This window comes from Narcine bancroftii, chromosome 3, assembly GCF_036971445.1.
Source record: "Narcine bancroftii isolate sNarBan1 chromosome 3, sNarBan1.hap1, whole genome shotgun sequence".
NCBI lineage: Eukaryota > Metazoa > Chordata > Chondrichthyes > Torpediniformes > Narcinidae > Narcine > Narcine bancroftii.
This window is the reverse complement of record NC_091471.1, coordinates 82,502,737-82,574,825: the sequence shown is the minus strand read 5'-3', so window position 1 is coordinate 82,574,825 and position 72,089 is coordinate 82,502,737. Positions and strand designations below refer to the sequence as shown.

At 39.7% G+C, this 72,089-nt stretch overlaps 1 long non-coding RNA gene across 1 annotated transcript; it reads left to right on the top strand.

Annotated features, from left to right (window-relative positions):
• The first annotated feature begins 20,215 nt into the window (after window positions 1-20,215).
• LOC138757311 (uncharacterized) lies at window positions 20,216-61,075 on the top strand. The gene is made up of 3 exons (XR_011353496.1): window positions 20,216-20,362; window positions 21,616-21,723; window positions 60,547-61,075. It is a non-coding gene; the product is annotated as an uncharacterized lncRNA (long non-coding RNA).
• The last annotated feature ends 11,014 nt before the right edge of the window (window positions 61,076-72,089 follow it).

Here is a 72,089-nt window from a genome sequence, read left to right as displayed (position 1 = left end):
AGAACAGTTTCCTGAGATGGTGGGAGACATCAGTAAGTAAAGTCTCTTCTGATATTTGAATCTTGCATCTCTAAGTTATTTAAGAAGCCTTCCAAGTTACACAGAGACATAACATGGTAGCAGCAGTAATAGAGAACAAGAATAAAGCCAAGTCTCTGAAATATGGAGGGGAAGAAGAGAAAAAAAAATTACTGAAAAAAAATGGCTGGAGCAACAGAAGTTTATCCAGTGATGGACTGGGAGGCTGAAGATATTGTTGAATAATTTGAAAGGTTTAAGGAGAAGTGCAATTTAGCATTCAAAAGCTATTTTAAAAATGCAACAGCGGAGGAGAAGGTCAGTTATATACTTCTCTGGATGGGGAGCGAGGCCTTGACTTATTTAAAATCTGGGAGATTACAGAGGTGGAAAAAAATGATCCAGAGAAGATATTTGCAAAGTTTGTTTCTCACCTTGAACTCAGATTTAATCATAGAATTAAACGCTATGAATTTCAAGGCTTAATGCAAGAGACTGATGAGACTGTTGATAACTTCCTCACTAGACTAAACAGTGTTGCCGCAAAATGCAGATTTAAGGATATAGAGGAAAGATTAGTTGATCAAGTAATATGGGGGTGTGCCCATCCCAAAGAGCAAAAGACTCTTATAGGGAAGGATAGCTTGAAGTTGGCCAAAGTCATAGATACAGCCAGAGCCTTTGAAGCCACGAGGATGCAAATGAAATCCCTATCTATGCAGACCCAACCACAGCAAAGAGAAGGAAGGGTTGATCCTATAAAGAACACAATCAGAAAAGAGTAAAACCTCAAGACCTGCAGGAAGTGCGGTAGACAATACTCCTTTGATAACCGAATATGGTTCTGAATGTAGAGCCTGTGGTAAAACAAACCTCTGGCCAAAGATGTGCAAGTCTGGTATGAAGAAAACAGTAATACCAATGAAGAAAAAAGACAAGGAGAAGATCCACCACAATGGCAGAACAATTTAGAGATGACTGAATTCGCCCATCCTTATTGAATGAAGATCTACCGGGACCAATGCCTGAAGAGGGCACACAAAATCAGTGAAATGGTGCGGACTCAAAAGGCCAACATGGCCTGTTTCCGCTCCGTTAATGGTTATATGGTTATATGGTTATATAAAAGGAAACAACAATTAGGACTTCGGCACCCAGATGCTGGACAGAGACCTTTGCGAGGTTTCGGGTGAGATGAAAGAAGGAAGCAAGCTGCACACAAGGAACCGAATACAGAGAACAATCCAGAACAAGCCCACGATTTTTAACCTAAAGGTGAAACTGGATACTGGATCACAAAGCAGTGTCCTTCAACTCAGAATCTACCACCACATATTCTCAGAGAACATAATAAAAGGGTATCCAAAAGAAACAGAAAATGTCACATTAACGGCATATGGTGGACCCATGATCAAGCAGCTAGGGAGAGCTAAGATCAATGGCTGCCATAAGGGAAAGAACATCCTTTGTACGTTCTTTGTGGTAGACACAGATTGACCAGCAATTTTAGGTCTGGATAGCTGTCAGGAGTTGCAGTTGATCTCTGTCAATTATGAGGTCCAGATGAAGAAGTTATCCAAAAGGATCAGCAGAAACACACAACAAAAAGCGGAAATGATTCCCACAGAAGTACCTTCCAGGCCAGGGAACATAGTGGGAGCAGACTTGTTCACCGAGAATCAAGAGTGGTATTTAATAGTAGCCTGTTAAAGTTTCCATTCATCAAAAGGGTGAGAAACCTGAAAGTGTCAACTATCACCTCAGAAATGAGAGCACTCCTAGCTGAACAAGGAATACCCAAGCAAGTAATATGTGACAATGGAACACAGGTCATGTCACAAGAATTCAGAAAGCTGGCTGCATAGTATGGGTTTATTATCACTACATCATTCCCATACTACCCCAAAGGTCATGGATTAATTGAGAAACAAGCGCAAACTGTGAAACGCACACTCGTTAAATGTCGTGAAACAAAAGAAGACCCATCCCTAGCTCTTCTATCATTACAAGCAACACCTGTGAGGGCTGACATGAAGTCCCTGCTAGAACTTCTAAATGGCAGGAAATATAAAGCAACTCTGCCAAGCAGAATACACCCTCCAGAAGACCAGGAGGAAACCAGAAGAAGACTGGCTGGCACACAAGGAAAGAACGCCAGCATTATAACAAACATGCACAAACAGAAGGCAGCCTGTGCATATTCAAGAGTTGATGTTAAAAACATGAACCCCAGCAAAGGTCATTAGAGAAGCTGAGACACCAAGATCATACATTGTCGAGACAGACTCTGGCAATCAGCTGAGGAGGAACAGAATTCACATCCAGCCGACACAAGATGTGATGAAGCAGAAAGTTTTAATAACAGCAAATCCCGCAACACCAAGTCAGGTATCAAGTGAAGATACCACAACCACTAATACGGAGACATCAACACAGCAGTTGTCAGGTGAAGCACAACAAACTACATCACCTCCACCTGTACCAGCAACACAGAACCCAACGGTCACAGCTAAATCTACAAGATGGTGAAGGAACATTCTGCAGCCAGTGCGATATTGATAAGAACTATTTAAAATTAATTGTGTCAATAAACTAGTGTATAAGTTCAGTTACTTAAGTTGCACTGGAAAGAAAGTGACAAAGAACACAATTTTTCTTTATCTTAAGAAGGAGGGATGTTATATAGTCAGGATAATGTGAACTATTTTGAAACTGCGTAAGAATACACCCTTCTCACTGTAGTAACTGTAGTGCACCATGGTGGGGCTCATGTATATGTCTATGTGAGTGGGTGAACAGTTTCCTGAGATGGTGCAAGACATCAGTAAGTAAAGTCTCTTCTGTTATTTGAATATTGTATCTCTAAATTATTTAAGAAGCGTCCCAAATAACTTTTTTTTTAAAATTTTTTATTTTTCACACCATAAATCACATTAGCCATGATACACACTTTTTCTTTTTCACACATATACAGTGACTTTTTCTCCCCCCCGACTCCTCCCAAGCCACCCCCCCACCCCCCCATCCATTTTAGGTATACAATCTAGGTTACATTAAACCAGTCAGACAATGTTGTCATTCAGCAAAAATACACCAGAAATTCTACTGAGTCCATTCTTTTCTTTCCTTCTCCTTCCATCAACTTAGGTAATGATTGTCCCCGGTAGGTTTTCGCTATTGTATTTAATGTAAGGCTCCCATATTTGTTCGAATATTTCAATATTATTTCTTAAACTATATGTAATTTTTTCTAATGGAATACATTTATTCATTTCTATATACCATTGTTGTATTTTCAGATTATCTTCCAATTTCCAGGTTGACATAATACATTTTTTTGCTACGGCTAGAGCTATCTTAACAAATCTTTTTTGTGCATCCTCCAAATCAATTCCAAATTCTTTGTTTTTTATGTTACTTAGGAGAAAGATCTCTGGATTCTTTGGTATATTGTTTTCTGTTATTTTATTTAATATCTGATTGAGATCTTCCCAAAATTTTTCTACTTTCTCACATGTCCAGATTGCATGAATTGTTGTTCCCCTTTCTTTTTTACATCGAAAACATCTATCAGATAGTGTTGTGTCCCATTTATTTAACTTTTGAGGTGTAATGTATAGTCTGTGTAACCAGTTATATTGTATCATACGTAGCCTCGTATTTATTGTATTTCTCATCATTCCAGAACATAATATCTCCCATGTTTCCTTTTTTATCTTTATATTTAAATCTTGTTCCCATTTTTGTTTAGTTTTACCATTTGTTTCCTCATTCTCCTTTTCTTGCAGTTTAATATACATATTTGTTATAAATCTTTTGATTAACATTGTATCTGTAATCACATATTCAAGGTTACTTCCCTCTGGCAAACTCAAACTGCTTCCTAATTTATCCTTCAAGTAGGATCTCAATTGGTAATATGCCAGCGCTGTATCTCCAGTTATATTGTACTTATCTCTCATTTGTTCAAAGGATAAGAATCTACTTCCTGAAAAACAATTTTCTATTCTTTTAATCCCTTTTTTTTCCCATTCTCTAAAGGAAAGGTTATCTATTGTAAAAGGGAGTAACTTATTTTGCGTCAATAATAGTTTTGGTAATTGATAATTTGTTTTATTTCTTTCTACATGAATCTTCTTCCAAATATTGAGGAGATGATGTAATACTGGAGAAGTTATATGTTGTACCAATTTTTCATCCCATTTATGTAATATGTGTTCAGGTATCTTTTCCCCTATTTTATCTAATTCTAATCTCGTCCAGTCTGGTTTTTCCCTTGTTTGATAAAAATCTGATAGGTATCTTAATTGTGCGGCTCTATAATAATTTTTGAAGTTTGGCAATTGTAAGCCTCCTTGTTTATACCATTCTGTTAATTTATCTAGTGCTATCCTCAGTTTCCCCCCTCTCCATAAAAATTTCCTTATTATTTTCTTTAACTCTTTGAAGAATTTTTCTGTCAGTTGTATTGGCAATGCCTGAAATAAGTATAATATCCTTGGAAAAATGTTCATTTTAATACAGTTTATCCTTCCTATTAGTGTTAGTGGTAAATCTTTCCAATGCTCTAAATCGTCCTGTAATTTTTTCATTAGTGGATAATAATTGAGTTTATATAATTGGACGAGATTTTGTTTATTTGTACACCTAGGTATCTTATTGCCTGCATTTGCCATCTAAATGGAGATTCCTTCTTAAATTTTGAGAAATCCGCATTATTCATAGGCATTGCTTCACTTTTATTTATGTTTATCTTGTAACCCGACACTTCTCTATATTCCTTCAATTTCTTATATAATTGTTTTATTGATAGTTCTGGTTCTGTTAAGTACACTATAACATCATCCGCAAATAAACTGATTTTATATTCCTTGTCTTTTATTTTTATTCCTTTTATATTATTATCTATTTTTATCAATTCTGCTAGTGGTTCTATAGCTAACGCAAACAATAAAGGTGATAGTGGGCATCCCTGCCGCGTTGACCTGCTTAAGTTAAATTGCTTTGATACATGTCCATTTACTGTCACTTTCGCTAACAGTCCCTTATATAATGCTTTAATCCAATTAATATACTTCTCCGGTAAACTGAATTTTTGCAATACTTTGAACAAATAATTCCATTCTACTCTGTCGAAGGCCTTCTCTGCGTCTAAAGCAACTGCTACTGCAGGTGCTTTATTTCCTTCTACTGCATGAATTAAGTTAATAAATTTACAAATATTGTCTGTTGTGCGTCTTTTTTTGATAAATCCAGTTTGGTCTAAATTTACCATTTTCGGTACCTGCTCTGGTAATCTGTTTGCTAATAGTTTAGCTATTATCTTATAATCTGTGTTTAGTAAAGATATTGGTCTATATGACGCTGGTGAGAGTGGATCTTTCCCTTGTTTTAGTATTACTGTAATTATTGCTGTTTTACATGAGTCTGGTAAGCTTTGTGTTTCATCAATCTGGTTGATTACATCCAGGAGGGGCGGAATTAATAAGTCTTTAAATGTTTTGTAGAATTCTATTGGAAATCCATCCTCTCCTGGTGTCTTATTATTTGGTAATTTTTTTATTATCTCTTGTATTTCTACTGTTCCAAATGGTTCTGTCAATTTATTTTGTTCCTCTATTTGTAGTTTTGGTAGTTCAATTTTAGTCAAAAATTCATCTATTTTCCCTTCTTTCCCTTCGTTTTCAGTTCGGTATAATTGTTCATAGAATTCTCTAAAGTTTTCCTTAATTTCTTTTGGATTATATGTAATTTGTTTGTCTTTTTTCCTTGATGCCAATACCATTTTCTTAGCTTGTTCTGTCTTAAGCTGCCATGCTAGGATTTTGTGCATTTTTCACCCAGTTCATAATATTTCTGTTTTGTCTTCATTATATTCTTCTCTACCTTATATGTTTGTAATGTTTCATATTTTATTTTTTTATCCGCCAATTCTCTTCTTTTAGTTGTATCTTCCTTCATTGCTAATTTTTTTTCTATATTTACTATTTCCCTTTCCAACTGCTCTGTTTCCTGATTATAGTCCTTCTTCATCTTGGTTACATAACTTATTATTTGCCCTCTAATGAATGCTTTCATTGCATCCCATAGTATAAACTTATCTTCCACTGATTCCGTATTTATTTCAAAATACATTTTTAATTGTTTTTCAATAAATTCTCTAAAATCCTGTCTTTTAAGTAGCATGGGGTTTAATCTCCATCTATACATTCTTGGAGGGATGTCCTCTAGCAATATTAAGGGTGAATGGTCCGATAGTATTCTAGCTTTATATTCTGTTTTTCTTACTCTATCTTGCATACTAGCTGATAACAAAAATAGGTCTATTCTTGAGTATGTTTTATGTCTAGCCGAGTAATATGAATATTCCTTTTCTTTTGGGTTTTGTTTCCTCCATATATCCAAAAGTTGCATTTCTTGCATTGATTTAATTATAAATTTGGTTACTTTGTTCTTTCTGTTAATTTTTTTCCCAGTTTTATCCATATTTGAATCCAAATTCAAGTTGAAATCCCCTCCTATTAGTATGTTCCCTTGCGTATTAGCTACCTTCAAAAAGATATCTTGCATAAACTTTTGATCTTCTTCGTTAGGTGAATATACATTAAGTAGGTTCCAAAACTCCGAATATATCTGACATTTTATCATTACATATCTCCCTGCTGGATCTATTATTCCCTCTTCTATTTTAAATGGCACATTTTTACTAATTAATATAGCCACTCCTCTTGCTTTTGAATTATACGATGCTGCTGTAACATGTCCTACCCAATCTCTCTTTAATTTCTTGTCCTCCAATTCAGTTAAGTGTGTTTCTTGGACAAATGCTATATCAATTTTTTTCTTTTTTCAGTAAATTTAGCAGTTTCTTCCTTTTAATTTGGTTATGTATTCCATTAATATTTAAAGTCATATAGTTCAACGTAGCCATTTTATACTTTGTTTATCTTCCCTTTCCGTTTTTCCATCATTACCTTTCCTCCTTTTCCATTTCTGTTTTCTTATTTTAAACCATTTATAAGACAACATTCCTAAAACATCAAACATTTTCCTTATTCTCCTATTTATAACTTCTTTAGCCCCAATCTCCCCTTCCCCTCCTGAGTTGTCCTTTATCCCTTGTTGGACAACCACATCTCCCCTCTCCATTTGGGTTTGCGAATTCACTCACAAGCGTCAACTGATTTTGCAGTGACCGCTATTCCCCCCCACCCAGCCCCCCCAGAAAAGATTTCACTTTTCATATATAACAAAGGTCACTCTTTTAATTCCCTCCTTATTCTCTCTATTCCATTACCTTCCCTTATTAATTCTTGTCTATACTATCTATATTTTCCTCTAAGTACAGATACATTCACGTATGCACATTATACCTATACACTCTTATACCTCTTTACCCACATACATATCAATCGTGATCATTTTTACTCTCATTACACGTCTTCATCCCTCAGTCTATTTTGTAATTGTTTTGCAAATTTTCGTGCTTCTTCTGGATCCGAGAATAGTCTGTTTTGTTGTCCTGGAATAAATATTTTCAATACCGCTGGATGCTTTAGTATAAATTTATACCCTTTCTTCCATAAAATCGCCTTTGCTGTATTGAACTCCTTTCTCTTCTTTAGGAGTTCAAAACTTATATCTGGATAAATGAAGATTTTTTGCCCTTTATACTCCAGTGGCTTGTTGCCCACTCTTACTTTTTCCATTGTCTTCTCCAGTACCTTTTCTCTTGTAGTATATCTTAGGAATTTTACTAAAATAGATCTTGGTTTTTGTTGTGGTTGTGGTTTAAAGGCCAATGCTCTATTTGCCCTTTCTATTTCCATTTCTTGCTGTAGTTCTGGACATCCTAGGATCCTAGGGATCCAATCTTTTATAAACTCCCTCATATTCTTGCCTTCTTCATCTTCCTTAAGGCCCACTATCTTTATGTTATTTCTTCTGTTATAATTTTCCATTATATCTATTTTCTGAGCTAACAGTTCTTGTGTCTCTATAGCTTTTTTATTAGATTCCTCTAATTTCTTTTTTAAGTCCTCTACCTCCATTTCTACTGCTACTGCCCGCTCTTCCATCTTGCCCATTTTCTTTCCCATTTCTGTTAAGGTCATATCTATTTTATTCATTTTCTCTTCTGTGTTGTTTATTCTTCTTCTTAAATCATTAAATTCCTGTGTTTGCCATTCTTTAAATGACTCCATGTATCCTTTAATAAGAGAAAGTAAATCCTTTATCTTGCCTTTCCCTTCTTCTTCTATTTCACTGTACTCTTCCTCTTCTTCTTCCTCTGGGTTGGCCATCTGTTGTTTCTTTGTTGCCCTTTTCTTCTCTTCTTTCTTGTTTCCATTGTCTTCTCTGTTCTCTTCTTGCTGCAGGTGTTCTGCAGCTGTCGTTGCCGGCTGTGGAGATCGACTCCCCAGCTGGTCCCCCCTCCCGTCGGTGTGTTTTTTTTCATGCGCGGTTGCGCAATTTTACTCGGCTCAGCGAGCCATTTTTGTAGTCCAATTTCTACCGACCTGAGGGAGCGGGTTTCTCTCTGCACCGCGGGCCTCTTCGAACAGGTAAGGCCTTCTCCTTCTTTCTCCGTTGTCTTCTCTTTCTCTCTTCTTACCGTTGATTTCGATTTTTCTTTTTTTGTCGCCATCTTCTTTCCACCTTTATACTCACTTTTCTTTAACTTTTATTTCTGTGCCTTTGTGTTTTCCTTTGTTTTTTCCGACTTTTCTGGAGAGGGCTGGAGTTCACCGTCCGGCCACTACTCCATCACGTGACTTCCCGCGTCCCAAATAACTCAGAGACATAACAGTGGTTGGAGCGTCTCATGTTTGAATCCAGTGCTGCCCATATGAGGGTTGTACCTTCTCCTCATAACTTGTGAGGGTTTTCCATGCATACTTCAGTTTCCTCCCACCCTGCAAAACATTTGGGGTTGTAGGCTAGAACTATAGAACTCTTCTTTTTCTTTCTTTGGCTTGGCTTCGTAGACGAAGATTTATGGAGGGGTAATGTCCACGTCAGCTGCAGGCTCGTCTGTGGCTGACAAATCCGATGCGGGACAGGCAGACACGGTTGCAGCGGTTGCAAGGGAAAATTGGTTGGTTGGGGTTGGGTGTTGGGTTTTTCCTCCTTTGCCTTTTGTCAGTGAGGTGGGCTCTGCGGTCTTCTTCAAAGGAGGTTGCTGCCTGCCAAACTGAGGCGCCAAGATGCACGGTTTGAGGCGATATCTGCCCACTGGCGGTGGTCAATGTGGCAGGCACCAAGAGATTTCTTTAGGCAGTCCTTGTACCTTTTCTTTGGTGCACCTCTGTCTCCGTGGCCAGTGGAGAGCTCGCCATATAACACGATCTTGGGAAGGCGATGGTCCTCCATTCTGGAGACTTTTTGCCCTTCTACTCTGTGTCAAACTATTGTTCTACCTAATCCCACTGACCTGCACCCAATCCATAGCCCTCCATACCTCTCCCATCCATGTGCCTGTCCAAATTAGAAAATTAAACCTGCATTCACCACTTCAGCTGACAGCTTGTTCCACACTCCCATTACTTTCTATGTGAAGAATTTCCCCTTAATGATCCACTTAAACTTTTCCCCTTTCACCCTTTACCCTGGTCCCCTGGTTTGTATCTCACCTAACCTCAGGGGAAAAAGCCTACTTGCATTTACTCTATCTATACCCCTCATAATTTTGTATACCTCTATCAAATCTCCCCTTATATGTTTGAGGGAATAAAATCCTCACCTGTTTAACCTTTCGCTGTAGCTCAATTCCTGAAGTCCCACCAACATTGTAGTAAATCTTCTCTGCACTCTTTCAATAGTATTGATATCTGTCCTATAGTTAGGTAACCAAAATTCCAAATTTGGCCTATCCAATGTCTTATACAATGTTACCATAACATCTCTATATTCAATACTTTACATTTTAAATTTAGACATACAGCACAGTAACAGGCCATTTTGGCCCAAAAGTCAGTGCTTCCCTATTTACACCCAGTTAACCTACAGTCCTGATATGTTTTGAATGTTGGGAGGAATCTGGAGTCCCTTGGGAAAACCCACACAGACACGGGGAGAATGCAGACAGCGCAGGATTCGAATCCCAGACCAGTCCTGATCGCTGGCGTTATAAAGGTATTGTCCTAACTGCTATTCCCACTGTGCTGCCCAATATTCCAAAAACCCTATCTACCTGTGACACCACTTTTGGGGAATTATGTATCTCTATTCCCAATCCCTCTGTTCTACTGCACTCTTCACTGTAAATTCTTAACTTCGTTTGTCCTTCCAAAATGGAACATCTCACACTTGTCTGCATTAAATTTCATCTGCCATTTTTCAGCCCATTTTTCCTGCAGGTCCAGATCCTGGGTGTAATTGGGCGGCATAGGTTTCAATGGCCAGAATCTGCTTCTACCATGTTAAAAAGGAAATCCTCTCATGTCCTGAGCTAACCCATCATCAGTCTGACTCCCCATATATCCCCAAGCACAGATTGCCTAACATCAGTCCTAGTAGTTATTTTTGATCATTGCATTCTTTTTCAAACAAAAATCTATATATCCAATAGGCCACTAAATATGGTTAATTCAATAAATCTACTAAATACTATTGGAAAAAAATATTGATTTTCTTTTTGAAAGTGATGGAAACTTCAGAACTTAATTTTTTTTGCTTCCATTTGTTGCATTTAGAGAATCTAAGAATGCCTCAAGCACTTTTTAAAAAAAAGCAAGAGTAGTAATTGTTGGACAGATACAAGTGTCTGGCCTAAATGTTATCATGAAACATATGAGAAAATGCAGGAGTCTTTTAGATGATCTTTGGTCCATTGTTCTATCTCTGCCTGTCAATCATTAATTACCCCTGTGGGACTTCTCTTTTGTCAAAGAATTTATTTGTGTAAAATCAGACTCCAAGGATTTTAATATGACCTGATCCTAATGGGTGTATAAACAAGTAAGTTTTGTTATCAAGTTTTGTACCAAGATCATATAGAATATAGTCGGTCAAAAGTTGTAGCTTCTGGTCTCGTAGAGATGCATATAATGTTTCACTTCCCATGCAATGAAAATACAAAACTTTTTCCTTGCTTTTAAAGAAGCATGTAAACTGTAATGTTTTGAAAAATTAAACAAATCCTTGTCTTTCTGCAACAAAACCCTTCCCAAAATCTAATAGTGCAAAGTGTTCTGCAAGTAGGACAACAAGTCATCTCTAACTCATACAGCCGTGGAAGAGCACAATTCACAGAGTGAAGTGAAAAGGAAGATCAATTAGCATCAAGCAAGAGCAATGCAAACCCACTATTATGGGGTTCATTCAGAAACCTGATGGCTGCATGGAAGAAGCTGCCTTTAAGTCTGTTGGTGCAAGCTTTCACACTCTTAAGCCTTTTTCCCGATAGGAGAAGGAAAAGGAGAGAGTGTCCAGGGTGTGATAAAAACTTCAATATGCTGGTTGCCTTTCCTAGAAAGCGGGATATGTATATAGAGTCCATGGTTAGGAGGGAAATGTGTGTTAAGTTCTGAGTGGCATTCACTACCTTCTGTAGCTTCATTGATTCTGTAGATTAATTGGACATTCCTTTCATTCTCTTCTCATGTATCTGTACAATCATTGACCCCCTCCTAGTTTAATTTCTTTATCACAGCACAATAGCAACTTGCATTACAAATAAAGTTTAACGGAACAAAACATCACATGGTGTTTTACAGGAGCATTATCGAGCAAAGAGAACTGAGCAATGTTAACAAATATAATGGTGAATGATCAAAAGCTTCATCGGAGGGATAGGTTTCAGCAATCAGGAGAAACTGGAGGAACAGTTGGTCAGACAGGATCGCTGGAGAGACTCACTAAGTCTACATTTTAGGTTGGGTCTCTTTGTTGAGACTACAGTGGGAAGGGGGGGTAACAAGCTTAAAAAGCAGAGGAGGATGCTCGGGAGGAACCTAGGAGTGATAAGCTTCTGGACAAGTGAGGATAACTCCTACCTTGCTTCCATCTGTCCTTTACCTGCTCCTGTTTATACCTTTCTCCCTGACACCCTGCAGTGGTCTCCTGCCTGTCTCTCCATCTCTACCACCTTCTTTTGTCCAGTATCATCTCAACTCCTCCCACCATCACACCAGCTTCTTAGGTTTGCTATTTCCCCTTCTCACTCTGGTCTCGGCCAAGGGTCCCAAATGAAACGTTGACTGACCATCTCTTTTCATGGATGATGCCTGACCTGATGAAGTCCACCAGCTTCTCATACTTCAGTCAATATTCCAGCATCTGCAGTTCTTGTGCTTTTCTAGGTTTTAGGGAGAAGGATGGAGTGGTTCAGGAAGTGAATTTCAGAGCTTAATGCCTATGTCATATGTAAGTATAATTACTAATGGTAGATAAATTAAAGTCAGAGAAATTCAAGAGGGTAGACATGGAAGAATGATGGTATCTCAGAGGAATGTGGTGGAGGAAGAAATTATTTATGGATAGAAGAAGTTCAAGTTCATGTTTATTATCATCTGACTGTACATATACAACCAAACAAAACTGTTTCTCTGGATCACAGTGCACACATGTACACACACAATACACAGCACATCAAAGCACATATATACATAAAGATACAACACAAAATAAATAAATATATATAAATATTTTAAAATATTTTGCTCAGCTACAGGATGTCATTCATCAATCTCACAACCTGTGGGAAGCGATTTCCCAGCCTGGAGGTTTTGATTTTGATACTTCTATATTTCCTCCTTGATGATAGTGGGCCAGATGCTCATGATTGAATGGTAGAGCAGACTCGATGGGCTGAATGGCCTACTTCTCCTATATCTTATGGTCTCATCGTCTAATTATAGAATCATCCAGCACAGACACAGGCCGCCCAACCCAACTTGCTAAAACCGACCAAAATGTCCCACTAGACTTATCCTCCTGCAATAGAGTCAATTATTTTAACTATTCCAGAACTCAGTTTAAGTAACTGGTGGAATATAATGGATGGCTGACACTGAAACTTTGCTCATTCGTTGCAGCATAGGTCAATGCCTAGTTAGATTCTCCTAGCTTTACAACAGCCAAAGTTGACTCAAAGGCAGCTCTGTTATTTGAATGAGATCGCCAACCTGGATTGAAAAGTCAAATTAGGATTTTTCAAAAAAATGAATCAAGATTAATTCTTTAGGCTTATTTACTTTAATTACCTGATTTAAAAATAAATATTTTATTTCTTATCACTTAAGTGATATTTTAGGAATTATTTTTATCAATGTGCCTCAACTGTTTCTAGGCCAAAAGGCAGCCTTTTAGATTTATGTACATTTTAGGACCAACTACAGTGATTGGGATACATGAGGCTTGGTGCAGCCTAAGGAAATGATGAGCTACTAGAGGAAGTCAATAGGCCAGGCAGCATCCATGGAGAGAAATGGTCAATCAACGTTTTGGTTGGGATGATTTTAACGTAAAAATGAGGTGATGTTACATATAAAAATGGGGGAAAGAAGCTAGTGGAGGGGCTGAGTTGATTTGGTATGGGAAAGAAGGTGTGACTAGGAAGAGAAGGGGAGGAAAAGGAAAAGAATGGCTATAGCCTGAGTTAGATGCAGTGAAAGAGATTGCACAAACTTCTCTTTGTATTCAGAAACTTTATTATTCTTATCTTGTTCTCACTTCATCTCTCAAAATATCAAACTTTGTTTCACCACTCACTCATTCCAGCCAGTCCTTTTTTGCAGGAGGAACCCATTGGCTTCATACGCGCAGATCAGAAGCTCTGGCTTAACCAGACACACTAGAAAAAGCAAGATAAATGAATGAAGCTGGCAGCATGTCCACTTATTACATCGTCTCACCTGCACCTCAAAATGGTGCAGCAAGCTTCTTATTGTCAAACTCCTCGGCACCATCTCCTATATCACTTGGTCTTTCCAATGTGTTCTTGGCAGAAAAAAACACTCTTGTGTGGAAAGACATCTGAGGACGCACCACTATGAGCTGCATCACTCCCAGGCTTCACCAGAGAATGGGCTCGAAGCAGGTAATGAAGCATTCAATACCAATTAACACAATAACCTTGAAAGTGATAGGACAGGAGCATGTCAAAACTTGGGCTGCACTGTGGTGCAGGGTCCTGGGTTCAATGCTGACCTTGGGGGCTGTCTGCACTGAATTTGCATGGTCTTTCTTTGACAATATATGTTTCTCCAATGCCCTGAAGATGGTCTGGAGCAGTGGTTCTCAACCTTTTTCTTTCCACTCACATACCACTTTAAGTTATAAGCTCTGTTAACTCCATGCTATAAATTTATAAAACTATTTTTCAAAAGTTGGATGTGATCATGATAAAGCAGGCTACAATCTTCAAAGAGTTCAGTGTTTAATTGTGTGGCAAAATATTAAACCTAAAATCCTGGAAATGGTACTCATTCAGCATTGTAATTTGAGAGCAGCTGGCCATTTTGTTGATTCTAGTCCTTGATTCGCAATGCCAGTTGATAATGTTAATTACTATCTCTTCGATCGTCAGGGCTTTTGCTGCTGATTAGATCACAGATTTTCCTGGTTTCGAATTTTCTTATACATTTCTTTCCCTTCATGGCTCTGGAGATGCTGTTTCAACAGTTGTTGAATTTTAATTGAGGAAGAGTACCCCATGTATAACATGAATACCATCTGATGGCTTTACCCAAAGTTCATCAAATAACTGAGAACTTTCCAACTTTTAAAATAATATTCATTTTAACAAAAATAAATTGTTCAAAATAAATTGCCTACATATTTTCATCTCTACAGAATAAGAAGATATATTTCAATACTTCTTAGTCTATAAAACAGTCCTAGATTTTCTTAAACTTCCATTTCAAACAATCACTTGTGAACTGACCAATTATTCAAATAAGCTTCAATTATATGAATAGATTCATTCAAATATTAAATATGACAAAACATGTTTGAAATGTTTAGAATTTTAATAATCTCACTTTGATAAGAAATCATAACCCTTTAAGCAAAGCAATGTTAAGCCCGTGCTTAAAGAGTAATGTTTTAAGATACATATAATAATGTATTATTTTTATATATTGAGAATAAAATGTAAGCTTATAGAGAAGAATTTATATTCTTTTTGGGAAAGATCTCTGGCTGACTTGTATTACTGGCTTATTAGATAAGTGTGGGCCAGTGAAAATAAATGGAATAAAATCTAAGGATGAAAAGTTCTAAGTTCAGATTTATTGTCAGAGTATTGTTATGAGCCCAGCAGCAACCGAAATTCACCAAGACAATGGTTACTTAAACAAAAATGTATTTAATTTTGTCAAACATAATAATAAGATCAATATTTAACTTATTACTATTAACTTAACCCCCTTCTAATTCTAAGTGCACGTGTATATAATGTGTATGTGTTCAGGAAACTTCTTTGTTTCACTGCCCAATCATTCACTTTTTACTTCTCCAAGTTCACTGGTATCAGACAATTGTCCATACTGTGCACAGAATTTAACATTTATGATCTTCACCAGACTCTGGTGCTTTAACTTAAATTGTTATTGCAAAAGAAGGTCTTTGTTGGTTTCAGAGAGATATTTGTTTTTCGTTGGACACACACAAACTGATCTCCTTCAATCAGCCACTTCAGTATCTTGCTGAAGAAACTTGCCCCCTCTTGGGTTTTTCAAAAGGGAACCTCTTCTTCCAGGCTACCTCAGAGAGTTCTTCTTTTCTCCCTATTTCAGGAGAAACGCATTAACCAGCCACATCCTCTTGTAATTAACTACAAGGGTTTTGCATAGGCTGAAATCAGAACTCAAAACCCATCTTCAAATGGGGTCATATAGCAGTTTCTAAAACCAACTCCTGCTGTAAATTGACTGTCTCTCTCCAAAAGAGAACAGCATGTTTTTTTCTCTCAATTTATAAAACCACATGACCCCTCTTAGAACTTCAATCAGACTTGGATCGCTGGCACTGGCAAAAAGATTAATCAGTTTCTGAGCCTGCTCATTTGTTGCTTTAAAGACAATAGTCCATTTTGATTCCACAACATCAGTCCAATTAACACTATAGGTATGCTTCAAAGTCACTGTAGACATGGAATCTCATAGCTCTTGCATTTCAAATGAGGAGTCTTTTGTGAAATGTTAATGTCTATTTGTGAAGTGACCTAAACTAATAACTAAACTAAATCCCCACAATCTATACCTTTTAAAGATACATTTTGAATAATTTTATTAACCATTCCATAACAGTACATACATGGCATGCAAAAAATGTACTCAAGAAAAGATACGTACAGTACATAAAAAAGAGAAATGTAATAAAAATAATAAAATGTAAACAAACTAATTTCAATACACAAATTTAATATCCAATAAAAAATAATGTGCAAAGAGTACTTAAATGAGTAAAATGAATTGCCAATACACAATGACATAAGTTGCTCTGTTGTGGTTGACTTACAATATGGGAGACTGCTTTCAATTTGAATTTTGACAAACAACTTTAGCAAGTCACCCCACAGACTGGTGTTCATATTGTCATTTCAGAACACATTTGATAATCTACACAGATATATTGTTTTATTTTCTCAGGAGGAAGGTTATAAAAACACTCTTCTGATTAGAAACTAATCAATGTTCAAAAGATACCTCACATCAACAGTGATGATGTGTTTTGAAACGTTGGTGTTGGAGCATTTCAGTTCCAGTCTGAGTGGCAGCATAGGGCCGTTCCAATTCACCTAATGTAGCAAAAGGTCTATGGCGGATGTCATCTCACTGGCTCTACACAAAGCCCTGGAACACCTGGGCAGCAAAGATACATTCATCAGGATGCTCTTTACAAATGACAGTTTGGCATTTAACACCATCATCCCTTCAAAATTATTCAACAAACTCCAAGACCTGAGATTCAGCACCTCGCTGTGTAATTGGACTCTGGATTTCCTCACCTCCAGACAACAATCAGTGAGAATTGGTAAGAACATCTCCTCCACTATCTCCATCATTACCAGAGCACCACAGGGCTGTGTTCTTAGCCTCCTGCTCTACTCGCTATACACCTTTCACCATGTGGGTCAGTATGACAACACCACCATCTGCAAATTCGATGACAATACCATGGTAGTTAGTTGTATAAAAAGGGGCAATGAGTCACCATAGAGGATGGAGATTGAGAACTTGGCTGAATGGTCCATTAACAACAATCTTGCACTCAGTGTCACCAAAACCAAGGAACCAAGGATTGTGAACTTTAGGAGAGGAAAACCAGAGGTGGATGATCACTGGGGAATCAGAGATGGAGAGGGTGAGAAAATTTAAATCCTTGGGAGTTACTATACCAGAGGATATTTCCTAGACTCAAAACACTAATGGCATCATGAAGAAAGCATCCCATTTCTCTGCTACTTCAGGAATTTGTGGAGTTTTGGAATAACATCAGAAACCCTGCCAAATTTATCCAGATGTGCGGTGGAAAGTGTGCTGACAAGTTGCAACATGGTCTGGTATGGGAATACCAATATTCCTGAGAGTAAAGCCCTCCAAAAGGTGGTGGATGCAGCCCAGGACATCGCTGGCAAAATCCTACCCACTATCAAGAACATCCACAGGGAATGCTGCCCTCAGACAGTAACAGCAATCATCAAGGATCCACACTACCCAGCACACTCTGTTCTTGCTGCTACCATCAGGTGTGACAGAGTATATAGACATGTTTTTGGCAGATAAATTAGGAAAGGTTTGTTGGAGAAGGATATATACAAACATTTTAAAACAGATCTTATTTAAAATACTAGAGCTCTCCCCCATGCTAGACATATCGAGGCCCTTCAGCTTTTGCAAGAGCTTTGAAGAGTTGTCAAGAGACTTCACTAATGGATTGTTGTTTACAAAAAGCAACAAATGAAAGATCTTGCTGGAGCCGCAGATTGTCTGGAAGAGAACTTGTTGTTCTACGAGGGTCATGACGTTTTGCAAGCAGAGAGAGTCAAACAAGCTTTCTCTCAGAGACAGTCAGAGAGACAGAGAGAGACAAGATCACTTGTACAGTGTTACAGCCAGCAGAAGCAGCTGGGACTGGAACAGGACAAGCTGGCAAGCTTATGGAAAGCCCATTTGTAAAACAGCCTGGTCAAAGCCCTTGTGGGTTCATGCAAGAGGAGAGGACTGGCTGTCTAATGTTTCACTTGGAATAAGTGAAGCATGATGGAACTCTGTGGTGACATGAAAGAAAGAGGTTATCATCTGGAGAACCCTGAAGAGGCAAGTTTTGTCACCAAGACACTGGAGTGGCTGATGGAAGTACATCAGTTGAGGATGTCGTGGGACAACAAATCTATATCTGAAAATTGATAAGAACCTTCTTGAGCAGTAACCATTTACCTTTCAAACACCAAAGCCTGGTGAACTTTATAAATGTTAAATTCTGTGCACAGTATAAGGATTGCCTGCAACCAATGAACAATGAACTTGTAGGAATGAGAAGTGAGATTGGACTGTGAACCAAAGAACTTTTCTGAACTTACACACACATTACATAAATGTGTGCTTAGAATTAGAAGGGAGTTAAATTAGGTTAAGTAAGTCAATAGAGATAAGTTAAAGTTTGATTCTTTTTTCATGTTTAAAGATAATTAAAAGCAACTTTTGTTTAAGTAACCATTTGTCTTGGTGAATATCTATTGCTGTTGGGTTTTGTGACACATGTTCATGGCAATAAATTCTGATTCTGATTCTGATTGAGATTATATCAAACAGCAAGCCAGGATTTGGATTGTATAGCACTTGTTAATTCAGTGTTGAATTTCTTCATCTTACATGACGCTAGTTATTTTTTTCTGGGTGCAATTATGCTAGTTATGCAATTAGATTATGCACTTCTACTCCAGATGTCAGTGTCAGATGTTAGCCACCATATCCTACTTTTCATGCAATGTTCATTCCCCACCTCCCACCCCCAACACTGTCATCGTTGTCTGCTGCATGCTGAACAAGATTACCAAAAGGACAGCAACTAATGCCATCAGGCCATAAGGTGAGGCATGGTCGGGCAATAACATGCAGAAATGTAACAATGAAAATGTTATTTGCCTTAAATGAGAATGAATTTGAACAGTTTTGGCATTTTGAGAATTTTTTATAACAACAAAGTCAAATAGAGTATGAATGGAAAATCAAGCATTTTTAACTAATATTACACATCCTTATTACTTTCTTGCATTACAATCTTGTCAATACATTTCAGGGTCTTTCTATACATTTCAGTCTTCCCTCTCTGACTGCAGTCAGGCTACTGGAAAGCTAATTTCTTTCACGTCAAGTCTGGTTTGTTGGGTTTGTCCTATGAGGAGAAGACTATACAGATTTCAGATCAGAGTACGTGACATCATATACAATCCTGAGATTCATTTTTCCTGCATGCATGGCAGAATTACCACTAATTGGTAGTGCAAACATAAAACTGTATACAGAGTAAACATGTAAACAAATAAAAGAACTGTAAACAGATAACAAATGCAAACAAATCAACTGTGCAATACAGAGAGAACAAAAGACAATCAATAAAGTGCACAAGTAAGTGTCCTTAAAAGAGTCTCTGATTGAGTTTGTCATTGAGGAGTCTGATGGTGGAGGGATAGCAGCTGTTCCTGAACTGGTGGTGCTAGTCTTGGTGACACCTATACCTCTTTCCTGATGGCAACAGTGAGAACAGAGCATGTGCTGGGTGGTGTGGGTCATTGATGCTTATTGCTGCCCTCCCTGTGGATATTCTCAGTAATGGGGAGGACTTTGTCTGAAATGTCCTAGGCTGTGTCCACTTCCTTTTGCGGGGCTTTACGATCTGGGGTATTGGTGTTCCCATACCAGACTGTGATGCAGCCAGTCAGCACACATTCCATGTTACAGAGTTCTGTGTTGAGTATTGACCTATGTGTTGTGTGGTTTTATGTTAAAAAGTGACAGTTTGTCTTTGAGAGCCAAAGTGAAGGTGGACTGCAGAGAGAGTGGGAGATGGACTGGGCATGTGCAGAAGATGATCTAGAAATTTCTGGACTTGGAAGACAAACCACCACTGGGTGTGGCTATGAAGTGGAAGAAGGCCCAAGCAGAGTCATTATCTGGGAGGCAGTTTAGAATGTTGGGCATTTTAAAAGGGATGAACATTCCAAAGGCAGCCAGAAGGATCCGGACCAAACCATTGTTCCTCTCTCTGCAAGCAACACAAGAGAGCACTTCGAATTTTGTGCTCTCTCTCTCTCTCTCAAAGATCTTTTGACTTCAGTTTACCAAACAAACTGAATTTTGTTTACGATCTTTACTTCAATTGAAATCGAAGTTTTGTGAGTCTCATGTGTTTTGTGTCTAAGTTTTTTTTTCTGTGGGATGGTTGGAAATATAGCTTAGACTTTGATTACATATGTTATATTTAGGCTGGGGATTTTATTAGTTTTAAACTGTTATAGAAATTTGTATATTAACCAGTGGGCATTGTTATAAAAGTGGGGGGGGGGATTTTGAATTAATTTTTGAAGGTGAATTTTTGTTAATAAAGTAATTATTCATCTTTACCCCTGTGTGATATGCCTTCTTTGTGGTGGCTGGTTTGATCTTGTAACATCCAACACACAGCAGTAGAAATTTGCCAGGGTTTCTGTTGTCATACAAAACCTCTCCAAACTCCTGAGGAACTAAAGACACTGATATGCTTTTTTCATGATGCCATTGGTGTGTTGGGTCCAGGAAAGATCCTCTGAGATAGTGAATTCCAAGAACCTAAATTTGCTCACCCTCTCTACCTCTGAACCCTCAATGATCACTGGATTGCATACCTTTGGCCTTCCTTTCCTGACATCAACAATCAGCTCCTTAGTTTTGGTGACTTGAGTGCAAGGTTGTTGTTGGTGCACCATTCAGTCAAATTTTCCACTTCCATCCTATATGCTGATTCATCCCCATACTTTATGTATCCCACTACCATGGTATCACTGGCAAATTTATAGATGGTGTTATTGTCGTACCAAGCTACACAGTCGTAGGTGTAAATTGAGTAGAGCAAGGCATTAAGAACACAGCCCTGTGTTGCTCCAGTACTGATGGAGATTGTGGAGGAAAGTTCTTACCAATCTTCACAGATTGTGGTCTGGAGGTGAGGAAATCCATGTAATACTGTGTATTTTTCTGAACAATAATGTGTATTGTTCAGAAAAATGAGAGGTGACCTAATATTTTTATAAGGTATGATTGGGTAGATCTGGGGTGATATTTCTCCATTGCTGAGCTGTCTAAAACCATGGTTCACATCTCATAATTCAGCACAGTGATGAAGAAAGAGGATTTTACCCAAACATCTTTATCCTGAGTGGTGAAATGTTTGCATACCTTAAAAAAGAAGGTTGTGGAAGCTCATATACAGTATATTCAAGACCAGATAGTTACAGTTTTAGATATTAAAGGAATCCAGGGATATTCGGTTAGAGCATGAAGGTGGCACTGAGGTTAATAAAAGACATGATCTTTGTGAATGCAGAAGCAGATATGATGGGCAAAATGGTCTATTCGGGTTTCCTTTTCTTATGCTCTTATGTCTGCACAGGTGTCCTTGCTAATTCATGAGAAGCTCTTACACACTGCAAGTTGGCTGCAAATTGCTGACCCAGGGTAATGGAAGGAATGGATTAAGAAGGTTGACTGTGGATAACAGGTGATTGTCAAATTTCAGAACTGTTGAAATGCATTTTCATTCAAAGCAAGTATCACAATTTCAATTTGCAGAGGTAAGTCACATCGAGAGACTGGCAGGAGGTGATGCAGTGCCCTCATAGCAAGAGTCGTCAATCTTCTGATGTACATGTGCAACCTCTCATGAAAATTGAACAGTACACAAAAGTACAGGAGGAGCTCAGCAGGTCACGCAGCATCCATGGAAAGCAATAGGCAATCGACATTTCAGGCCTGAGGCCTTCTCCAGGTATTCCTAAAATCAGGCAGACATCCATTTAAGAAAGGATGGAGGGAGGTGTGTAGGGAAATGGAGAGGAGCACAGGCTTGAAGCAGGCAAAGGAAATGAGAAAAGTGCTCTCTGATGGGTGAAAGGAAGGCAAGGGAATGGGGAGCTGAAGGAAGGAAGATGTGGATGATGGGCAGGAGAAAGAAAAGGGAAGGAGAGGAGCCAGAGGGAAGAGGGAAAGTGAGAGAGCAGGTAGCGGGTTACAGGAAATTGGAGGTTGATATTGATGCCATCTGATTGGAGTTGGCCGAGATGGAATTTAAGGTGATGAAATAGTTCCTCACGTCGCAGTTCATGAGGTCATGGCAATAGGGTGTGGAATGGAAGTGGTTGACCTTACTGTTACAGTGGATGGAACAAAGACACAATTCCTCGGTCTTTGTCCAGTCTCCCTGATTTAGAGGAGGCCGCATCAGGAGCACCATCCATGCTGCTGAAGTGGACAGGGCAAAGGTGCTCAGTGAAATGAAGGTTCATTTGCACAGACACTTTGTTTATCTCTTATGGAATTAGTTGGACAGTGTTGCAAACATTGGCTGTTACTCTTGCTGCACTACCTCTGTGTTACCCTCCAGATTAGAAGCTAACCTGGTCAATAGACATCAAGTCACAGGTGTTTGAAACCTATATCTTCACTGACCTCCATGGAGTCAGCTATTTGTATAACCCGAGCAGCCCCTAGAATAGTGGTTCCCAACCTTTTACTTTCCACTCACATACCACTTTAAGTATTCCCTATGCTATAAGTGTTCTGTGATTAATAAGGGATTGCTTAAGGTAGTATGTGGGTGGAAAGAAAAAGTTTGAAAACCACTGTTTTAATCATTCCAATTTGAATTGTTATGTGCACAGTTTCATAACTCCAAAGGAAATGGGCCAATGACAATTTTTCTCAAGCAAAATATTTCAGTAATAATTGGGTCTAGAGCAGTGATTCTCAACCTTCCCTTCCCACTCACATACCACCTTAAGCAATCACTTACTAATCACAGAACACTTATGGCATAGGGAATACTTAATGTGGTATGTGAGTAGAAAGTAAAAGGTAGGGAACCACTGCCCTAGAAGATGTGAAGAGTTATGTGAGTTGGGGACATACTTCTGCTTTCATGTGCTTTTGGCTCATGCATTGCCTCTCTGTCCTCATGTAGAGTCTATTGATATGAACATAGAACACGTAGAACCTGAACAGGCGTTTTAGTTCACAATGTCTGCAATTGCCCACAGATGCTGCCCTAATAATCCCATCTGCTGGCATAGATTCCATATTGTTCTACTCCATGCCTGTTCATGTGCCTGTCTAAATTCCTCTTAAATATTGTTATTGTATCTGCTTTCACTGCCTGAAAGGGATCTGAAGGGGATATCTTTTTGCACAAATAATAGTTGACATCTGGACTGAAGTGTCATAGGAGGAAGTGGAGGCAAGAACAGTAACTGCATTCAAGATCAGTTAGATAGGTATTGTACCTGAATGAGCAAGGCATAGAGGGAGATGGAATTAATGCAACCAAGTGGGATTAGTATAGATGGACACAATGGCTATCATACAGGAGGTGGGCTAAAGGCACAGTTTCAATGCTGTACAACTTGAAGACCTTATGTCCTCCTCCTCCTCTTGCAGCACATTGAAGCAACTCTCACTCTCTGCCTCATACCTCTCCATTAACATTTCCCCTCTCATCTTTAATCGATGCTCCCTGATATTTTGACACCAATCCTGGGTAAAGGACTTTAATTATCTACTCTGTTCCTCATCTAAATATATAAACTTTTTATCAGGTTTCCCCTCAGCCTCTGACACTCCAGAGAAAATAAGAGCAATAAGAGACCATGAACATTTCCTTAGGGACAGCAGAGGGATGCAGCAGTAGTGCTGTTGTCTCACTGTTCCCTTTTTTCACTCATACCTTGAGGAAGGCCTCAGGACCGAAACGCCAGAAATATTTCTTTAACTCCTATTAATGCAGCAGGACTGGTTGAGTTCCTCCAGCATTTCTGGGCTTTGACTACAATTACAGCATCTCCAGACTTGCGTATTTCACTCACGCAGCTCTAGCAGCCTGAGTTTGATCCTGACCTCTTGTGCTGGTGTGTGGCGTCTTCCTGCGACTTTATGGCTTTCTCCCACATCCTAAAGATGTGCTGTGTTCATTAGTCATTGTAAAATCCCTCTGGTGTATGTGGCTTGTGAGGGAATCAGTGTAGAATTGATGGGCATATGAGAGTGAATTGTTTTTTAAAATATTTTATTTAAAATTTTAAAGAAAAAAACACATACATTCAATTAATAAAGGATTATACATATAAAAGCATACATATGGTAATCCACCCTCTCTCCCCACCACCCTTCTCCCTTGCCCACCATCCACCTCCCACAACACCCAAAAGAAAGAAGAAAGAAAAGAGATTATCAATGAATGTATAAATTCTTATTTACTGTCGTGGAGCCAAGTATCATCTAGGATGAGTCATGGGAGTCTAGATTTTTAAGCCTACTTGTTGTAAATATGGGCTCTAAATTTTCAAAAAGGAATGATATTTATCACATAGATTATGTTATTTTTTCAAGAGGGATGCAAGGTCTCATTTCAGTATGCCATCTTTGCATTCCTAAATCTGTATCAGATTTCAAAGTAATGGTTACATGTTTCCTCGCAATAGCCAATGCCAGTCGTAAAAATTCAGTTTGATGGGGGGCATGGCGTGATGGCGTAGGTGGGAAATGTGAGAAGACAGCTCTCCCGAAAGAACTATTAAAAACTCGACCATAAAAGCTTTTAATTTTTTTGAAAAATATTGATATATAATTAATATATTTTACGTAATAATTAAGAAAACTAAGGCACAAACTGTTAAAAAATGACTCAGAAACAACTTTCTAGTACTGAAGAACTTGGGCTTACCCTTGAGATGGAGCCTGGAGAATTGATTTTAGTTCAGCCAAGACCGCAGCGGCAGTCCCTCGGTAAGACTCACTTACTCACTTGACTCCAATGCTGACTCCAAGCAGCGTCGCGGAAGGTGGCGCCAGAGCTCGAAGATGTCATCCTCTGGACTACAAAGATCAATCGCGCATGCGAAAAATCTCGCACTTGCTCACTACATGGACTTCAGCCCATGCATTGGGGGATCAGAACTCCTGCGATCTAGCAAGGCTGGATCGAGGGGGGGGGGGTTCATTACTCGGGCATGGGCAGAAATGCCATAGATTTCAATGAAGGAAGAGGAATGTGACATAGGTGGGGGACTGGAGGAGGAAGACATTTATCCATGTACAGAAGAAGAAGAAACTGTAATTTATAAGGGTAAGCCCGTATCTAAGTATGTCTCAATGAAATCTAAATCTGATCCTCATTATTCTGAATCAACAAGTCAATTGGATATGTTGTGTAAGGGAATGGAAAATCTGACAAATGAAATGAGTCAAGGGTTTTCTTCTATGAATAAACAGTTTACTGGTATGAAAGAAGAGATATCATTAATTAAGTCAGATGTGGCAAAGTGTGTGAAGCTGGTGGGTAAAGTACAAGATAGGTTTAAGAAAATTGAAGAAGAATTTCATGATTGTAAAGATGATGTGGATCAATATAAAGAAAAGATGGGAGAGATGGAGGATTCATTTACTGGATGGGAAATTCAGAGGAATGACTTATTGAAGAAGATTGATATTTTGGAGAATCAAAGCCAGAGGAATAATGTTAAGATTATTGGTCTTCTGGATGATTTTGAGGATCCTGATCTGGTTCAATTTTTTCAGAAGTGGATTCCTGAAGTTTTGGGGAAAGAATATTTCCCGAATGGTTTGGAATTGGATAGAACTCATAGAGTGATAAGAAGAAAACCTCTTCCTGCTCAAGCGCCATGCTCTATTCTGATTAGATGTTTGCATTATCAAGATAGAGAATTGATGTTAAGAGTTGCAGTTCAGAATGCAAGAAGTAATCAAGGCCCCAAGTAATGAAGAATAATAGTTTTCTTTTATGTTGATTTGAGTCAAGCTGTCATTAAATGTCGTGAAACTGCCAAAGCTGTTTTGTGGAAGAAAGGATATAAATTTGTTTTTCAATATCCTGCCATTCTTAAAGTTTTTTATGGAGACTTTCAATCCCAGTTCTTTAATGACAATGCTGAAGCTCTTACATTTGCTAATTCTTTACCTGATAACAAACAGAAGAAAAATATTTTTCCAACAGTCTGCACCAGCTCAGAATGAGAAGAAGAATGGTGTACAAGAGAGGGGATCTCAACATTTGGTTGAAATTGATATTGATGATGATCAAGTTAATAGAGACTTGGAAGAAGTTTATCATACTTGAAACAATTTGTTTATTATTTTTCTTTTGTTCTGTTCAGGAGGGATGGGTGGTTTGCCTTTACTGCTCCTTCTGAAGTCATTGGTCACTTTGTGGCATTGGTCACTCCTGTACAATTGAGGGAGGTAATACTGTAGCACAGTATTTTTTTCATTTTTAAAATGAAATTGTTTTTGCCTTTCTTTAGATATGGGTTTTTTCCTTTCCTTTTTTTTCTTGAGGAGATTTTGTTTTTTTTATGTATTTGCCATGGAGTGGAGTACCATCGTCTGTGGTACGGTGGTTTTTGAGATAAACTGAAATGATGGATCATTTAAATTTTGCTACTTTTAATGTCAATAATCCGATCAAGAGAGAAAAAAAGTATTGGCAGATGTTAAAAAGTTGAAGATTGATGTTGCTTTTTTGCAAGAAAAACATTTGACTGAGAAGGAACATCAGAAATTGAAAAGAGACTGTATTGGTCAAGTTATAGTGTCTTCGTTTAATTTGAAAGCAAGAAGCATAGCCATTTTGATGAATAAAATGTTATTTTTTTTTAAATTGGAGTCGGTTACTGAGTCAGTTGGTAGACTTTTAATTGCTAATTGTAAAAAAAATACTGAATCATGGACTTTGATGAATATTTATGCTCCCAATATAGAAGATGAGAAATTTATGCTGGACTCTTTTCTTAATTTGAATCAAGCATATGAAAAAGTTATAGCTGGAGGTGATTTTAATTGTTGTTTAGACTCATTGTTTGTTAAATCTCCAAAAACAGTAATTAGCACAAAAATGGCAAGACAATTTATGACGTTAATGAAAGATAAGAATTTGGTTGATATTTGGAAGAAATTAAATACTAAAGAGAAAGAATTTGTTTTATGGGATGCTTTAAAAGCATACTTGAGGGGACAAATTATTAGTTTTACTACTAAAATTACGGAACATCATGTAGCTGAAGTAAATAAATAAGAGAAGGAGATAGAGATTTTAGAAAAAGATTTACAGCAGAATTCAATGGAGGTTAAGAAAACACATTTGATTAATATGAAATTAAGGTATAATTCATTACAAATTTAAGTTTTAGAAGTTATTACAGAGAACTAAACAAAGATATTATGAATTATGGGAAGAACTCATAAGGTTTTATCTTGGAAATTAAAAACAGAACAAGTTTCGAGAACTATAAATGCTATCAGAAAAGATTCAATAATTATATATAAACCTCAGGAGATTAATAATGTGTTTATGGAATTTTATGCAAAATTATATACATCTGAAGTAGAGGAAGATGAAGCTAAAATTGATAATGTTTTATTTGACCATAATTTACCTGTTTTGATTATTATGGATATTAAATATTTGGATGCTCCTTTTACTTCTAGAGAGGTAGTAGATGTACTTTCATCTATGCCAAAAAGGAAGTCTCCTGGGAATGATGGCATTACTTCTGAATTTTATAAAATATTTCAAGACTTATTAATTCCATTATTGATGGAAGTATTGAAACAGGTGATGGAGGTTCATTCTTTTCTGGATACTTTTTCTCAGGCAATCTATTGAAAGCGGGGTCTTATAGACTAATTTCATTGTTGAATGTTGATTATAAAGTTGTAACAAAGGTTCTGGCTAATAGATTGACAATATATTTACCAGATTTAATTCATTTAGATCATGCTTGATTTATTAAAAATCATTATTCGACAGATAACAAGGTGAAATTGATTTCTTTGATTAATATTTCTTGGGAGGAATCCAACCTACCAATGGTTATTTCACTGGATACAGAGAAGGCCTTTGACAGAGTTGAATGAAGTTTTTGAGAAATTTAAATTTGGTCCAATATTTATTGGTTGGATTAAGGCTTCATATAAAATTCCTATTGCTAGAGTTGTGACAAATGGACAGTTATCTTTACCTTTTACATTGAATAGATCAACTAGACAAGGATGCCCTGTGTTGCCAGCTCTTTTTGCATTAGTTATTGAACCTTTGGCTCAGATGATTAGGCAAGATAGTAATATTAAAGGTATTAAAGTAAAATCGGATGAACTTAAAATTAATTTGTTTGCGGATAATATTTTGATAAACTTAACAGAACCTCAGAATTCTTTGAAGAGGATACACGATTGGCTGGAACAGTATGGCAAAATATTAGGCTATAAAATTAATTGGGAAAGAAGTGAGATTATGCCATTAGCAGTCTTATGTTATGTGAAATAGTAAAACCTTTTTGGAATAGACTTAATGAATTTTTAGAAGTTACTTTGAAAGTGAAATTTTCATTAGATCCTTTAGTGTTTTTGTTGGGTAATATTAAGAGGTTGAGTTAAGAATTAAGATTAAATAGATTTCAAATTTCTCTTTTGAGATAAGCATTAGCTGTAGCCAGACAATGTTTGGCAATTACTTGGAAAAATGAGACTGATTTGAATATTCAGAGATGGCATACAGAATTGAGGTCTAATCTACGTGATCAATATTTTTTTCTCTTTGTAAACATATTATTACATTTAAATGATCAGATCAAATTAAATATTTAGGCATCAACGCAGATAGTAACTATTATTTATGGTAAATTATTTACCGTTACTTTCTAAAATTAAAAAAAATGACTTGAATCGATGGATAGGTTTACCAATTACATTAATAGGAAGAGTTAATTGTATTAAAATGAATATTTTTCCTAGAATTCAGTATCTATGTCAATCTATTCCTTATAAGATTCGCTCAAAATTTTTTAAGGATTTGAACTCCATGGTGAGAAAATTTTTATGGAAGAATAAAATGGCTTGGGTTTTTTTAAAAAAATTAGCTTGGAAATATGAATTAGGAAGTTTATAACTTCCAAATTTTCAAAATTATTATGATGTTGAAATTTGATTTGGAAATGCCATTGATATGGGCTAATATTGAATGATCTCAAATTGGTGAGAAGAGAATGGATCAGTTTATTTATAGATGGAATTCTAAGTTATTGAATAATTATAATTTACCTATTTTTAACTATTTACTGGAATTATGGTATAAAATAAATGAAGTTATGGGTACTCAGGGAAGATTTCAGGCAAAAATCCTTTGTATCTTAGTAAGCTTTTATTCCCTTTACACTTTTTTTAAAAAATTTTTTATTTTTCACACCATAAATCACATTAGCCATGATATACACTTTTTCTTTTTCACACATATACAGTGACTTTTTCTCCCCCCCCCCTCCCTCCTCCCAAGCCACCCCCCCCACCCCTCTCATCCATTTTAGGTATACACTTAATAATCAACTTTTGAAGTTATGGGATCAAAAGGGTATTAAATTTGTACAAGATTGTTATGAAGCAGGTTATTTTATTTATTTTTAAAGAATGAAAGAGAAATATGATATCAAATACTCTTTATTCTTATTATCAAATTAAAGCTTTATTGTTGGATAATTTTGGACATACTTTATGTTTACCTAGAAGGTCTAAATTTGAAATTTTACTTACAGAGTAAGAAGGGATTTATAACTGGGATGTATTCTTTATTACAGAATAAAATGTCTAAATTGGCTTTGCATAAATCTAGGTTGAAATGGGAGAATGATTTAGGAATACCTATTCATCAAGATGATTGGATGAATTTATGTAAGGATAGTATGACTAAAATTATAAATTTCAGATATCAGTTAGTTCATCATAATTTTATTAATCAATTATATTTAACTCTGGAAAAATGAAAGAGGTATAATTTAATTTCTTCAGATTTATGCTTTAGATGTCAGAAGGATCTTTTTTACATTCTACTTGGTTATGTGAAATAGTAAAACCTTTTTGGAATAGACTTAATGAATTTTTAGAAGTTACTTTGAAAGTGAAATTTTCATTAGATCCTTTAGTGTTTTTGTTGGGTAATATTAAGAGGTTGAGTTAAGAATTAAGATTAAATAGATTTCAAATTTCTCTTTTGAGATTAGCATTAGCTGTAGCCAGACAATGTTTGGCAATTACTTGGAAAAATGAGACTGATTTGAATATTCAGAGATGGCATACAGAATTGAGGTCTAATCTACGTGATCAATATTTTTTTCTATTGTAAAACTTGGAGCCCTTATTTGGATTATATGGGTTCGAGTTTTTGAACACCCCCCCCCCCACCCCCAGCCGCACTGTGGTGATGTTTCCATAATCCATGGTAGTTAACTGATGAATTTTTTTATTATTATGGTTAATCTCCTCTTTTCTTTTCCTTTCTTTTCCTTTTTTTGTGGGGGATAGGTTAGTGGGTGGTGGGGTTGGGTATGTGGGTTGTAGTGGGTTAGGTTGTAATAAATATATCATGTATGTTTTTTTTAAGTTTTATCTATTAATTGTATATTTTTTGAATATATGTATCATGGTTTTAATGAATAAAATATTCAAAAATATTCAATTTGATACGTAGTTAACCTTAATTTAAAAATATACATTTTTATGTTTCCTAACAAAAATAACATTAGATTTAATGAAAATGTAACCTTAACAATTTTTCTAAAAATAATTTAATTTGTATCAAAAAAGGCCTAACTTTAGTAGACTGCCAAGTTGAATGAAAAAAAGAACCTATTTCTTTATGGCATCCAAAGCATAAATTTGAAGAAATCAAATTAATTTAAAAAAAATTTTTGAGGTGTTAAATATAACTGATGTAGAAATTGATATTGTACCAATCTATATCTTCCATTAATAATTTTAGTCATATTATCCTTACATAATACTCTCCAACCGGAGAGTGAATTGGTTATTTGGAAGTCAATATGGGAGTGAGTTTGGTAGGATTGCTCTGAGAGTGGGTATAGAACAGTTGGGTTTAATGGGCTCCTATTTTATACAAAAATATGCAGCATAAAATATTTTGGAGAACCAGGAGTTTCTCAGCCCTGTGCTCATTCAGGACTGCTATCTTGCTGCTCAGTAAGTACGACAACTTGTTCACGAATGGCTTTGGGATGATGACAAGAAACTGAGTAACGATAAGGATGGATAGGGACAAGCTGAGTAAGTGGCAACAATATAGCAGATGGAACACAATGAGATTATCCACTCTAGTAGGAAATATAGAAACACTATATTTAAAAGGATGAGAGATAAGGAAACATTCAAAAGCACGAGAGTTCTTGTACACAAATCACTGAAAGCTGACGTGTAGATGCAGCAAATAATTAGGAAGGTGAGCAACATTTTGGCTTTATTTCAAGGAGATGTGAATGCAAGAATAAGGATATGCCACACAAATGTATTGGAGAAACTCAGCAGGTTATGTGAGTCTCTCCAGCACATTTGTGTATTGCACTTGACTCCAGCATCTGCAGACTTTCTTATTTAACAGGAAGAAGGATGCCTTTATACAATTGTATAGGTCACACCTGTGATATCTGTACCATTTGGATGTCCTTATCTAAAAACAAGATAAAAAGGGAGTGTACCGATGATTTAGTAGTCTAGTTTCTGGGATGGCTGTTCTGTCTTATGAAGTGAGTTTATGTAGGTTAGATCACTACTCTTTTTGAAGAATGGGAGTTGATCACACTGAGTTGCATAAAATTATTAGAGCATCTGTCAGGACAGGGGAGGGTTTAGTATTTCCCATGACCATGAAGTCTAAAACCTGGAGTCACAATCTCAAATTATGGATGCACCATTTAGGACTAAAATGCAGAGTTCGCTCTGCAATTGGATTCTTGACTTCCTGTCAGGGAGACCTAAGGCAGTCTGGATCGGTAACAGCATCTCCAAGACCATCACACTGAGCATGGGGACCTCCCAAGGCTCTGAGTCCACTGCTGTTCACTCTGCTGACACACGACTGTGCATGTAAACACAGCTTGAACAACATCATCAAGTTTTCTGACGACATGATCGTGGTGGGCCTGATCAGTACAAATGATGAGCCAGCGTACAGAGATGACGTGCAGTTACTAACGGACTGGGTGCAGAGCCAGGAACCTGTATCTGAATGTCAAAAGAACAAAAGAGATGGTTGCCGACTTCAAGAGGACCTGGGAGGAACCTGCGCCACTGACCAGTGATGACTTCAACATTAAAGATTGTCAAGAGTATCAAGTTCCTTGGAGAGCACTTGGCAGAGAACCTGACATAGTCCCTTAACACCAGCTCCATAACCAACAAAGCCCAGCAGCGGCTCTTCTTCCTGCGAAGGATGAGGAAAGCTTATCTCCCACCCTCCATCCTCATTACATTCTACAGAGGATGTATCGAGAGCATCCTGTGCAACTGCATCACCGCCTAGTTTGGAAGCTGTACCACTTCGGACCGCAAGCCCCTATGGAGGATAGTGAAATCAGCGAAAAAATCATTGGGGCCTCTCTTCCTACCATGAATGGCATCTACAACACTCAATGGAGCAAAGGGCAATAAATATTGTGAAGGACTCCACACACCACTCATATAAACTGTTCTCCCTTCTGCCATCTGGTAGGAGGTACCATAGCACTCGGGTCCTTACATCCAGATTGGGCAAGAGCTTTATCCCTAAGCCATCAGACTCCAGAACTCCCAGAACATTTGGGGATGGGGTACTGTGAACTGTTAATGTATGTCTTAATATTTTAAATGTGTTGAACTTCTATTCTAACATATATTTATGTAAATATGCTTAGTGTTCCTGGTGAAACATTATCTCGTCTTTACCGTGTGAGCATGGTATGAACGATAAATAAAGGTGACTTGACTTGACTTGCCTTGAAATGAGAGAAAATATTTGGATTGTGAATATTTGGAATTCTCTGCCCTGGTGCAATGGCTTCATCGTTTATTTAATTCAAAGAGAGCTGGATTGATTTTCAGATATTAAAGGAATCAAGGGTTACGGGGGCTCGGCAGGAAAATAGTAGCCAGTAGAGCAGGTTTGGAGGGCCATAATGCCTACTCCTTCCATTCTTATATTCAGCAACACAGATAATGATGTTGCTGCAGAGCAAATCAAAGAGCACCACATGGAATGTCATTTGTGACATTCAAACAATATTTAGACAGGTATGTGCATAGCCAAAGTTTAGAGGGATAAAGGGTGGATCCGGGCAAGTGGGCCGAGCTTGGTTGGCATGGACAAGTTAAGACCAAAGAACTAATTTCTCTGCTATGATTCAAAGAAGAGATTAGTATACGTATCTGGCAGGTACTGTCTTGACTTTCCTCGAGAGGTACCTGGCAATTACAGCTAGAACCGACTCAGGGAAAGAAAGAAAGAACCAAAATGAAGATCTATAATAGAGTAGAAGGCAGGAAAGATTTAATAACAGAAGCTTTTGAAAATGTCAGCTCAGAATTCCATTTTGTCTCTTTATAAGTTTAGAAAATGATGTCCCTGAAATTCCACAGTATCAGGGGTACCTGTGGAAATTTAGGAGTAATATATCTGTAGGGCACGACCAGTAACCACAAAGACAAGCTGAGGGAACGATAGGCTTTAATACACAGAAGAACCTTGCTGGCCTGCATCCCAGGATAGGAATGGCGGCAGCGGAAAGGTGGCTCGACCTTTATGGCCCAGGACCCCATGGGGGAAAAGTCATCTGTGGACGGGCCAGATCCATATATACAACCAACAATGATAACTATATACAATGGAGGACACATATCACCATAATATCCTGTGCAAAGTTTGAACTAAACAGAAAACAAAAGGCCCTGCACCTCCTCTGTAAATCTGGAATAAGTTGATACAGTGATAAATTTTGTTTTGCATGCAGCCATTGGAAGTCATCTCTAAATAGTCCAGTCAGCAGTGCAAGAATTAAAAAAAAAATTGGTTAGAATACATCAAAAGTGTCGGCAAAAGTGCATGGTAGTGTTAAAGGGAGAATTACAGTTAAACAGTTCAAGGCATCACCTATTACCAATCAGAGGTCCATCCAAGATTTTGTTTAATATTTTAACCACGGTGTCTACAAATTTTCATGATTTATTTTGGGTCCATCCAAGAGTCTGATAACAGCAGGAAAGAAACTGCCCTTGAATTTGGAGGGGAGAGTAGAGAAAGTGACTGGAGTAAGATGTGCCCTTTAATACCCTGGCTGCTTGTGATGGTCACATCCATACACCTTCACCTAGGCTAAGATATAATTTAATCATGATGTAAATGGACTGTGTGAATGGACTTGTATCAATGAACATACAGTCTACTTATTTTGCACAAGTTACCTTCTCCTTTTCTTAATGAGAGAAGAGAACTAAAGACATAGAAAACTGGACAATTCCCCTTGCATTGTTCAATGAAATTTTGCCAAGGACCCTGAAATTCCATGGAGTACTCCTGTCAGACTTCCAACAGGAGATTTATGGAACCTCCCTATAGACAATGTAGAGAGATATTTTAGGCTCTGATACATTCCCTGGAGGTGGGGCTCATCTCTCATTAGCGATATAGGCCTAAACACCTAAAAATAAACTTCTAGTTCTGCAATAAATTTCCTCATCTATGGTGTAAAAAACTGTTTTGGACAAAATAGTTGAATTCAAGGATTATATAAATAATATGACAGACACTGAGTCAGGGCTACAGAATCAAAACTTTAACCTTCAAAATATCTTCAACCTCTCTTCCAATAGGCTGAAACATCTTCTTCAAGAAGTCCACTGTGTCAGCCCATTGCCAAAGAAGTGATGAGCCTAAATGACTATTGGTCATTGGTTCTGACATCCACTGTCATGAAGTTATTCATGGTTCTTGTTAACTCCAGTCTATTTAGCTGCCTTCGAGTCACTCCAGCTCACATACAGCCAAAACAGTACACAGCAGGTGCTGTCTCCCTGGATCTACACTCAGCCTTGGAACACCTGGACAACAAGGACACTTTTGTTAGACTACTAATGACTGACTATAGCTCCACTTTTAGCATAATAGGTTTGAAACAAAATAATTCCCAAGCTATTTAACTTCAGCATTCCTCTCTGCAATTAGATCCATGCTTTTCTATCCTGCAGGTCACAATCAGTGGTGGTCGGTGACAGCAACCCTTCCACCATCATCCTCAATACTGGGACACTACAAGGGTATATTCTCAGTCCTCTACTGCACTCCCTGTACACCCACATCTCTGTGGCCAAACATAGCTCCAAATCCATCTATAAGTATGTGGATGATGCCACTGTCATGTGCAGGATGCCTAACAATAATGAAATGGAATACAGAATGGAGGCTTATGGTATGGTAACAGGACAATAACCTCTCCTCTCATTGTCAGAAAGATCAAAGAGCTAGTTATAGACTTCTAGAGGATGGATGGAGTACACTTTCTGGTCTGCAACAACAGAACTGAGATGGGCATGGTAGACAGCTTTAAGTTCCTAGAGTAAACATCTCCAGTGACTTGGATCATCCACATTGGATGCAATGACTAAGCAAATTCACAGGTGCTGCTATTTTGTCAGAGGCCTGAGGAAATTTGGCATGTCACCAGCATCCCTTAATAATTTCCACAGGTGTTCTACTGAAAGCATCCTGCATGGAATGGGAAATGCTGCAACCAAAGCAATCAAGTTGTGATCATGGCCCAGTCCATTATGCACAACCCCTCCCTCCCTCCATTGATTCCATGTACAACCCAAAAAAACAGCATTCTCCGATCCTTGGAGCAAAACATGCCAACTCAACCAGACAAACAATATATAGATGGAAGAAAAGTATTAATGTATATAAATAAATAAATATTGTTTAGTGAATATGAGAGTCTCGGATGGTTAATATAAGCAGTTCCTTTGGTCATTCACTGCCTGTGGGAAGAAGATGTTGCTCACCCTGGTGATGTTGGTTCTGATACTTCTGTATCACTTTCTCGATAGGAGAAGCTGAAAGATGCTCTGTGTGGGGTGGAAGAGTCCTCAATGATTTTGTGCACCCTCTTCAGACAATGATCCTGGTAGAACATACCAATATGGGGGGGGGGGGGAGTCAGAGACTCTAGTGACCCTTTCAGCCACTTATGGTCCTGTGGATTGATCTCCGATCCACTTATCTGCAGCAAACATACCATACTGTGATGCAGCTGGCCTGGACGCTCTTGATTGAGCTCCTATAGAAGGTTGACAAAATGGTGGCTGGTAGCCTTGCCCACTTCAGACTTCTCTCTAAGTGCAGTCGCTGTTGCACCTTCCTGACAAGAGAGGAGATGTTGCTTGTCCATGACAGGTCGCTAGTTAAGTGAACTTTAAGGGACTTGGTGGTCTCCATTCTCTCCATGAGCTCCACTATATCTTTCCCTATTTTCTCCACTATCAACTTGGCGCCCTGGTCATGCTCTGCCCACAGCAGCTGTTTGAACAAAGGTTCAATAGAGTTGTGTTTGAATAAAATGGCATCACCCAGGATGAAGAGACTTCCAATGCTGCTCACTGCTGGGGCAACTCTCCCATCGTGCCTCCCTATCTCTGCCTAGTAAGAGTCTTTATCTTTATTAGAATATTATTAAGCATTATAGTAAGGTTTTATCTGTAACCCTTGGTGGGGAGGGGTTAATTATGACAGCAGCAAGGTTAGCATAGTTGTTAACTGTTACAATGCCAGTGACCGGAGTTCAAATTTAAATATAAATTTGGTAAGTTACAGGCAATTAGCTGCTTAAAGTGAACTTTACATACTTTAGGAAACTATACTGAATTGTTTCTTATTATTTTACACTTTCCACTGTCTTTTGTCTTTTAAATTGCTTATTCTTAATGCAGGTGCATTAGTTAAGCATTTTAAGTGTGATTCAGGCATCTGGAAAATACTCATATCTGGCATCCACAATCCCCATAGGTGCAAGATATCAAGGGTTGTATTGTATTTTCTTTCAATACACATGAAAAATAAACTTAAACTTGAACACTATTGACTTAACTAACCTAACCTAACCCCCTTCTAATTCTAAGCGCATGTGTGTGTAAGTTCAGAAAAGTTATTTAGTTCACAGTCCTTAAACCATCAAAAGGGCAGCAGTAATAGTATGTCGGTGAATTGCCTTGTGCGTAAATAAGTAAGTTCAGGAAGAGACTACAAACACTTCATATATTACATACAAAGCAGTAAACAACTATTATTTGTTAATGGCTTTTGGACAATTTTATTGAAATAATTAATAAATTAACTAAATTTCAAATTTATTTTGCTAAAGTAGCTTTAGCAGTGGCTAAGAAGTGTATTGAAACTACTTGGAAGTCCATCTCTCCTTTCCTCATAGCACGATGGACTGCAGAGATGAATAGTTAGATACCTATGGAAAAAAATTACATACAATCTGAAAAACAAGTATGACATATTTGTCAAGATATGGCAGCCGTATTTGGACTATATAGGAGCCCAATTATAATTCTAATAATAATAACAAATATTGTTACAATATAAACAGATGTGACTACCCTGTATAGATTTTTTAATGGTGAGTTTAACTGTAGTTTTATATTTTGTAGGGGGCGAGGGGTTTTCTTTGTTTTTAGTATGAAAAAGTTTAATATATTGTTAAATTTAAGATTTTACTTTGTATATTTATAAAAAATGAAAAATAAAATATTTTTAAAAAACATGAGGTGATCAAGATCAGGGCACTGGAAGTTGTTGAAGTGATGGAGGGCATGTGAAGTGTCCCCGATGTAGATGGGAAGGGTCTGGACCAGGGGGGGACAAAACAGAGTCAAAGTAAGTGGTGATCAATTCAGTGGGGCAGGAGCATGTGGACATGTTTGGTCTACCAGGACCATTGTGATTGTGGAACTTGGGTAGGAGGTAAAAATCGGCGTTGCCGGGTTGGGAAACTATCAGGTTGGAGGCCGTGCCAGGAAGGTGACTAGAAGTGATGAGTTCAGAGATGGTGTGTGATACAGTGGTTTGATTAGTTTTGGTTGGGTCCTGTTGGAGGGGTAAGTAAGAGGAGGTGTCTGAGGGTTGTCGACTGGCTTCGGCCAGATAGAGGTCAGTGCTCCAGACTACAACAGTGCTACCCTTGTCTTCAGGTTTGATGGTGAGGTTCGAATTGGTGCCGAGATAGTGGAGGGCCAGGTGATCCAAGGGGGTGAGATTGGAATGAGTGAGGGAAGTCGTGAAGTCGATGCGATTGATATCATGGTGGCAGTTGGAAATATAAAAGTCCAGAGCAGGCACTCTCCCTTTCGTCAATCTCTCTGTCTCCATCTCGAGAGAGAAATTCATGACAGACATCTTCTACAAACCCACCAACTCCTACAGCTACCTCGACTACACCTCTTCCCACCCAGTCCCCTGTAAGGATTTCATTCCATTCTCTCAATCCCTCCATCTCCGTCACATCTGCACCCAGCATAAGACTTCCATGTCAGATCATCAGAGGTTATCTCTTTCTTCGAACAATATGGCTTTCCCTCTACCACCATCAACCTGGCACTCACTCGCATATCCTCTATTACCTGCACATCTTTCCTTCTTGACTCACTTGTCCATTCCTCCCTTCCCACCAATTGGCACCTATACTTGTGACCACAGGAAAACTCTACTTGCACCCACACCTCCTCTCTATTTGGGGCCCCAAACAGTCCTTCCAAGTGAAGCAACATTTCACTTGTGAATCTGCAGGGGTCATCTCCTGTATCCGGTATTCCTGCTGTTGTCTCCACTGCATTGGAGAAATTGGGCACAGAGTGGGGGATTGTTTTGTTGAGCACCTCAGCTCTGTCTGCGCAAAGGTGTGGATTTCCCAGTGGCCACCAATTCCCCATCCCATTCCCTTGCTGACATGTCTGACCATGGTCTCATGCACTGGCAGACTGAGACCACCTGCAAATTGGAGGAACAACACCTCATCTTCCCACTGGGCACCCTCCAACCGGATGGCATTAATATAGTTTTTTCTGGCTTTTGTTAAAAACCACCTCCCCCTTTTTTCCTTATCATCTTCCCCCAGCTCTGTCTCTCTCCTTTCCCTTATCTTCTTTCTCCTAAACCTGATCAATTTTCACCTCTCCCCTTATCATATCAAATTAACATCTTTTGTTGCAAAGGACTCCTCCCTCAGCCAGCATTGGCTATAATCTGAGATTTCTTGTTTTTTCCTCATTTGTCTTATTCCTTGAAGAAGGGCTCAGGCCCAAAACATTGGCAATATATCTTTGTCTGCTATGGATGCTGAAAAGCCTGGCTGAGTCCCTCCAGCATTTACAAGTAACCTAGTTAACTTAATTTTTGTAAGGTTTCTTTCTGTCAGCACTGTTCCTAGGATTGGAAATCCACTCTGTCTTTGTGACAAGATGATAGTTCTACCTGGTCTTGAACCAGGTAGTACTTTAAAATTTCAACTGCCAAAGTGAATTGAACCTCAACTGAAAATTCTGTTGCACGTCAACGACTACTGAAGAATAGAGAGTTTTTGACATTTTTATTCCTGTCTCAAGTCTTGGTTCACAGAAATGTTCAGCTAGCTGTTATCAAATGAAAACTAAAGGGTCTAAAGATCTTTTAGTGCCTTAGAACATAGAAATCTATGGCACAGCCCAATGCTGACCTGGAAAAGTTACAGTTCCCATACCGGGAGTTGAACCCAGGCCACCTGGATGAAAACCAAGAATTCTAACTGTTAGACCATATGGGACTCTTAGATGTGTTTTACTTTTATCCCCACCTGTCATAAGCTTTCAAGTTCCTTTCATGCAGTGTAGTTAGTTTCTAAAGCAGTGGGTCTCAACCTTTTTCTCTCCACTCACATACCACTTTAAGTATTCCCTATGCCATCAGTGCTCTGTGTTTAGTAAGGGATTGCTTAAGGTGGTATGTGAGTGGAAAGAAAATGTTTGAAAACCACTGTTTTAATCATACTTAATTGACTTGTTATGTGCACGGTTTCATAATTCCAAAGGAAATGGTCCAATGACAATTTTTCTCAAGCAAAATATTTCAGTAACAATTGGGTCTAGAGCAGTGGTTCTCAACCTGCCCTTCCCACTCACATCCCACCTTAAGCAATCCCTTACTAATTATAGTGAATCATAGAGAGTAGAAAGCAAAAGGTTGAGAACTACTGAGCTAAAACAATTGATCCTTGAAGAAATTGCAATCATTAAATGTAGATTTTTAAAATAATTGGCATGTATTTTTAAAATAAACCATTTTGTTTTGGTTGAGGAGACATGGAAATCATGTTGTGCTTTTTAGAATTTCTGATTTATTTATTTCATTGAGAAGCACGAAAGGTATTTTAAGATCAATTAGGATGACTATACATGTAAGTTCCACAACAAAGGACGATCCAGTGAATGAGTTTGAATACTCTAGCCATGTTAATAGTTGTCAGTCAGTCAGTGTTGTTATCTTGTGCTATGCGCAATAATGGAAATAATTAGCAGAGTGTTTCTCATTACTTCTGACAGCAATAAATCATGAAAGCTCTTTTTCCAAACAAAATTAATCAGTTTACTGCCAGCTGTGAGATTATGACTTTATTTCATTATCATTAACATCCTGTGGTGCTCTTCAGTCTGTTTTCCACGGATCACACACCAGGTCAGAAACCTTTGCCTAATCTCGAGCTCAGATAATTGTTTCAATATCCTCCAACACCTGCTTCTAGCTGGGCCAGTTTCCTCTTTAAAAAAGGCAACATAAATTTATGCTCAAGGTGTTGGGCTGCAATATAAATGTTTTAATATTGCAAAGTATATAAAATGAACATATTTTACATAAGGCTAACATTAAATTAGCAATATATATTCTCTCATTTTATGAGGAAACACCCTGGCATAACCCCTCACACTTGCTGTGCCATCAGTGCTCTGTGATTAGTAAGGGATTGTTTAAGGTGGTATGTGAATGGAAAGAAAATGTTTGAAAACCACTGTTTTAATCGTCCCTAATTGACTTGTTATGTGCATGGCTTCAAAGCTCCAAAGGAAATGGCCCAGTGACAATTTTTCTCAAGCAAAATCTTTGGCTTGGCTTCGCGGACGAAGATTTATGGAGGGGGTAAAAAGTCCACGTCAGCTGCAGGCTCGTTTGTGGCTGACCAGTCCGATGCGGGACACTAACAATTGGGTCTAGTTACTGAACTTTAAAATTCTCCTCTGTGATTCTCCATTTGGTTAAAAGTAACTAAAATGTTTTGAATTTGGGACAATCAAGTGTCATAAAGCTTATGGATTACTATTCATTGAGTGTGTAAATATTTATTATCTATTTACTACTTTCCATGCAGTAATTTAATGCCTATATTGATGTTTTTTTTTAAAGACGAACCTGTTCAGCTGCAGCAAGTAAGAATTTTGTTGCATATGTACATTGTACAATGTGAAATATATGAGAATAAACCTATTACCATTTGGGGCTGCACAGATGGTGTGGAGCCCAGCACCAAATCATTAGTAGAGCTAGTGATCGGGACTGGGGTACAAATTCCACTCTGTAAGGAATTTGTACGTTCTCCTTGTGTCTGCATGGGGGCTCCCATGGTTCAAAACATACCAGGGGTGTAGGTTAATTGGGTGTAAATTTGGCGGCACAGACTCATGGGCCAAAATGGCCTGTTAGCATGCTGTATGTCTGAATTTAATTTATAGATATCAGAGCAGAAAGCAATTCTAATTTGTGACCATCATCAGCTGAGGAATGATCAGAAGCAAATGTTCTTGACTCATTATGACTACTTTACTTTCTCTTTGGCAGATAATTAGATCTGCAAAGCATATCCTTTACACACAGCCTCTGAAATGTTAATATGAGGTCTGCTGTCCATTAAGGTGACAGTTCAAGCCAGTGTCAAGGGAAGCAGTATCATTCATGAGAAATCACCAGAGGGGGATTAAAACAGACTGCTTTGAAGGGTGTGTGTGCACCATGGTCCGAAGAATCACTTTTTTTGGTCTGGTTGTTTATGTACAGCTTGATGATAATAAATTTGAACTTGAATTTGTGCAGGACTACCTGTCGACAGGGTAAAAGAGGCCATGTGTTCTTCCTGAAACCTACTGCCTTACAGAAGGAATCATTGAACATTGAACACTACAGCACAGTACAGGCCCTTCAGCCCTCAATATTCCTTTATAAAAAAAGTACTAAACCCACCCTATCCCATAACCCTCTATTGTTCTTTCATTAATGTGGCTCTTAAGAATCTCTTTAATGCCCCTAATGTTTCAGCCTCCACCACCATCCCTGGCAAGATATTAATGAAGCCCAGCATCCCATTGGCCTTCTTAACTATCATATTAACCTGTGCGGTGACCTTGAGGGGTGTATGGATTTGCACCACAAGGTCCCTCTATTCATCTATATGCTTAAGTAACCAACCATTAACCCTGTACTCAGCTTCTGGTTTGAACTTCCAAAATGTTTCACCTCTCACTTTTCCGGATTGAAATCCATCTGCCATTTTTCTGCATCTTGTCTAAATCCTCTTGTAACTTTGACAACATTCAGCTCTATCCACAACTCTTCCAATTTTTGTATCATCTGCAAACTTACTGACCCATCCTTCCCCCTCTTCAGCCAGATCATTTATAAAAATCACAAAAAGAAGGGGTCCCAGAACAGATCCCTGTGGCACTCCACTAGTCACCGACCTCCAGGCAGAATACTTTCCTTCCACTACTACCCGCTGCTTTCTTCCTACAAGTAATTTTTTTTTACTCACACACCCAAGGTTCCACTGATCTCATGCCTTATGACTTTCTGGATAAGTCTCTTGTGGGGGACCTTGTCATATGACTTGCTAAAATCCATGTAGACCACATCTACTGCCCTGCCCTTATCAATTCCTTTTGTTACCTCCTCAAAAAACTGAGGCATGACCTTCCCTTCACAAAGCCATGCTGACTATCCTTGTGTTGACTGTACTTCTCCAAATGCTCATAGATCCTGTTCTTAAGAATCCTCTATATAAGTTTGCACACCACTGATGTAAGACTCACTGGTCTATAATTCCTAGGATTCTCCCTATTACCTTTTTTAAACAAGGGGACTACATTTGCCATTCTCCAATCCTCTGGCATTTCCCCTGCAGCCAAAGAGGATTCAAAGATCATAGCTACTGCCCCAGCCATCCCTTCTCTCACTTCCCACAGAAACCTGGGCTTTATTGTGTCCGGTCCCAGGGACTTATCAATCTTGATGTTTTGAAGAAGATCCATCACTTCCGGTTCCTTAATCTCCACATTGTCCAGCACAGAGGCCTGTTCAATTTCAACCTCATCGTGATCAAGTTCCTTTTCTCTTGTGAATACTGAAGCAAAGTATTCATTTAGGACCTCCCCAATCTCCGCCTCCAGGCACATGTTGTTTCATTTATCTTTTAGCAGCCTTACCTTCATTCTCATTATCCTTCTGTTCTTCACATAGGTGTAGAACGCCTTGGGGTTCACCTTAATCCTACATGCCAAGGCTATCTCATGCCCCCTTTGAGCTCTCTTAATTCCTTTCTTAAGCTCCTTCCTGCCTACCATATATTTCTCATGAGCCCTTCCTGTTTCCTACTTTTACATCTAACATATGCTTCCTTCTTCCTCTTGACTAGTTGCCTCACCTGTTTTGTCAGCCACGGTTCCCTTTTCCTACCATCTTTTCCTTGTCCCAATGGGACAAACCTATCCTGAAGCCTAAACTTCCTTCACATTGTTTCTGTGCTTTCACCCTTGAACATCTGTTTTCAATATACTCTCGCTAGTTCCTGCCGCATCCCTTCATAATTAGTCTTTCCTCAGTTAAGTACTTTCCCATTTTGCTTGTTTTTATCCTTTTCCAGAACCATGTTGAAGCTAAGGGAGTTGTGGTCACTCTCACAAAAATGCTCCGCCACCTGACCAGGTTCATTACCCAGAACTAGATCTAGTATGACCTCTCCTCTCGTCAGCCAGTCCACATACTGTGTCAGGAACCTTCTTGAACACACCTGACAAACTCAGCCCCATCCATCAATCTTGCAGTCAGGAGGTGCCAGTCCATATTAGGGAAGTTAAATCATCCATAACTACAACCCTGTCTTTTCTGCACCATTCCAAGATCTGCCTGCTTATCAGCTCCTCGGTCTCCCGAGAGCTATTTGGAGTTCTATAGACTACTCCCAGAACAGTGATAGCTCCATTCCTGTTTCTGACACCCATCTATAATGATTTAGTGGACACGCCCTTTGCAGTGTCCTCCCTTTCTATAATCATGATACTATCCCTCACCAGTAATGTTACTCCTCCCTTTTCTACTTCCTTTTAAAACACCTAAACCCCAGAATATCCATCAGCCATTCCTGCCCTTCCTCCAGCCAAGTTTCAGTAATGACCACAACATTATAGTTCCACGTACTGATCCATGCTCTAAGTTCATCCCCTTTATTCCTAATATGCTTAGCATTGAAATAGACATATTTCAACACCTCTAACAGGCTACATTTATGTTTTGTCCCCTGTCTGTCCTTCCTCACCAACTTAGAACACAGAACATCATGCTTTTGTCCTTCTACCCTAATCTCTGCACTCTTATTCTGATTCCCACGTCCCTGCCAAACTAGCTTAAACCCTCCCCAACAGCTAGAGCAAACCTGCCCACCAGGATATTTGCCCCTTTCCAGTTCAGATGCAGCCCCTCCTTTTTGTACAGGTTAAACCTTCCCCAGAAGAGATCCTAATGATCCAGAAAGCCAAACCCTTGCTCCTGCACCAACTCTTCAGCTACAGCTTCCTATTCCTACTCTCTCTGGCATGTGGCACAGGCAACAATCCCATGATTACCATCCTTGAGGTCATGCTTTTTAACTTCTTTCCTGACTCCCTCTTCAGGACCTCATCCCTACTCCTATTGATGTTATTGGTTTCCATATGGGCCACGACATCTGGCTGCTCACCCTCCCCCTCCAGAATACTATGAACTCAATCAGAGGCGTCCCTGATCCTGGCACCTGGGAGGCAACATACTATCCAGGAGCCTCGAACTCATTCATCAACTTTCTATTTGCTCTCCTAAACAATGAGTCCCCAATTACTACAGCTCTCCTCTTCTTCCCCTTCCCTTCTGAGTCAGAGAAGTGATCACCACGGCTGGTCCCTAGTAGATAATTCCGCCCCCCCCCACCCCCACAACAGTATCTAAAAGAGTATACTTGTTGTTGTCGGAAACAGCATTAGGGTGCTCTGCACTGTCTGCCTCTTCCCCTTCCCTCTCCTAACAGTCACCTAGTTACCTGTCTCCTGATCTTTAGGGTTGACTGTCTCCCTGAAGCTCCTTTCTATCACCCTTTCTGCCTCCTGAATGATCCTGACTTTATCCAGCTCCAGTTCCTTTACATGATCTTCCAGGAGCTGTAGCTGGATGCACTTCTTGCAGGTGTAGTCATCAGGGACAATTGTGCTGTCCCATATTTCCCACATCCTGCATTCAGAGCATTCGATTGCCCCAGCTGCAGTCTTCATTAACTCTTACTAATTAAATTCAAAGATCTTAACTTACTGGATTCAAGCTTGTCCTCAGTTTCCGCTCGCCGAAGTCTCATGAGCCAAAGCCTCTAAGTCCCACTCCTACATTCCACCATTCACACACGGACCACTTGTGACTGGCCGCTCTGCTTGAGCTACTCCTCTTTTCATTTGTCACCACCCTTTATGTTAATTATTCCTCCTATAAACATTCAGAACCAAGCTGCTGACACCCAACATGACCGGATTTCCAAACTCTCAATCCTTCGCAGATGTTTGAGGGAAGGGGACAGAGTAATTGCCCTACCATTTAGCTACCTTTCCCCTTCATAAACTTTCAAGATTTAAATTCAGACATACAGACCCACAAGCCCATGCCATCAATTACACCCAACTGACCTACAAATCATGTACGTTTTGAACGATGGGAGGAAACCGGAGCACCTGGAAGAAACGCACGCAGGCATGGGGAGAATGCACAAACTCCATACAGGGGATTCAAACCTGGGTCCAAATGACTGGCAGTGTAATAGTATTGCACTAATCGTTACATCAACTGTGCTACCCTTTTCCAGCTGTTCATGAAGTGATAAAGAATCACCAGATTTTGTAGTATTCAGTCTCCTCTATCTATGATGGCTAAAAGAAGAATTATTTAGCTTTATCTATTCTCCCTGCTCTTGGACTGCACTCATGTAGATTCTGGCATTTCATATATCCATCTGGATGTTGCTTAAATGTAATGAAGGTTTCTGCCTCTCCCTCCCTTATAACAGTGAGCTCCAGGTCCATACCATTTTATTAGTTTGCTATGCAGGTGGAATACATAGTCAGAAAAGGGTCAAATCAGTACTGCCAAATTATTGGTGACACCAAACCTTGGACAACAAACTTATGGCAACAACAATGAATCTGCACAATATGTTGATATGATTCAGAAACATTATAAACTTGCAATCAATGATAATTCTGACCCATAGCCCCCAGACTAAATACAGGTACATGCCTTTCCATCGCCACAGGGTGAATTCATGGGATATAGTCAAGATGCTGTGCAAGTTTAATATGATGAGTAACAAACTGGGGAAGAGGATATTTTGAAACCTATGTGGTGGAGTGAGAACTGACTGATTGATAATCTTGTCCCTTTATAGATGATGGTTGCCCTGGTAATTTACGCAAGGTTCTAAATGTCCTGAAATTGTTCTTGTGGATTGGATGACAATAAACATAACCCACACTCTTAAAGAAAGGAGGGTGAGAAAAATAACAAGAAACTATTATCTTTTAGCTTAATCGTAATGGTAGGGAATCTATACTAAGGAATATTGTAATAGAATGGAGTAATAGGTCTGAGCGGAGTCAGCATAAATCTGCAAAGATGAAATCATGTTTGACTAGTCTGTTGGAGTTGTTTAATGATGTGACTAGTAGGGTAGATAAGGGGAAATATGGATTTGAATTTTTGGAAGATTGCCTAAGAGTCTATCAATAAACTCAGATCACATGGGAGTGCAGGTAATAATTTGGCATTGATTGAGAATTAATTACACCGGACCACAATTTTTTTGAAAAGGTTTGCTTCCTTTAAAAAATGGGGATTATGATAAACAACTTTGAACTGAATACAAAGATAATTTCAGATTTCTTGTATTATGTAGGAAGTTGGAGAAACATTAAATTAACTTTTATTGAATTTAGCATATTTAATCGCATAATGATGCTGGCACATCACATTAGTTCAACTGACCTAAAAATGTTTTGTTGCTGATTTTCGTTTGTACTTAGCATCTGATGCCCCTTGTGCTCGTGTCCAACAATAGTTGGCCAGTGTTGATGCATTCCAATTGCATTGATACTGCTTTTCCAAAGTCGCAATGTTCTGGTGAAACCTTTCACCATGTTCATCACTGACTGCACCAAGATCAGTAGGGAAGATCTTCAAGTGCAAATGCAGAAAATAAATTTTCAATGACTTGGTTTTGTATGCTTGAACCAGTCTTAAAGTATGACAGGAAATCACAAAATTAGGTTGCATCTTAAAAAATGGGATGTGATAGGAACATTTTAAAGTGATTTTCATGCTTGATAGCCAAAATTCCATAAAATGCACCCAAAAGTATTCAGGAAGAAAAATTTTCATTGTCTAGTGGATAGAAAACAAAGGAAAGGAAAACATTAATCTTTCTTATATTAATAGGATGTGAATAGTAGGATATCACAAAAATCAATCTTTGGACCCAATTATTCACATTCTATACCAATGATGTGACTGAAGGGACAAAATGTAATATTTTCTATGTTTTCTGTGGATCCAACACTAGATATGATTGCAAGTACTGGGGAAGAATTAAAGATGCTTTGAGGGGATATGAATAAACTGAGTGTGCGGTCAAGTATGTGGCAAATGGAATACAATGTGGGAAAATGTGATGCCATCCACTTTGGGGCTCAAAGCCAAAAACCAGAATATTTGCTAAGGGGTGAAATATTGGGCAAACATTCAAAGGGATACATACATCAGTTAACGAAAGCTGTTATGAACTAATAAAAATCTTATTAGTACTAACAAAGAAACAGCAATGGAAAACTCACCAGACAATGGTAAATTCGAAACAATAGTTTTCAATAAATTATTAGTAACATCTTACTTATCTCTAACCTTAACTCTAAATTTAACTCCACTATGTGCAAATGTAAATGTGTGTGTGTGTAAAAGTCCCAAATCATTACAGTTTAACCTTGATTCTGAAAAACTCTATTTTTAAATTCCATTTTCAAACTTCATGTTGAACATTGAGGATCCTTTTAAATCACAGTTCAGAAATAATTATGAAGCACTTTTAAAAATTATATTTTCAGATTTCCTTTCAGAGAGGTATTCTTCAAACAGGAGTGGCCATCTTTTGAGCACAAATAAGAATGCCTCTCTTTTCTTAAAAGAGCAGTCAGAGTGGTTATTTTGTTTTAAAATACCACTGGGTGTTCCTTCTGTTAATAAGAAGAACCCAGATCCTTTTCAAAGGATTTGGAAATGTTACCTCTTAGATACACAACATAAGAGGCTTTTAAATATCTAACTTATATATCTTAAATGTCTTACTTATTTAAAAGCCACTTATGTCGTGTATCTACTGTGATAAGGATGATACAACACAGAACAGCATCTCCCTCTCTTTCTTGAATACTGCCCCAATCCTCTCTTTCCAGGATGCCATTTCTCTAGTCTCTCCACACTTCAGTCTTCTGATTCAAAATGTCTGATTTGTTCAGTAATATGGGTCTCTGACATCATGTGACCTGACATTAGCACAGTTTCAGTTTCATTTCTGCAAAACCTTTTGCCTTTTCCAAACCACCTACATCCTTAAAAACATCTGACCTCATCTTAGTCCAAGAGGCTTAATGGTTTAGTTCCTGAAAGTCTGATGACCACAAGCAAAAACCTGTTTTCTTTAAACAGATGCCCTTCATCAGCAGTTCTTCTTGAGTATTTAAATACTTCCATTTTAATAATTGTTCTTGAATCAATTAAAATCCACTTCAGTTCCATTAGTTCTCTCTTTCAAAGACATGTCGACTCCAAAAATGAACACTCTTTCTGAATTCAATGGTTTATCTGGAAAAGTGCTATGACCTGTGTGTGACCCTGTATCCAGCCCACAATTCCCTCAATAGAAATATTTTTATATCTATAACTTATTTTACTAAGAAATATATATTTTATATCGAAAGATTTTAATTTTAAGGATTAATACAAATCCATTACGAGGCCAAAATATCAGTTCAAAATGCAATTATAATTTTAGGTGTCAGTAAATCTTATCACATTTGTGTAACTGGATGATTGTAGACAGTTTTAATTTCCTTACCTGAGAAAGGTTGGACTGTACTTCTAATTGAGGGAATGCAGGAAAGACTTTCTAAACTGATTGCAGGAATGCATAGATGAGTGCAGAGAGATTGAACAAACTAGAAAGATATGCTTTTGATATTAGAAGCATGAAATTAGAAATGTGAAATTCTTAAAGGGCTTGAAAATGTAAATATTTTCCTTAACTGAAGAGTCCAGAACCAGGGATTTATCTACCCTAGAAATTGATAGATTTCTGGAAATTATGGGAATCAAGGAATATAGGTATCACGCTGGAGCATCGTGCTGAGCTACAAGGCTCAGGATCTATACAGCCTACTCTTGTCCTTATTTCCTATTTTCTACAATTGAATGATGAATGATTAGAAATATATGGATTGTTAAAGTGAAAAAAATTGCAAGAATGATGTATGCAGTTCAGTGACATCTTTTATAAAGTAATTTTGTAAATAAAAGTAGCAGCACAAAATGTTGGGAGATAATTAATGTCTGCACCAAGGCAAGTCAAGTTTATTGTCATCCGATTGTACAAGTACAACCTGATGAAACAACATTCTCTAGTCCTTGGTGCAAAATACACAGACACACAACCAGACAACACATATAAGGATAAACAAAAGACTTGCAGGAGAAGTATTCATATATACAAAAAAAAATTGTTCATGAAATAGAAAGTCTTGGATGGTTTGTGTGAGCAGTTTCTTTGGTCATCCTTAGCCTACTTGGTGCTGGCTCTGATACATATGTATGTCTTTCCCAACAGCAGCCACTGAAAGACGCTGTGTGCTGGGTGGAAGGGGTCCTCAATGATTTTGCGTGCCCTCTTCAGACAAAGATCACATCAATGAGGAAATGGAGACTCCATGATCCTCTCTACCACTCTTATGGTCCTGTGGATTGACCACCAATCCATTTCTCTGCATCAACCGTACCACACTGTGATTCAGCCAGCCAGGATGCTCTTGTTAGAACTCCTGTGGAAGGTTGACATAATGGTGGCCAGTATCCTTGCCAACTTCAGTCTTCTCAGGAAATCCAGACACTGTTGCACCTTCCTGACAAGAGAGGAGATGTTGTGTGTCCATGATAGGTCACTAATTAAGTGAACTCCAAAGAACTTTGTGCTGTCCAATCCCTCAACTACAGATTTGTTGATGTGTAGTGGAGGGTGGGTTGTTCCTGGCCCTCCTGAAGTCCACGATCATCTGCTTGTCCTGTCCATGTTGAGACTCAGGTTTTTACTCTTGCACCATTTCACAAGATTTTCCACCCCTTCTCTGCAGTGCAACTCATCATTGTTGCTGATGAGGCCGACAACTGTGTGTCATTTGCAAACTTTTAAAAAATATGTTTTTATTTAATACTTCACTGTGAACCATGTCAATAACAATATGTACATGAGAGATGTTATTACAATAATACATTGAATTGCATCAAGCATGTAGCACATGAAACAGGCCCTTCAACCCACAAAGTATATGCCAGGAATCAAACATTCATTTATTCTACTGAACCTAATGCTACATTAATCCGATTTGATGCAGTTCACATGTCCAACATCTTGCCCCAAATTTTACCACTCACCTACACTAAGGGCAGTGGACAGTGCCAAGCAACCTGCCAAACCACCTATCTGGGAAGAAACCAGAGCAACCAAAGCCAATCCAGATGGTCACAAAGAGAATATGAAACCTCACGGTGCTGCCAGAGCTGTTGTAGCGGCAGTCCTACTACTGGTGTGGACCCAAAGAGAGCGAGGGAGCAGAGATGCAGTGCTCCTGCTGGCTCCAGCTGCCCAATCCACTGTCATCGGCTCTGCATGGGCTTTGAACGGCTCATTGATGGAGTCAATGGTGGTCTTATTTGAAATCTTATAACCGTGGCTCTGCACCCAAGATGGCAGTGCCTATTAATCGGAAGCAGCCATGAAGGACCGCAGATTCTGGGGAAGTGAAAGACTGGAGCAGGGCACCATAGGATGGGAAGATCACCCCCCCCCGACTGAGTAGAAGCAAAGGAGATTATTTATGGGGAGAGTGACCACAGCAGCAAACCAGTGAGGGTGTTCTGTGGCTGAAGGACCAGTGCATGCAGCAGGCTGTTGGCAGATTGAGGCGAGGAACCCCATAAGCCTTGAGCTGCTAGAGACTGATGTCAGGAGACTTGCTGTGGACTGTTGGAAACTGGCTCAAACTGGCTGAAGGGATACCAGATATTGGAACCAGAATGCGAGGAGGTGCTGAGGGTGTTGAAGGGTTCCTGACTGTGTTGGATGTTTGGATCTGGAGCTTGGGTTGCCAATGGTTTGGATTGGACTCTGTGTGGGTGCAAGAGTGCTGGAGGTGAATCTACAGATGCTTGGTGACTCTGGGGGGGGGGGGGGGGGGGAAATCTCTTTTGCTTTTGCTTTTCTCTCTCTCTCTGTAAGCCTAACTGTAAGTCTGACTGTAAGAAGCTCTTAGGCAATTCCTGCCAGTGGTGAATCTGTAAAAAGAAATGATAATAAATTGAATCTTGAATCTTGAAGTCACAGCTGGGGTCAAGACTGATAGGATCCGCAAGCTCACAGGATCTGCAAAGCAGCAGCTTTGTGAGCGGCATTGCTCTGCCAATTTTAGAGAAACTTCTGTAATAAAAATTAATGTTAGTCGAGCAATATATCTGATCCTGAACTGAAGAAAAGATTTGTTCAAGCTGTGAAGCTATTTTTGTTTGAAAATTATAGATGGTAGTTGTGAGTAATGCAATGGCCTATTACAGCTGTTCTGTTAATTATAATATTTTTAGTGGCAATAACACTCCACTGGATTTATCCTTTCATCACTGATATTGGACACCCAACATACACAAGCATTCACTGGAAAAGCCTGTATTGAAATTATTTCTGACAGTACTGCTGTCTTCATATTTTAAATATTAGCATTCCAAACTCATGGAGCATTTTTCAATGCAATATACAGTATGTTCCTCTTTCAGACATAACAAAATGAAAAATAATTACTGGGTAAAAGGCCAAATTCTATTGGGTTACAAGTTCAATGGAATGAGGTGAAAACAAGGGGCAAAGACTTCTAGTTCACAGAAGTGCTTTGTTGATAAATCGAACAAAAAGCCAACAATTCTCTCTCCAAGCTGGTTAACCATGACTGACTAAGGGAGATAACAAATAAGTCTGGCATAGCTCGTCATGTAGACAATTCCTCCACCACCAAATCATCCTAGAGCAATCCAAAATAACCGAGGTTGATATTCAGCTCCTTAAACTGGCACAGTGGATCACCAAAAAAAATGAGGGAATCTGTCCAGTTTTCCTTCCATTTGGTTTCAATGGTACAAGAAGGTTTGAGTTCGTTCAACTTTATTGCTGCACATGCCAAGATTCTGCCATAAAGTTTAATTTGCAAAAAGTCCAGCTACACATCTCGCCTATTGGATAGTAAGGCAGACACAGTACAGAAGCACAGAGTGACAGAGAGAGAGAGTTACAGATCAAAGGCAACACAGATTTATTATTGAGGGGTTCATTCAGGAGGCTGGCATCAGCAGGAAAGAAACTCTCCTTGAGTTTGATGGAGCATAATCTCATGCTCGTGAATCTTCTTCCTGATTGGAGGAGGGTTAAGGGTTCATGGCTAGGTTGGGATGATTTTTTTTTAAGGTGCTGCCTGTTTTCACAAGGTAGTGAGAGGTATAGATGGAGTCGCTGGAGGAGGGTCTTGTTTGATGGCCTGAGTCACATTCACAACCCTCTGATGCTTCTTGTGATTTTTGGGTAGAGAAGCTCAGCTCCACCCATATAATCTCAATAGATGGCCCCTCTGGTCTGTCCTGCCTGAGCACAGCGGTGATATTTTTTATGATGAGCAATGCCGCTTCTCCCCTTTTCATCCCCTGTCCCCCTCAATTCTATCGTGTCTGAAGCAATGGAAGCCCAGAATATTGAGCTGCCACCCCTGCCCGTTCTGCAACTAAGTTTCACTAAGTGTTATAATGGCCATAATTCCACATACCAATCCGTGTTCTAAGCTTGTTTGCCTTTCCTACCAACAGTCCTTGCATTGAAATGGATGTACTATGATGGCGCACTCTCTTGTGACGAACCGGTCCCATTTGTACCGCCGTGTGGCAGGGCAGCCATGAGAAGAGGGTGCCATTGGGGGTCCTCCTTACCCCGTGTTTCCAGCCCAGTGCGCGCTTCAGGCGGCCGTTATAACGTCACCACTCACGCAGTAGCTGAGCTCACGCTGCCCTTAAAGAGCCGCGCACGGGATTTGAATAAAACAGTTGTTGAGAGCATCCAAGCTGGTGGCTGTGAGTTTCTTTGCTGTAACTCCCGCCACATTGGTGACCCCGATGAGTCCAGATGCCTATCTGGTCTCCCAACATGAATCCAGCCGAGATCAATGCCATCGCTGTGAAACTGCCCCTCTTCTGGACCCATTGCCCGCATATGTGGTTCAGGCAGGTGGAGGCGCAGTTTCGCCTCAGGAACATCTCCACATGTTTTACCATGTTGTGAGCATGCTAGATGAGGAGACAGCAGCCAGGGCGGATGATTTCATCCACAACCCACCAGCTGAGGTTAAATACCCTTCCCTCAAAAATCTCTTTCTCTCCCCACAATAGCGTACCTCCAGACTCCTGCATCTGGACGGGCTGGGAGACCGAATGTCATCGGCCCTCATGGATGAGATGCTTGTGCTGGTGGAAGATCACAAGCCCTGTTTATGTTTCACCAGATCTTCCTGGAGCAGATGCCCAAAGACATTCGGCTCCTGCTGACGGACGAAGACTTCAGTAACTCACGACGAGTCACAGCCCGAGCGGACATCCTCTGGTGCACCAAAAGAGAGAACGAAGCCGTCCTCAGCCAGGTCACCCATGTAGGAGCCAGTCAGTCACAGCACCCCCACCAAGCACAAGCCAGAGGAGCACCACCCCACTTGGTGCTTCTATCATCAACACTGAGGTCACAAGCTCGCAAGTGCAGGCAACCCTGTACCTACCAAGGAAATGACTGGGCCAGCCGCCGTTGATGGCTGCAGTGGCTGGCCATGCAAACAGCCTCCTGCTCATGACCGATAAGTCCACCGGTCAGCGTTTCCTTGTAGACACTGGAGTGGAACTGAATGTCTTGCCCCCGACTGCCCTTGAGACTCGCATCTAACCTCGTGGTCCCACCCTGCGGGCAGCCAACGGTTCCGCCATCAAAACTTTTGGCACCTGCAGGGCACAGATCCAGATTGGGAAAGATAAATTCTGCTGGAAGTTCATGCTGGCCACAGTGGGTACCGCGCTCTTGGGGGCCGACTTCCTCAGGGCACATGGCCTGCTGGTAGATGTGAAGGGCAGAAGACTAGTTAATGCTTGCATGTTCCACTTGGTCTGCCTCGATGCCACAGATGCCTGCAAGCCCAAAATAGCCGCCATCACCGCCCCCAGGGACGAGTATTCCAGCATACTTGACGATTCCCCCTCTATCCTGCAGCTGTGGTTGACTGCTGCCTTGCCCCAGCACAGGGTCTACCACCAAATCTCTACGCAAGTTCTCCCACCGCACGGCAAGACTCAATGACCTCCACCTGAGAAGCTGCAGTTAGCCAAGAAGGAGTTCTCTTGCCTGCAGGAGTTGGGTATCATCTGCCGCTCTGACAGACCCTGGGCATCCCCTCTTCATATGGTCCCCAAATCTTACAGAGGCTGGTGACCTTGCGGGGATTATTGGCGCCTGAATGACACGACTACGCTGGACTACCCAATCCCTCACATCCAGGATTTTGCAGCCAACCTCCATGGCACCCAGGTCTTCTCGAAAGTCGACCTGGTTTGAGGCTATCATCAAATCCCAGTCTATCCCGATGACATCAGTAAGATGGCGATCATCACACCGTTCAGCCTGTTTGAATTCTTGCGCACGCCCTTCAGACTTAAAAATGCGGCCAAGACTTTCCAGCGCCTCATGGATGCAGTGGGCAGGGATTTGGACTTTGTGTTTTTATACCTTGATGACATCCTGACCACACGGAGTACAAGGCCCATCTCCGTGCCCTGTTTGCCCGCCTGGCAGAATTTAGCCTCACAGTCAACATGGCCAAGTGCCAGTTCGGCAAGCAGATGCTGCAGTTCCTGGGTCACACCATCTCGGCAGCAGGAGCCGGTCCTGCACCAGAAAAAGTCGCAGCCTTACGGCAGTTCCCCAAACCCACCACCTTTAAGGGCCTGCAAGTATTCGTAGGTATGGTGAATTTTTATCATTGTTTCATTCCTGGCGCTGCCCACATCATGCGGCCGCTGTACTCATTGATCGTCCTTAAAGAAAAAGTCCTGGTTTGGTCTGAAGAAGCAGAGAATGCTTTCGCGGCAATAAAGGACGCTCTGGCCAGCGCCACCTTATTGGTTCACCTGCACCCAGAGTAACACAGCACACTCTCAGTAGACCCCTCAGCCACAGCCATTGGGGGCATGCTCAAGCAGTCGCTTGACGGACAGTGGCGCCTGTTGGCTTTCTTTAGCAGGCACCTTCGACCGCCGAAGCTCAAGTACAGCGCCTTCAACTGGGAGCTCCTGGCACTATACCTAGCCATCTGGCACTTCTGGTACTTCCTGGAGGGCAGGCCATTCACTGTGTTCACTGACCACAAGTCTCTCATGCAGGCCCTCGCGATGGCCAAGGATCTGTGGCCATCTCTCCTATGTGTTGGAGTTCACCACCGACATCTGGCATAGGGAAGGCAGAGATAACGTTGTGGCAGATGCACTTTCCTGACCGGCAGTCAACACCCTCACCCCTGGCCTCAACTACACTCAGCTGGTGTAGGCGCAGAGGGAAGATGCAGAGACGCAAGCCCTCTGGACTCCCATTTAGGGGCTCCACCTCCAGGACATTCGGTTGCCAAACAGCCTGGACACATTGCTCTGTGACGTCTCCACTGGTTCACCAAGCCCAGTAGTCCCACCGTAGTGGAGATCGTGGGCCTTCAACATGGTCCACAATCTAGCACATCCATCGGTGAAGGCATTGGTGTGTATGGTGGTGGAGTGGTTCATGTGGTACGGGCTCAAGAAGGAGGTAGCTGAGATGGCGAGAAGCTGCACTCAGTGCCAGGCCTCCAAGGTCCACTGGCATGTGCAGATCTCAATTCAGCAGTTCGACCCAGCTGTCAAAAGGTTCCAACACATACATGTTGACATTGTGGGCCCCACTGCCGGTGACCAGGGAGGTGCGCTACCTGCTTACTGTAGTCGACCGGACCATGAGAAGGCCGGAAGCCATTCCCATCAAGGAGGCTTCCTCTGAGACATCCACCAGGAGCTTGTTTTCCCACTGGATCGCCAAGTTCGCAGTTCCGGCACACATCACCAGCAACAGAGACTCCCAGTTCACCTCTGCCCTCTGGACTCAATTGGCAAACCTACTGGGAGTTAAACTCCACCACACCATGGCTTATCACCTGCAACCAAATAGCCTGGTGGAGAGATTTCACTGCCACCTGAAGTCAGCCCTCATGGCTCGCCTCACAGATCCCAGCTGGGCAGACAAACTACCCTGGGTCCTCCTCGGCATCAGAACAGCACCCAAGGAGGATCTACAGGCATCATCTGCAGAGCTGGTGTACGGCGCGCCACTCTTGTTGCCTGGTGAGTTCTTCGGCCTAGAATCCGACTCTATGACTGAGCACCTGAACCTATTGGCAGACCTACGCAGCAAGCTCGCCTCGTTAGCACCCCCCCCCACCCCCGCCTCCTATGCATCACGGTGCCCAACCAGCCCATCTTCCCAAAGACCTGGACTCGGCAGAATTCATTTTCGTTTGGCGCGGACCGCACACTGCAGCTTTGCAACACCCATATAAGGGCCCATACAAAGTCCTCCAGTGGTGCGGCAAAACTTTTTCATTAGACATTGGGGGCAAAAATGAACTGTTCAAAGTAGACCGCCTAAAGGCAACACACTTGGACCTCTCGTGACTGGTTTAAATGGCTAAGCCCAAGCGGCGGGATGTGTAAGCCAGTTCGGGGGGGGGGGGGTTGTGTGGTGGCACACTCTCTCACGGTGAACCGGCCCCGTTTGTACTGCCGTGTGGCGGGGCAGTCATTAGAAGAGGACACCGTCAGGGGTCCTCCTTATCCCGTGTTTCCAGCCCAGCACGTGCCTCAGGCATCTATTATGATGTCACTGCTCAGAGCATCCAAGGTGGTGGCTGTGAGTTTTTTTGCTGTAGCTTCCACTTTAGAAAATTCTCTCCAGGTACTACCCATTGACTTCTAACGGTGCATGCAATTTTAACATAATCTTTTCCTTCCTCCACTCCTCTATCTGCTCTGGCACTCTGGTTCCCTTCCCCCTGCAGATCTAGTTTAAACTCACCGGAGCAGCACTAGCAAACCTTCCTGCAAGGCTATTAGTTCCCCTGCAGTTCAGATGCAAACCATCCTATCAGAACTAGTCCCACTTTCTCCCTTGAAGAGAGCCGAATGATCCAGAAACCTGAAGCTCTCCCTCCTGTACCATGTCTTTAGCCACATGTTAAGCTGCAATTTCCTCCTATTTCTAACCTCACTAGTACATGGCACAGGTAGCAATCTTGAGATCATAACCCTGGGGCTCCTGCCTTTCAACCTAGTGCCTAAATTCCTGAATTCTACCCACGTGATTGGTCCCTACATGGACCATGACATCAGGCTGCTCGCCCTCCCTTCTGAGAATTCTCTCTGTGATATCTCAGACCCTGGCACCAGGAAAGCAACCTAAGATCTGGAATACTTGATCTCTTCTGTAGATCCTCTTATCTGTCTCCTAACTATGGAATCCCATTACAGCTCACCTCTTCTCCTCCCTTCCCTTCTTAGCTACAAGACAAAACTCTGTGCCAGAGACCTGATCACCGTGTCTTATCCCTGGTATGTCAACTTCCCAACAGTATCTAAAATGGCATACAGTACATTACTGAGGGGAACGTCCCCTGCAGTGCCTGCCTGTTCCCTTTCCCTTCCTTATTTTCACCCTGCTCCAGCCTTCTAGGTGTGATAGTGTCCCTGTAACTCCTGTCTTTCACCCCCTTGCCTCCCAAATGATCCAGAGTTCATCAAACTCCAGCTCTAATTCCTTAACTCAGCTTGTCAGGAGCTGTAGCTGGATGCATGTCTCACAGATGAAGTCGTCAGGGATTCTGCTGGCTTCTCTGATGACCCACATTCTGTATGAGGAGCTTTCCCTTCCTTGGCTGCCTTTCCACCTGTTTATGTCTAGAGGAACAAAAAAATAGGATATCTAAAACCTGCCCTTACCTGTGCCTATCTGCAAAATCCTTTTTGTTCCTTGTAAAGGATGGCCATTTCTTACTTCAACTCCTACAATCTCTTGCCTCTTATCTGTTCTTTCTGAAGCCTGTTGAGCCAAAGCCTTACCACTCTGACTCAGCCCTCTGCGACGATGACCGCTGCCTTGATGACCGCTCTGCTCTGTTAGAAGAGCTTGAAGCTATCTACATTTTTGATATCAGCTCCATTAATGTAGACTCTGCTCCCTCTTTGGACATCAATGACTGCTTCCTTCACCTGGCACTTATTTTTCATCTCATCATTATTTGAAACCTGGCCCACTACTGTGGTGTCATACCCAAATGTGAAGACGGAGTTAGAACTGTATTTAGCTGTACGTTCATGGATAAGGAGGGGAGATAGTAGTGGAATGGGTACGCCTTGAGGAGCACTGGTGTTGAGTAGCAGTGGTTACATGATGAGTGATAGGCAAAAATGCTAGTCTTGACGTAAACTCCCTTAGTTAAAAAAAATGGAATAAAAGTAGAACGTTGTGCTTGGTGAGTAAACTGGAAGTGAATGCTGAATGATTGGGGATGGCTCACTGGTGGGGATTATAGAGCTCCACATTCGAAGCAACTGTTTCAGTGAGAACAGGCCAGATCTATATCAGAAGAAGGGGCACAAAAGACATTGGTGGGAGAATTGTAAAAACAGATTTATCAACAGGGATTGGAGGATTTGGGTCAATTTATGACAGACAATGAGTGCTTTGTCAGGCTTATTTCTAATACGGAAGCCACTGAGGACTTTATGTTCTGGAATCTACTACTTCATGTGTCCCCACTGCCCCAAGAAGCTCCAACTAATGTTCCAATCACCATGTTTCCCTGCAGGTTATGAAGATCTTCCCCAAATATGCTGCAGATGCTGGTTTTGGACTTCCTGCTCAAACCCAACCTCTCAACTAACAAGTCTCACAATTCAAAGCTAATTTTAAGAGGAGTTACACGAGATAGTCCCTGAGCTTTCAGGCCAAGATAAGTACATTTCCTCTTCAAAAAGCAACAATAATCTCCGCCCTCTTCCACTCAGATCCCTAGTCTCCATGATGACTGCATTTCACTCATTTGCAGCTCTTCTAAGTCTTGAGCTAATTCCACAGAAGTAGCTGGCTCTATGCTGATACATGCTCAGGTAGGTGCCAAGAGGGAATGAGGCACAGCATGGAAACAATGGATCTGAAATTGGTCTGTATGATGGACAGAGGAGGACACACATTGACATTTGTCTTTGAAGAAATAACTAGTGAACATAGGATGATGAATTACTTTAAACAGCGTAAGAATACAAACTAGAGTTGACATTCCTTGCCAAGCCAAGCCTAGACCACCATTCTTTTATCATTCAATACAATAAACACCACCAAAACATATTCTACTTCTTTGTTTTTCAGAAAATGAAGGACTGTTTCAGGCCTCCAAGTTGCTAGTTACGCCTAGTTAGAGTTATTGACAATGGTTTGATATTACTGGGTGCTTAGTCCATGTTTGTACAAAATATGGACAGAAAGCATCTGAAAATCCAAAATAAATACAGGGAGTGTTGCAGTTGTATCACGATACAGCACAGAAACAGGCCCTTCGGCCCACTGAGCCCAGACCACAGATCAACAACACATTTATTCTAAACCATATTCTTATCAATTGCCTGCAGATTCTACAACTCGCCTGCTCATTAGGAATAATGAACAATGGCCAATATGTGATAAACATCCTTGAGATGTGGAGGAAAACCAGAGCACCTGGAGAAACCCCACACGTCACAGGGAGAACATGCAAAGTCTACACAGAGAGCACCTGAGGCCAGGATTGAACATGGACTTCCAGCTCTTTGCGGCAGTGACCTCACAGCGGGTCAGGCCGAATTCATGGCGAGGGATGTGACTCTTCAGGTCAATGACTCGTCTTCATAACATCTTCTCTCTCCACCTGTTGACTAATTTCAGCAATCTATGTTTTTAATTTTAGATCAAAACAGTAGCATCTTTTTTCTTTCCTGTATTTAATAATTCTACTGTCCAAAATGTCTACTGCTGTACAGGCACTTATCCTTTAAAATAATTACTGGCATAATATAAATAAAAGAAAAATTATGGGAATCCTTTAAAATGAAATAAATAACTAACAATCTATTGATATAATATAATATAAAGGATTGCAAAGTCATTATGATAGTTACATAAAAGACCATTTGTAAAGTAATAAAAAAATATATAATTTTTGAAAATACTTACAAAATTATCCTCTTGCCTCTTTAAATTCACATTCTAACTGGCTTCCGAATAGCTTCTGTTTTAATGGGAAGAATGAAGTACTGCTGAATAAAATTTCTAAATAATGGGTGGAAAGACTAAAAATGAACTTGAAAACACCATGGATGCTTATGGGACTCAGTTGACACAAAAAAAAGGAATCACAAAATTCTACTCAGGGCAGAAACTAAACTCGTTCTTGTGTCACAACAGGAATGTCTGGCCTTGAACATCTGCTCTGTTTGGTTTCTTACATACTTGTCTTCTGCTGCTTGCCTTTATTACAATTATATAAATTGGACCATACTTCACGAATCTATCATTTTAATTATTTACATAGAATGAAGAGCACAGAAAATAGGCATTCGGTGTTGCTAATCTCGGCCTTTGTATACATACTTCACAATGCTCTCTGAAGATCTTTCCACAGTGCTCCTTTATCTATTGTAGTAGGCATCCAAGTAAATTTATTGTTTCCTAGACAAGTAAATTCCATGTTCTACCCATTCTATGTGTAAGAAAACTTTTCCTATTTTCAATTTAATAGCCACCGTATATTTCTGAAACCTGAATTTGGATTCTCACACAAAATGTCAGCATCTCTATTTTTATTCTTTTTTGTCTATTTAATATCATCCCATTCTGAAGATAAAAATCCTGCCCAGTCTTATCCTTTTTCGTTCTTTGCCCAGTTTCCTTGAAAAGCTTAAATCTATCTCTTCAGTTATTTAATGTACTTTTCATAGTATGGACTTCAGAACTGTGCATTGTTCACTTTTAGACCATAAAAATAGAATTAGGCCATTGAGCCCATTAAGTCTGCTTCATCTTTCAAATTATGGCTGATGTATTTTTCCTTTCAACCCTATTAGGAACATAGGAACATAGGAAGTAGGAACAGGAGTAGGCCAAAAATGGCCCATCGAGCCTGCTCCGCCATTCAATACGATCATGGCTGATCTAATTTATGGCCTAACTCCACCTACCTCCTTCTCCACATATCCCTTAATTCCTCTATCATGTAAAAATTTATCTAACCGAATTTTAAGTATGTTTAATGAGGCATTAAACATTCTTCTGCCTTCTCTCATAACCTATGAAGTCCTTATTAATCAAGAAAATTCAATCAGACCATGGTTCTCTTTCAGTTTAGTATATCTTAACTCTCTGTTGTGTTACCATTTTCAATTGCATAGCTAACATACATTTCACTTGCAATTATATAGATGACCCATTAACTTTCTGTTCAGCTGTGACCAGCAAATTGTTGATGGTGAGGACTTGGTAGCAATTTGATTGAAGATCAGTAGGAAGCAGATTATTTTTGGAGATAAGATTTGCCCAACATTTTCCTGGTCCAAATGTTATTCATCAGTTAGCAAACAAAGCCTTCATTTTTCCAGATATTACTGGTCATGACAACTACATTATCTGAGTATTACAGATGAAATTGATCTTTGCACAATCATCAGTATCTATAACATTTCTACAAGTGGCATGTGAGAAGGATATTAATTGGATGCATCACAGTTTGGAAACTTGAATGCAGAAAGCTCAAGAAATTGGCATATCTAGCCAAACCTATTTTGGGCACTGATCCCCTGTCATTTGAAATCCTGTATGTGATGTTGTCTCAAGAAGGTAGTCAACATTATAATGGACCTCCATCACCCTGGTCATAACTTCTTCTCACTGCTTCTTTCAGGCAGAAAATACAGAAGCCTGAAGTTCAATAACCCCAGATCCAACAAAAATCAGACCCTTGAAGCCTTCTCAGACTTACTTAACTCTAACCATAAACTATCCTAGGACCAGTAAAAGATCTGTCTGCACCACATGAATGCCATTTTTTTCTTGCACTTACTGCGATTGTGAATATTTATTAATCTATCCTTTGATATTTATTATCTCTTGCATTTATGGTAATTTAAAATTTTAATATTGTATTTAATGTATCTTAGAATCCTGTCTGGCTGCAGCAAGTAAGAATTTTGGTGCATCTGTATCAAAAATTAATGTTGCTGATGCTGTGATACTGCAACTTATCCCAATGAGTGAGGCATGATGGGGCAGTTGTTCTTTGTTGGTTCACAGTAGAGCCCTATCTATGGTACATTGAAAGGCAAAGGAAGCAAAAGGTTTTCTGAGAGATGGTGCATTCTATTGGTCTTAGCGGTACCCTATGTCTAAAGCATCAGTAAGCATTGCACACTCACCAGGGATTCCAATCCTTTGATCTACAGATTGGAGTCCCATTAATTTCACTCCCTGGCCCAAGTACATTTGAGGTTTTGATTGTTATATTTTACTTATGCAGTAGTTATGAGAGCATTATGGATTAATTGTAGTGGGAGAAGTGAACGTGGTAGGGGAATATTGTATTTAATATTGGAGAAACCAAATGATGAGATTGGCTTCTCATTTCACATCTCATGAAATTTCACATAGCATTAAAAGTAAAGTTAGATCCAGTGCAAAGACGATCAATCAATTCAATATGATAATCCAAAGCCACATTAAGTTTTTAGGGTAGTTTTGGTTTTATAGATTCTGAGGTAGCTAATGAGGCCAAAGTAGATATTGTATACTCTTGAAAGATAAAACCAGAAATGATTGCCAAGGTGAGTGGGTAGATTGAGAGGTGGTTTATTTCTTCTGTGTGTCTCCTTTGTGCTTTGAGGTCAAAATTTAGAGATTTTCATTACATCCTGAATGTTCCTTCTTCCCTTCGAGTGGTCTCAAGCCAGAAATTCCATGGAGTCACTGGGGATATTGCAATTTCTGAAGGAAAGTTTGAGTATATCCTTGACACTCTCTTCCCAGCTTTATAATGGGAGATTATTTGATGGCTTATTAGATTTAATGGAATAAGGAATATTATTATTGTGTCAAACAACAGAATTATTCTTTCCATTAAATAGCCTTCTCTATTTTTGGTTTTGCATATCCAATACTGGTATCATTGTTTTGGTAAAATACAGCCACGCTGAGATTCCAATTAGTAGTCCTGTAAATTAACAAAAATATTTTATTCAATTACTACATATTTTGAAACATATCAGGTAAAAGGATTAAAGCAACTAGCTTTAAAGGAAACTAACCCAAGTTAAATGGTTTGTTTGCCCAGTTTTCATAAATGCAACAGTTTGAAATGATTTTCTGCTTACATCTCACCCAACTCAACATTTTTAAGCCTTGTGTTATTTACATTTGGATATTAGTAGTTTTCTATCTGAAAGCATGCAAGATCTTTTCAAAACCACTTGTAGAGCAGCAAAACAAGACAACTCTTCACAGAAGATTAGGGGATGCATTCTTCTCCATTTGATGGCAGATATTTTAACATCTTGTGCAACCTGACTCACTGTACCATGTCTAACTCTAGAAACTAAAGGTGTAGTACTGTATTGTTAGGTAGCTTTTCTAACTGTAAACTGATATTTTCTGTTTCTCAGATAAGGTGGAGAGGGTGCAGAGAAGGTTTACAAGGATGTTGCCTGGCTTACAGCATCTGGATTACAGGGAGAGATTAAGGAGACTGGGACTTTATTCATAGGAATGTAGACGACTGAGAGGGGACTTGACAGAGATATTTAAAATTATGAAAGGAATAGACAGACTAGACATAAACAGACTCTTTCCCCTGAGGGCAGGGGAAGTTGGAACAAGAGGATGAGTTAAGGATAAGGGGGCAACACTTTAGGAGAAATGTTAGAGGTGGCTTTTACACTCAGCGAGTGGTGGCGGCATGGAATGATCTTCTGAATGAGATAGTTGCGTCAGGGTTCCTTCTGTCATTTAAGAGAAGGTTGGATGCACCATTTCATCAGATGCAAGGATCGACAACGAGATAGACAAGAGACTTGCCAAGGCAAATAGCACCTTTGGAAGACTACACAAAAGAGTCTGGAAAAACAACCAACTGAAAAACCTCACAAAGATAAGCGTATACTGAGCTCTCTGAACCCTTCTCCATTAACAATGGCGTGAAGCAAGGCTGTGTTCTCGCACCAACCCTCTTTTCAATCTTCTTCAGCATGATGCTGAACCAAGCCATGAAAGACCTCAACAATGAAGACGCTGTTTACATCCGGTACTGCACGGATGGCAGTCTCTTCAATCTGAGGCGCCTGCAAGCTCACACCAAGACACAAGAGAACCTTGTCCGTGAACTACTCTTTGCAGACGATGCTGCTTTAGTTGCCCATTCAGAGCCAGCTCTTCAGCGCTTGACGTCCTGTTTTGCGGAAACTGCCAAAATGTTTGGCCTGGAAGTCAGCCTGAAGAAAACTGAGGTCCTTCATCAGCCAGCTCCCCACCATGACTACCAGCCCCCCAACATCTCCATCGGGCACACAAAACTCAAAACGGTCAACCAGTTTACCTATCTCGGCTGCACCATTTCATCAGATGCAAGGATCGACAACGAGATAGACAACAGACTCGCCAAGGCAAATAGCGCCTTTGGAAGACTACACAAAAGAGTCTGGAAAAACAACCAACTGAAAAACCTCACAAAGATAAGCGTATACTGAGCCGTTGTCATACCCACACTCCTGTTCGGCTCCGAATCATGGGTCCTCTACCGGCATCACCTACGGCTCATAGAACGCTTCCACCAGCGTTGTCTCCGCTCCATCCTCAACATTCATTGGAGCGCTTTCATCCCTAATGTCGAAGTACTCGAGATGGCAGAGGTCAACAGCATCGAGTCCACGCTGCTGAAGATCCAGCTGCGCTGGGTGGGTCACGTCTCCAGAATGGAGGACCAACGCCTTCCCAAGATCGTGTTATATGGCGAGCTCTCCACTGGCCACCGTGACAGAGGTGCACCAAAGAAAATGTACAAGGACTGCCTAAAGAAATCTCTTGGTGCCTGCCACATTGACCACCGCCAGTGGGCTGATATCGCCTCAAACCGTGCATCTTGGCGCCTCACAGTTCGGCGGGCAGCAACCTCCTTTGAAGAAGACCGCAGAGCCCACCTCACTGACAAAAGGCCAAGGAGGAAAAACCCAACACCCAACCCCAACCAACCAATTTTCCCCTGCAACCGCTGCAACCGTGTCTGCCTGTCCCGCATCGGACTTGTCAGCCACAAACGAGCCTGCAGCTGACGTGGACATTTACCCCCTCCGTAAATCTTCGTCCACGAAGCCAAGCCAAGAGGATGTGTACATGGAGGTGAGGGGGGTTGGAGGGTTATTGGCGGTGAGCGGGAGGTTTGAGCTAGTGGAGTTGTTCTAGTGAACCGGTGCGGACTCGAAAGGCCGACATGGCCTCTTTCCGCTCCGTAAACGGTTATATGGTTATATCATCATCATCAAGTGTAATCCGACCAAAACTCTGACCAAGCAAAGGAAGATCATTGAACAAAGAGGTTTGAAGCAGGAATTTGGAACTTCAATTGGGTTTAATTGGACACTGTATGGCCTGCTGAATTTCTCCAACACATTTGTATATTGAATATTCAAGCGCCTTATGGAGGAAATTTCTGAGTTCAACAATTAATGTTATGTCAAAGAACTGGCTGATCCTAGAGTCTAGAGTTGAAAAAGACTCTTTGCTGGCAATGGTACTATCTCCCCCTTTATGCTTTCGGTCCCAATGCAAGTTCTCAACCCAAAACATCAACCATCCCTCTACTTTCACAGATGCTATTTGATCTTCTGTGTTGTTCCAGCAACTCGTTTTTTACTCCTTCATTTTAATTATTTTCACACTCTGAACTATTTTGCATCGGTGTACAATCTTAAATAATATACAGCCTTAGATGAATAAAGTGTTGTTTGATCTTACCCAGACATTATTTTTTGGGAGTGGCCTGGGGTGAAGATTTGAGGAGAAAGTTTCATGGTTGGAAGCTTTTGTATATTCACAAGAGCCAAGGGAAGAAGTATAAGTCAGAATGATCACTGTAATAATGCTTATTAGTCAATTGTAAATACCAAATCTCAGACTAGATAGAAGAATTCTTTCCTGACACATACATAATATTGTTGTAACTTCCCAATTTTAATTATGAGTTCTGGGAAATGATTCATTCTGATACGTTCACTGGTCATGTTATTCAAACCTTTGTTGATGTGTTCAATTTGGTTAGTTTCAGCTTTCTGGCCTGGCTTCAACTTCATGATGCTCAACAAGAAACCTCTGATAAACAAAACATGGCACGTAGATGGTGTTTCAATCCATTGTTGTTGAGAAGACCTGAATTTTGTGACTTTATTAGAAGGCATATTGGAATCTTCTGTGAGACTAACTGCCATTCTACTATAAGGGATACTTTAAAAGCTTATAATTAGCTATACCTAGAGAATTAAAAAAGAATATACAAGTGATGTAGACAAATGAGAACAAGAGATATAGTATTTAGAGAAGGAACTGCAGTTGAGGAGCTCAGAACAGAAGCAAAGAGTGCCATATATTTCAGCGTATAACTTGAACGGTGTATAAGTCGACCCCCATTTTTCGGGCTCTCTGGGCATCCCAGGAACAACCCAAAAAATTTTTAAACACACCAATCACAAGTAACAAAGCTGTAAATTAAGGATTTGTTAATACCTCTCTTTATGAAAATATTGAATCAAGTGGTTGGATCTCATACTTTGCCGGATTCCTTTTCAACAGCAATAATAATGGTAATTCCTAAGTAAGATAGGGATGCATTGAAAACATCATCATATAGGCCAATTTCCTTGTTGAATACAGACAATAAAATACTAGCCAAAACTTTGGCAAATAGATTGGCAAAATCTTTGCTAAAATTGATAAATAAGGACCAAACAGGATTTGTTAAGAAAAGGCAATCACTGGTCAATGTAACAAGATTGCTAACTATAATTCATTTGGCCCAGAAAAGAGGTGAATTAAGTGTGGTAGTCACCTTGGATGTGGAAAAGGCCTTTGATAGACCGGAGTGGGATTTTCTATTTAAAGTATTGGAGAAATTTGGATTACTCAAAATTTTATAAACAGATTCAAGCCCAATATAATGAACCTTAGGTCAGAGTTGTGACAAATGGTCAAGTATCTTCAACATTCTCACTATCTTGATCTAGCAGACAAGGATGTCCACTATCTCCAGCTCTTTTCATATTGGCTATGTGTGGAAATTATTTGAAGCGAGCCAGACATTAAGGGATTCAGGGTTAACCAAGATGAACATAAGATTATTCTGTTCGCAGATGATATATTACTATATCTGACAGAACCTGAGATTTCTTTGTAAAGGTTGCATTTACAACTGGAAGATTATAGGAGGGTTTCTGGGTACAAAATACATTGGAAAAAGATTGAGATTATGCCATTAACTGATGGGGATTATACAAATTGTCAAAGTAATATGCAATTTAGATGGCCAAAGAATGGGATTAAGTATTTGGGGATCAAAATGGATAATGGCTTTTTGCTTAAAAAAGTTGAGGAAGTCGAAATAAATGGATAACTCTTCTGATAACTTTGATTGAAAGAGTTAACTGTTTTAAAGTGAATATTTTTCCTTGCATGCAATACCTTTACCACAGAAATATTTTCAAAATTTGAATAAGTTAATTAGGAAATTTCTTTGGAAAGTCAAGTTAACCAGAATTTCCATGGAAAAATAAACTTGGAAATAATAAATGGGGTTTTCAACTCCCAAATATAAAATATTATTATTGGGCAGCCCAGATGAAATTTGTCACCTCCCTCTTTGAGCGGTGGAAATTGAAATGCACAAAGTTGGAGAGAGAGTAGCAAAAGATTTTATATGTAAATATGTATTAAATTTAATTCTGGTGGAAAGGAAGCACCATTATTAAAGCATATTTTGAATATCTGGTATAAATTGAATAATTTAATTGGTTCAAAAGGAAAAATATCTCCAAAAATGCCCTTGACTCAAAATAGATTAATTCCTTTAACAATGGATAATAAAATTCTACATACATGGTCCCTTAAAGGGATTAGACACATGGAAGATTGCTATGTGCAAGGGCAACTAATATCATTTGCACAGTTAAAATGTGAATATAATATTCTTAATAATACAATCTTCTGCTACTTCCAATAAAGAGCTTTTTTCAGAGATGTATTAGGACTGGCCATGATATTAACAGAGTGCAGTGAAATGAGATTCTAATTCAAAGGGGGAAACTCAAAGAAGTTTACATCAATACTGTATTCCTTACTCCAATCAAGTACTCCTAAGCAGCAGTTATATAAATCAAAACAAAGATGGGAATCAGACTTGAATATTAGTATTGATGATAAACACTGGTCCAATTTATGTCAAGATTGTGTCACCAATATAATTAATGTAAGATAAAGATTGGTGCAATACAATATCTTACCCCACAGATATAGCATAAATTAAATTCTAATATGTCTGATATTTGTTTTAGATATGGGGAAGAAATGGGAACCTTTTTACATTCCACTTGGTCATGCTCTAAAGTGAAACTTTTTGGGAAAATTTAAGAATTTTATTAGACAAAAATATTGGGAAACAATTGCCACAAACTCCAGAATTGTTTCTCCAAGAAAATATTGAGGACATAAGACCTAAAATGAGGCTGTCTAAGAACCAATTTGAATTTCTTAAAATTGCATTGGCAGTAACCAGGAAATGTATTGTGGTTACTTGGAAGTCCGATTTCCTTCTGGATATAGCCTGATGGAATGCAGAAATGCATAGCTATGTTCCCCTGGAGAAAATTACTTACATTTTAAGGAAGAAGTATAATATGTTTTTGTAGGTATGGCAGCCATATTTGCACAATGCATAGTTGAATATTTAAAATACTTATTCTGTTCCTAAGTTTTATGTCCATGTTCTTTCCCTTATTTGAGACCCAAGCAAGAAAAGAATGAGATCTTCTGAAATGGATCTCGGATCCAAACAGTTCTTCTTTATTTCTTTCCTCTTCTTCTGTTTTTTGGTTTCTATCTTTTATTCATTCTTTTTCACTTTCTTTTCTATTTTGGGTTTTGTTTGGCAGGCAGGAGGGATGGAGCTGTTTGGAAATATTGACAACCTGCATCACTGATTTGATCTTCTTATTTTATTTCTTTTTATGTATTTGATACTTGTTTGACCACAAATTTAAAATAAAGTATTTAAAAATAAACCCAAGAAACTTCTGTTAACAGGTTCCATGCATCCCAACGAATGAGCCAAGGTGGAACAAATTGAGCAATCACTTCATGGTTTGCTAACTGTGGATCCAAACTCATTTGCAATCAAGGCCCCAAGCCCTAAGAATGGAGCAGCTAGTAGTGGGGAAGGAGCAGACCACAGAACGCAGGTGTATGCATTAGATCTGGGCCAGTCAATGGCAATGAGATGGGGAAAGGGGGGCAGAGGGGAGTGATGTGGTAGGATGGAGTTGGGTGAGAGTCAATGACATTAGAGGAGTGAAGGAGATCAGAGAGATTGGTCTGGGGGTGTGGAGACCAGAGACATTGTGAGGGAAAGAGGCCAGAAAATTCAGGAAAGATTGTGGCACAGGGAAGGAAAGGCTTTTGGGCAGGATCACCAGGATCAGGCTGGTCTTGCACTATTGGGCAGTGTGTTTTCAACCAGTATCAGAACCATTTAAAAGCAGACTAAAGATTCTGGACAGCAGAGAGCTGACATAAAATCTTTAGGCCAGGTCAGGGACTTTGCCTGGAGCCTCATTGCTCACTCTACTACAGCTATTGGGTATGGTGCAAATCAAATTGAACAAGATCCAACGTTTTGTAGTGGTGACCAAGACGATTGTCAATGACTTTGACAGGGTCCTGTTTGGGAGGCTGCTTCTTCAGGTTGGGTCACATGGGATCCAGGACGAGCAACCCAGTTGGATGTGAGGTTGCCTTGGTGGTAAGAGTCAGAGGATGGTGCTGAAGTGTTATTGCTCAGATTGGAGGACTGTGGTCAGTGATGTGCCACTGGGATCTATGATGGTTCCAGTTTTTCTTGACATCAATATTCTTTAGATGAAAATGATGTTGCCATGATTGGTAAGTTTGAGGATGATCCCAAAATTGGTGGATAATAAAGAAGGTTTATCTAAAATTACAACAGATTTAGATTAATTTGGAAAGTAGACAAAGGAATAACCGACTAATTTAACAAGTGCCAAGTGGTGCATTTTGTTAAGTTAGAACAGGGCAAGATTTACACAGTAAGTGGATGGGGCTGAAGAATTGTTTTAGAATGAACAGACTTTGTGGCATAAGTGCATTGTTCGCTGATGGGGAATTGAGTACAAAAGTTGTGGTGTCTTATTACAACTGTGTATGATGGTGAGATCACACTTATTGTGAGCAATTCCAATTGCTCAGTAATAGGAAATATGATATGAAGCTGGAAAGGAAACAGAAAAGAATCACTACTATGACTGAAGGGCTTGATTATTCGCAGAAACTGGATAAACTGGGGTTTATATCCCTAGAGCAGTAGTTCTCAACCATTTTCTCTCCACTCACATACTACTTAATGTATTCCCAATGCCATGGGTGCTCTGTGATTAGTAAGGGACTGCTTAAGGTGATATGTGGGTGGAAAGAAAAAGTTTGAAAACCACTGTTTTAATCGTACCTAATTGACTCATTATGTGCACGGTTTCATAACTCCAAAGGAAATGGCCCAATGACCATTTTTCTCAAGCAAAATATTTCAGTAACAATTGAGTCTAGAGCAGTGATTCTCAACCTTTCCTTCCCACTCACATACCACCTTAGCAATCCCTTACTAATCACAGAGCATCGATGGCATAGTGGTATGCGAGTCGAAAGAAAAGGGTTAAGAACCATTGCCCTAGAGCATAAGAAGTTGATATGTAACCTTTTAGAGGTATATAAAATCACGAAAGTAATGGATAAGATGAATGACTACAGTCTTTTTTTCCTAGGCGAGGTGTATCTAAAACTAGTGGGCCTAAGATTTAAGGTGAAGGGGGAAAAATTTCAAAGGACC